This window comes from Lactuca virosa, chromosome 5 (genome assembly GCF_052849685.1).
Source record: "Lactuca virosa cultivar CGN04683 chromosome 5, Lactuca_virosa_CGN04683_v6, whole genome shotgun sequence".
In the NCBI taxonomy this organism is placed as follows: Eukaryota; Viridiplantae; Streptophyta; class Magnoliopsida; order Asterales; family Asteraceae; genus Lactuca; species Lactuca virosa.
In genome coordinates, this window is record NC_136430.1 from 342,887,099 (window position 1) to 342,959,187 (window position 72,089).

The 72,089-nt window shown below is 36.1% G+C and overlaps 2 protein-coding genes across 5 annotated transcripts; one reads left to right on the plus strand and one right to left on the minus strand.

Moving 5' to 3' along the window:
- Positions 1 to 36,486: 36,486 nt before the first annotated feature.
- Positions 36,487 to 37,067, minus strand: LOC145113334 (large ribosomal subunit protein bL12c-like). The gene has a single exon (XM_079049438.1). It carries the CDS (start codon positions 37,065 to 37,067, stop codon positions 36,495 to 36,497), a length of 573 nt encoding a protein of 190 aa, XP_078905564.1. The 3' UTR covers positions 36,487 to 36,494.
- A 1,011-nt stretch (positions 37,068 to 38,078) lies between these two features.
- On the plus strand, positions 38,079 to 40,952 carry SCL21 (SCARECROW-like 21). Of its 4 annotated transcripts, none has more exons than XM_079052325.1 (3): positions 38,079 to 38,432; positions 38,548 to 38,672; positions 39,344 to 40,952. In XM_079052325.1, the coding sequence occupies exon 3, from the start codon at positions 39,424 to 39,426 to the stop codon at positions 40,834 to 40,836; it is 1,413 nt and encodes a 470-aa protein (XP_078908451.1). In that variant the 5' UTR covers positions 38,079 to 38,432; positions 38,548 to 38,672; positions 39,344 to 39,423; the 3' UTR covers positions 40,837 to 40,952. The 4 variants fall into 4 exon arrangements, with proteins under 4 accessions (XP_078908451.1, XP_078908452.1, XP_078908450.1 ...); XM_079052326.1 differs by having other exon boundaries at positions 38,591 to 38,672; XM_079052324.1 differs by lacking the exon at positions 38,548 to 38,672 and having other exon boundaries at positions 38,080 to 38,432.
- Positions 40,953 to 72,089: the final 31,137 nt, after the last annotated feature.

Sequence of the window (72,089 nt, forward strand, 5' to 3'; positions counted from 1 at the left end):
GGTAGAAGTTCTTCCTCGGATAATATTAGAGAGAATTGGAAAGGAATCCTATAAGGAGTGCTTAGGAAGTTTAATATATGCTTGATAGGAATATATTTGTAAGATAAGGAATTCGTAGAGACGCAAGATCCGAGTGAAGTCTAGGAAATATCCGAGCTCCGTTTTCGACGTTTTTTATATCCACGCATAGCTATCGATGAGTACTACAAATTTCATTTAGACTCTGTCTGCTTATTCTCACTTTATTTTAAAATTTATATTTTTACAGGCTTAAACTATTAAAGTCTGTATAACACCAAACCTCCTGAGTTTGATGGTGTTAGGGATCTAATTGTTTCCATGAGATGGACCTCGGACGTAAAAGGATGCTTTTACAATTGTGTTTGTCCGGAAAATCTGAAGTTTAGATGCGCGCTAAATCTTCTACATATAGGAGCAAAAGATTGGTGGAACTTTGTCACCAAGAACTAGTCACCTGCCGAAAAGAGTGTGGTGACTTGGGAACTGTGACAACCGTCAAATTTCGGTCAAGTCAAAGTCAAACAAAGTCAACAAGTCAAACCGGTCAACTCCAATAACCCTTGTATGTTAGGGTTTACGTTATGTAATCACTGTACAATTCGCTATTTTAATGAGAAAACATCATTTCGAAAATTCATGTGTTTGATTTTCCTTAGCCTTAACAGTGCTAAACAACGAACCAAAGCGATAAAACACTATTGCACAATCATCGGGATTGTGTAGGACACTAAATCATGGCTTAACGGGGTTTACAGACCTTGAGTTTCAAAGCCAAACACTCAAAAAGGTCTCAAAAGAACTCTCTCTCAATCTCTTTCACTCAATCTCTCTCTATTAGAAATCTCTCCCAAATCTCTCTCAAAAGTTCCTTTAACTTTTTGTAATCATTCGGGTCATCACGACCCTTAACCGGGTCAAAAACCACTTGAAACGGGGTAAAAACGGGTAAAATAGCCTTAAGGACCCAAAACCGAAGCTTCAGGACCGAAGCCTCGCATCCGAAGTGCTCAGGACCGAAGCCTCGGACTGAAATGCTCAGGACCGAAGCCTCGGACCGAAGCCTCAGGACCGAAGCCTCAGGTCCGAAGCCTCAGGTCCGAACCTCGGCCCAAGACCGAGCAACTTCGCAGATTCAGCTTTTTTTCCCGGTTTTCGACTACGACTTCGTTTTAACTCCGTTTTTCATTATTTTAACGTGGGATTTTCACTCAAAACTTTATTTTATAAACTAAGGCCCCAAAATATATAAATCTCCGGGGTTTTTATAAAAATATATTAAAAGAATTAGTGGTTGAACTAATTATTGAGGGAATATTTGCTTTTCCTTAATTTATGGCAAAAGCAAACCACCACCACCTCACTCTATGATTAGCCACTCTTTCCCACTACCCCTTGTCTCCTTAGTGGACCTTTACACCCAATCTCCAGCTCTTCCCACGTTCTAAGAGCTGGAGGATTGATCCTCTCTCCTCATTCTCCATAAAGTTCTTTCATTCTACACTTAGCAACCAAAGGACACTCTCCAAAATTCTCTCATCTTTTCTCTCAACTTCAAGAACTTCAAGGCTTTCTTCAGGGATTTCTTTCTTCAATTAGTAAGTATCTTCATCATTCATATAATTATTACACTCCATTCTACTCAATTCATTGATATCTTACACAAATTCCATCTTATTCGGTGTTAGATTCTCGAATCATCAAGACATCTTCTTAGTGTTCTTGGGTTGAATACTTCCTCTCTCTCACTTTCATCTACTGAAACCACATAAGGTGAGTTCATACCCCTACATTTACATGTTTTTCTTAAGTTTTAAGGGGGGAATACAAGTAAAATCATCAAGAACACAATTAAACTTTTTCTAACAGATTACATCAGAAAAGATGGACTTTAATCACGGACTGTTTTGGTCAACTTAAATATTTTATTTTTCAAAACTGTTCCAGGTGCAAGTAGTTCAAACGCTTAGCTTTAAAATGGCTACTTGCACATCTCCATATGATTTTTCTCCAATTTATGGTGATTTTTACAAAACTGCCTGTCATTTCAGAGGCAAACCCGGACCAGTCTGTGATTATGAACATTTTCACCTCTGTTAGAGATCACTAAAAATCATGATAAAATTTACGAACAAACTAGACTCATATTCCAAACTCTCAAATTTGCGGATTTGGATTTAGAGCTTTGATGATTTTTCTATAAATTTTCTAAGAACAGTAACAGAAACTGTATTCAACGAAAAGTTGCTGTTAATTTCATTTCACCTTGTAACATGTTGAGCAAGGTGTATATCTTTATGTGATTATATGTTATTGCAATATATGACATTTTATCTTAATATTTAGACACACATCAGTTTACAAATGGATTTGGACATATAAAATATAAAGAATAACAAGTGATTATAATCAAAGTACAACCGATACATTCAAACATTTAATAAACTATTTTGAATATAGTTTGCATACATTACTACGTACTACCCTTGGTTGATAAACTATAATAGGTATAGTTTATGATACATTACATAACACATACATTTAAAAAGGGTACATTTATACAAAGGATATTTTCATTAAGCAAGGTACGGCCATACGGTACCAAGTTTTCATAACACGTAATTCCGTTAATGACTTTGTGAGACATTTACTTCAAATTACCATTAAGTCCTGTATTGTAACCAGAGTCTCCTTGAGGGAGAGCGTGATACTTGTGTATAGATCTATATTGGGTTTGACAAACCCACACCTAAACTGCATGCAACAGTTAGACCGATAGGTCTGGGGTGACAAATGTCATAACATTTTCCGACGCCTGAAGAACGTCGTTTTAGGCAACCTTGGTCATAGTATGGTTATAATAAACTCACATAAAGTATTAATAAACATTGGAATTTACGGGAACTTCATTAAAATTTAACGAGTTTATGTCGATTTAAACTTGCATTGTTTTACTATGAATATGACAAATTACTTGTACATTTCGGTCTTTGGGTTTTAAGACTACATTTACACATTAAGGAAAATATTTGATTTTCTAACACAAATACTACTTTTACAAACGAAAGGCTTTTAATAATACCAAACAAAAGCTTATGAACTCACCAACCTTTGTGTTGACATTTTTTTTAAACAACTTGTATTCTCAGGAAATCATTAAACAGGTAATCAAGTGCTTTTGAGGATGGGACGCTAAGGCGTCTACTATTTCATATTTTGTCAACATATTGTAATTGATTCGTAAACATGTAATTCATACAATGATGTAACTTTTTCAATTATATATATGTTGGTTGTGTTTGCTTGAATTACTATTACAATTGTTGTTATGATACTATACATGAAGTCCTCCACCCCCGGACGTTTCCGCCATCCTTGGTTTGGGGGTGTGACAGGAACAGTTTTTTGAGAAGTTCAAGGCAGAGTATGCTCCAACAATAGAGAGAGAGAAAGAGAGTGAGAGACTCGCTCAAGAATATTTTTCACTCAAACAGACCACCGAATCGAAGATAGAGATCACCAAGATGTTCACCGATAGGGCCCTATTTTTCACAAAATATGCCTCATCGGAGCAAGTACAAATGTCTTGATACTTGAGTATGCTCAAGACTAATATCAGGGAGTTCGTATTGAACAATAAATACAAGACCTTAGCATATATGTAAGAGCATGCCATGAGAAGGTAAATTGATTTGGAAACTCAACGAAAGGAAAAGAGGCAGACTCCAGTTCCATCTCAGCCGACAGCCAAGAGATTCAATCACGACGATTCAAATTCTAGAGGATAGAGAGGACCTCGGTGTAAAAAAGTGTGGGAAATTGCACGAGGAAGATTTTCATGTTGTGATATGCTACAAATGCGGAAAAGATGTATATTTCAGCTGAGACTATAACCAGGAAGCACAAGGAGTGTGTATTTGTTTCCACAGTAATCAGATGGGTCACATCAGGGCCAACTGTCCTCTCATGAATCCAACATGTGCAATACAAGCTCCATCACCTACAACTTTAAGTATAACTGATTAACAACATGGAATAGTTGAAGCGCCAAGGGCCAAAGGGCGAGTCTTTCAACTCATGGCGGGGGAAGCAAGGGAAGCACCAGAGGTCATGGCTGGTTGTTCTTATAATCGATGAATGGTGTAGGGACGCCAACTCACACAACACCAGGCCGGCCAACAAACCCGACTTGCCAGCATAAGACACAAGTACATAGATAATACCGAGCACTAGAACAAGAATCACCCTATCACCGTATACATCCTATGAAGCATCTCCAGGATACACAAAAAAAAGCAAGACTATTTTAATAAAAATAAGGTTCGCCACCGTAACCTAAGGGTTAACATAAAACCGAAAAGAAGAAGCTAGGAACCAGTTTAAGCTCCAGCTATAAAAACATGTCTTCCCCCAACTCGAGAGTTAAAACCTAAGCAGTCATTATCAATTCGTACACATTAAATACTCCACATATGACTCCTAATTTAGTCATCGGAGAGCAATATTGGGGGTCCACCCTCGGTATGGATTTTGAGGATGGGACGCTAAGGCGTCTACTATTTCATATTTTGTCAACATATTGTAATTGATTCGTAAACATGTAATTCATACAATGATGTAACTTTTTCAATTATATATATGTTGGTTGTGTTTGCTTGAATTACTATTACGATTGTTGTTATGATACTATACATGAAGTCCTCCACCCCCGGACGTTTCCGCCATCCTTGGTTTGGGGGTGTGACAGATTGGTATCAGAGCACAGTTTATAGTGAATTAAGTATATCAAACCACATAAGATATACAAACTATAAACACAATTGTGACTAATAGTCTCTGATTTGTGCATTTTTCAAATAAATATACTCTTAGAAAATAAATGATTTTCTTGATTAAAGTATACATACATACATTACATGCTCGCATGGTATCATAACTAGCGAAAACATAAAGCAAAAGAAGAAGAGTTGAACATTTTGAGTATGCCTTAGTATATGTGGATTAAATCTGGGAAGGATATAGCCTGATCAACTATATCTGTCCGGGAATTGACTTGCATATATCGGGGGATGGTCAGGATGGACAACAAATCTAACAAACCTAATAACAGACTACAAAGGATACTTTAAGAACTCAAAACTAAACATTTACAAATACTATAGGAGTATTTTGTGTTACTATAATAAATTATCTGAGAATTAAATAGGTCTTTATTTATAGATAAATAGCTGCTAAGTGGATGCGCTAAGGTCATATGTAACTAAGATGCTATAGACTTAGAATTTATGTATCTTTGTTTCACTTCCTGTCCTTGTTTGGTTGTGGTCTTGGAGTTAGGGTCATCTATTCGAAGGACTATTATATCTTAATCACATATGACTGGTATGCACCTTGCAACTAATTAAGTAACCGATAAAGATCATTTTAAAATATAATATATTAATTATGTCCCGACTAAATTAGTATATGTGAAACTTTTACAAACAGTCATATACTTGGAAACAAGGAAACTCAAATAAAATATTTTATACTTTCATTTTACCTCATAACCCAATGTATTGGGTCAATTAAAAGTATAAAATCGTATGTATCGTAAACATACCGGAAAACAACGTAATAATATACTTTATGTATAAAAGATTTCTCTTCCTATAAATATACTTTTACTAAAAGTACATTGGTTTACGACTTATGACAGAACCATGCCGCCAAGGAGAAGACCAAGACCTTCCGGCAACACAGCAACACCTCCTCCGCCGCTGCCTCCACAGTTTGATCCGGCGATGTTCCAGGCTGCAGTAACAGCAGCCGTAGCGGCCGCAATATCGCAGATAGGGACAAACGGAGCTGGTGGTTCTGGATCGGGTGCTACAAACTCTAACCACGGAGACAGTACGTGGCGTGCAAGAGAGTGTTCCTACAAAGACTTCACCAATGGCAAACCCGACAACTTCAATGGGAGCGGGGGAGTCATCACTTTAATGCAATGGTTTGAAAAGACCGAAGTAGTCTTTCAGGTGTGCTCTTGCCCCGAAGCGAGCAAAGTTAAGTTCGCAGCCTTCACTTTCACCGGCCGGGCCCTTACTTGGTGGAACTGCCGGATTAATTCACTTACTCTCGAAGTGGCTAGCTCCATAACCTGGGCAGAACTAAAAACGTTGATGATGAAGGAGTACTGCCCGAGAGGTGAAATTCAAAAGCTGGAACAAGAACTTTGGAACCTCAGGATGACGGGCTCTGACCTTGAAACCTACACCACCCGATTCAATGAATTGGCTCTCCTCTGCCCACCAATGGTTACTCCGGAGGAGAAAAAGGTGGAGCGATACCTTTGGGGACTGTCTCTCCAAGTGCAAAGTAGTGTCCTGGCTTCAAGGCCAACTACTTTTGACAGTGCTAGGGAGCTGCCACAACAACTTGTTGACCACCGAGCCGGTCATAATACTACAACCACCACCACTGATCAATCAAAAGGGGGAAACAACAAAAGGAAGTTCTGGAACGAAAAGAAGAGCCAACCAGCACAGGACCCCGCTAAGAAGCAACAAACTTTTGCTGTCCATGCTGCCACTAATGCTGCCACTACTGCTACCACTCCAGCACCACCGAAGCCATATGCTGGAACCATACCTAAGTGCAACAAGTGCAACTTTCACCACAATGGTGCTTGTAGGGAGATGCACTGTAACAACTGCGACAGGAAGGGGCACACTGCTCGTTTCTGTAAAGCACCGGCTCGACCAATCAACCAAGTCGCCAGTACGGGGGCAACCCGAACCAGCTACAACTGTGGAGACGCAGGTCACTTCAAAAGAAACTGCCCCAAAGCACAAGCCCCTAATGCTGGTGGAGTAGGAAGAGTCCTGGCAATAGGACATGGGGAAGCAGTCGAGGATCCCACGGTGGTTACCGGTACGTTTCTCCTCAATAACTCTTATGCATGCGTACTATTCGATAGTGGAGCGGAGAGGAGTTTCGTGAGCCACCAATATAAACAATTACTTGAACAAAATCCCCAATCACTAAAGGATACTTATGTAGTAGAAATGGCAAATGGGAAAGTAGAACGCACTAGCGATATATACTCAGAGTGTACTCTCACTCTAGACAACCATACATTTAAAATTGACCTGATGCCGGTCACCATAAAAAGCTTCGACGTAATCATCGGGATGGATTGGTTAGTTCCTCACCGTGCCGACATTCTATGTTACGAAAGGGCCGTTCGCCTCAATCTACCAAATGACGAAACCCTTCTCATCTATGGTGACAAACCTAGTGCGAATTTACAAATCATCTCATGCATCAAAGCCCAAAAGTATCTCCGGAAGGAGTACCACGCCTTCTTGGCCCACGTAGTAGACAAGAAACAAGACGTGAAAGACATCAAAGACATCCCCGAAGTGTGTAACTTCCCGGATGTGTTCCTAGAAGATCTTCCTGGTGTACCACTCGCACGACAAGTCGATTTCAGAATTGACTTAATACCCGGAGCTACCCCCGTAGCCAGAGCTCCATACCGCCTCGCACCAACAGAAATGCAAGAGTTGTCCAGTCAGTTGAACGAGCTTTTGAGCAAAGGGTTCATCAGACCAAGCTTCTCACCTTGGGGAGCACCAGTCCTTTTTGTAAAGAAGAAGGACGGATCCTTTCGCATGTGCATCGACTATCGGGAACTAAACAAACTCACCATCAAGAACCGATATCCTCTACCCCGAATCGACGACCTTTTCGACCAACTCCAAGGAGAAAATTTCTTCTCAAAGATCGACCTAAGGTCAGGTTACCATCAGCTACGAGTTCAAGAAGAAGATATTCCCAAAACTGCATTCAGAACTCGCTATGGGCACTACGAGTTTGTGATGATGTCCTTCGGTTTAACAAACGCACCTGCGGTATTCATGGACCTAATGAATAGAGTGTGTCGACCCTACCTAGACAAGTTTGTAATCGTATTCATCGACGATATCTTGATCTACTCGCGAAGCGAAGAAGAGCATCGCCTACATCTACGCCAAGTGCTAGAGACACTAAGAGCGGAGAAGCTTTATGCTAAGTTCTCTAAGTGTGAATTCTGGATTAGAGAAGTGGATTTCCTTGGCCATGTGGTAAGTGAGAAAGGCATACATGTGGATCCCTCCAAGATCAAGGCAATCGAGAATTGGTCAGCACCCAAGACGCCAACCGAAATTCGACAATTCCTTGGGCTTGCTGGCTACTACCGAAGATTTATACAAAACTTCTCCAAGATTGCGAAACCACTCACCACCTTGACGCAGAAAGGTGTGATATTCAAGTGGGAAAATAAACAAGAAACTGCTTTCCAAACGTTAAAACAAGCCCTATGCAGCGCACCGATCTTGTCTCTCCCAGAGGGAACCGAAGACTTCGTAGTGTACTGTGATGCTTCGAATCAAGGCCTCGGATGTGTGCTCATGCAGAGAGGGAAGGTTATTGCGTATGCATCAAGACAGCTTAAGACGCACGAGGTTAATTATACTACCCACGACCTGGAATTAGGAGCAGTAGTATTCGCTTTGAAGATCTGGAGACACTACCTCTACGGCACGAAATGCACTATCTTCACTGATCACAAAAGTCTTCAGCATATCCTCAATCAGAAAGAGCTCAACATGCGACAGAGGAGATGGGTAGAGTTGCTGAATGACTACGAGTGCGAAATTCGTTATCATCCGGGCAAGGCCAATGTAGTGGCCGATGCTCTAAGCAGGAAGGAGTACTCGGGCCGCCGAGTAAAATCCTTAACAATGACAATCCATTCCCACCTGACCATACAAATCAAGGAAGCTCAACTGGAAGCTTTGAAACCAGAAAAGGTGGCAGGAGAGACATTAAGGGGAATGGATAAACACTTAGAAGTCAAGGATGATGGAGCACGTTATATCATGAACCGGATTTGGACACCGAAGTTCGGTGGACTCCGAGATGTCGTCATGAATGAAGCACACAAGACTCGATACTCCATCCATCCCGGGTCGGATAAGATGTATCTGGACCTCAAGAAATTATACTGGTGGCCGAACATGAAAGCTGAGATTGCTACCTATGTGAGCAAGTGCCTGACTTGCGCCAAGGTCAAAATCGAATACCAGAAACCATTCGGGCTATTACAACAGCCGGATATACCTGAGTGGAAGTGGGAACGAATAACCATGGACTTCATAACCAAGCTGCCTAAGACATCGGGCGGGCTTGACACCATATGGGTAATCGTAGACAGATTGACCAAATCAGCACACTTCCTACCGATAAAAGAAACCGACAAGATGGAGAAGCTGACTAGAACGTACATCAGAGAGATTGTACGACTCCATGGTGTGCCGATATCCATTATCTCCGATAGAGATAGTAGATTTACCTCACGGTTTTGGCAGTCTCTATAAAAATCATTGGGAACTACGCTTGACATGAGTACGGCCTACCACCCACAAACCGACGGACAGAGCGAACGAACCATTCAAACGTTGGAAGACATGTTAAGAGCTTGTGTGATAGACTTCGGTAAAGCATGGGATACCCATCTACCGCTTATCGAATTCTCCTACAATAACAGCTATCATACTAGCATCAAAGTCGCTCCATTCGAAGCTCTTTACGGTCGCAAATGCAGATCACCCCTGTGTTGGGCTGAGGTGGGGGATACACAGCTAGCTAGAGGGCAAGTCTCTAATAGCACCCTCACTGGCCCTGAAATCATAAGGGAAACCACAGAAAAGATCGTTCAAATTCGAGAAAGACTGAAAGCGTCTCGCGATCGGCAAAAGAGTTACGCAGACAAACGACGCAAACCCTTGGAATTCCAGGTGGGTGATCGAGTACTACTAAAAGTTTCCCCTTGGAAAGGAATGATACGATTCGGCAAACGCGGGAAACTAAATCCAAGGTACATCGGGCCATTCGAAATCCTTCCTAGGATTGGGCCAGTAGCATACAAACTTCGATTACCTCAGGAACTCGACAAAGTACATCCCACATTTCACGTGTCGAACCTAAAGAAGTGTTTGTCTGATGAGACACTCGTAATACCACTCGACGAAATCGAAGTTAACGAAAATCTCCACTTCGTGGAGGAACCAGTCGAAATCATGGATCGGGAAATCAAACGAACGAAACAAAGTCATATTCCCATCGTGAAGGTCCGTTGGAACGCTAAACGAGGACCCGAATTCACCTGGGAACGCGAGGATCAGATGAAACAAAAGTATCCACATCTCTTCCCAAACTCTTGAAATCCCAGTCAAAATGAAAATTTCGGGACGAAATTCCTTCTAACGGGGGGATGATGTGACAACCGTCAAATTTCGGTCAAGTCAAAGTCAACCAAAGTCAACAAGTCAAACCGGTCAACTCCAATAACCCTTGTATGTTAGGGTTTACGTTATGTAATCACTGTACAATTCGCTATTTTAATGAGAAAACATCATTTCGAAAATTCATGTGTTTGATTTTCCTTAGCCTTAACAGTGCTAAACAACGAACCAAAGCGATAAAACACTATTGCACAATCATCGGGATTGTGTAGGACACTAAATCATGGCTTAACGGGGTTTACAGACCTTGCGTTTCAAAGCCAAACACTCAAAAAGGTCTCAAAAGAACTCTCTCTCAATCTCTTTCACTCAATCTCTCTCTATTAGAAATCTCTCCCAAATCTCTCTCAAAAGTTCCTTTAACTTTTTGTAATCATTCGGGTCATCACGACCCTTAACCGGGTCAAAAACCACTTGAAACGGGGTAAAAACGGGTAAAATAGCCTTAAGGACCCAAAACCGAAGCTTCAGGACCGAAGCCTCGCATCCGAAGTGCTCAGGACCGAAGCCTCGGACTGAAATGCTCAGGACCGAAGCCTCGGACCGAAGCCTAAGGACCGAAGCCTCAGGTCCGAAGCCTCAGGTTCGAACCTCGGCCCAAGACCGAGCAACTTCGCAGATTCAGCTTTTTTTCCCGGTTTTCGACTACGACTTCGTTTTAACTCCGTTTTTCATTATTTTAACATGGGATTTTCACCCAAAACTTTATTTTATAAACTAAGGCCCCAAAATATATAAATCTCCAGGGTTTTTATAAAAATATATTAAAAGAATTAGTGGTTGAACTAATTATTGAGGGAATATTTGCTTTTCCTTAATTTATGGCAAAAGCAAACCACCACCACCTCACTCTATGATTAGCCACTCTTTCCCACTACCCCTTGTCTCCTTAGTGGACCTTTACACCCAATCTCCAGCTCTTCCCACGTTCTAAGAGCTGGAGGATTGATCCTCTCTCCTCATTCTCCATAAAGTTCTTTCATTCTACACTTAGCAACCAAAGGACACTCTCCAAAATTCTCTCATCTTTTCTCTCAACTTCAAGAACTTCAAGGCTTTCTTCAGGGATTTCTTTCTTCAATTAGTAAGTATCTTCATCATTCATATAATTATTACACTCCATTCTACTCAATTCATTGATATCTTACACAAATTCCATCTTATTCGGTGTTAGATTCTCGAATCATCAAGACATCTTCTTAGTGTTCTTGGGTTGAATACTTCCTCTCTCTCACTTTCATCTACTGAAACCACATAAGGTGAGTTCATACCCCTACATTTACATGTTTTTCTTAAGTTTTAAGGGGGGAATACAAGTAAAATCATCAAGAACACAATTAAACTTTTTCTAACAGATTACATCAGAAAAGATGGACTTTAATCACGGACTGTTTTGGTCAACTTAAATATTTTATTTTTCAAAACTGTTCCAGGTGCAAGTAGTTCAAACGCTTAGCTTTAAAATGGCTACTTGCACATCTCCATATGATTTTTCTCCAATTTATGGTGATTTTTACAAAACTGCCTGTCATTTCAGAGGCAAACCCGGACCAGTCTGTGATTATGAACATTTTCACCTCTGTTAGAGATCACTAAAAATCATGATAAAATTTACGAACAAACTAGACTCATATTCCAAACTCTCAAATTTGCGGATTTGGATTTAGAGCTTTGATGATTTTTCTATAAATTTTCTAAGAACAGTAACAGAAACTGTATTCAACGAAAAGTTGCTGTTAATTTCATTTCACCTTGTAACATGTTGAGCAAGGTGTATATCTTTATGTGATTATATGTTATTGCAATATATGACATTTTATCTTAATATTTAGACACACATCAGTTTACAAATGGATTTGGACATATAAAATATAAAGAATAACAAGTGATTATAATCAAAGTACAACCGATACATTCAAACATTTAATAAACTATTTTGAATATAGTTTGCATACATTACTACGTACTACCCTTGGTTGATAAACTATAATAGGTATAGTTTATGATACATTACATAACACATACATTTAAAAAGGGTACATTTATACAAAGGATATTTTCATTAAGCAAGGTACGGCCATACGGTACCAAGTTTTCATAACACGTAATTCCGTTAATGACTTTGTGAGACATTTACTTCAAATTACCATTAAGTCCTGTATTGTAACCAGAGTCTCCTTGAGGGAGAGCGTGATACTTGTGTATAGATCTATATTGGGTTTGACAAACCCACACCTAAACTGCATGCAACAGTTAGACCGATAGGTCTGGGGTGACAAATGTCATAACATTTTCCGACGCCTGAAGAACGTCGTTTTAGGCAACCTTGGTCATAGTATGGTTATAATAAACTCACATAAAGTATTAATAAACATTGGAATTTACGGGAACTTCATTAAAATTTAACGAGTTTATGTCGATTTAAACTTGCATTGTTTTACTATGAATATGACAAATTACTTGTACATTTCGGTCTTTGGGTTTTAAGACTACATTTACACATTAAGGAAAATATTTGATTTTCTAACACAAATACTACTTTTACAAACGAAAGGCTTTTAATAATACCAAACAAAAGCTTATGAACTCACCAACCTTTGTGTTGACATTTTTTTTAAACAACTTGTATTCTCAGGAAATCATTAAACAGGTAATCAAGTGCTTTTGAGGATGGGACGCTAAGGCGTCTACTATTTCATATTTTGTCAACATATTGTAATTGATTCGTAAACATGTAATTCATACAATGATGTAACTTTTTCAATTATATATATGTTGGTTGTGTTTGCTTGAATTACTATTACAATTGTTGTTATGATACTATACATGAAGTCCTCCACCCCCGGACGTTTCCGCCATCCTTGGTTTGGGGGTGTGACAGGAACAGTTTTTTGAGAAGTTCAAGGCAGAGTATGCTCCAACAATAGAGAGAGAGAAAGAGAGTGAGAGACTCGCTCAAGAATATTTTTCACTCAAACAGACCACCGAATCGAAGATAGAGATCACCAAGATGTTCACCGATAGGGCCCTATTTTTCACAAAATATGCCTCATCGGAGCAAGTACAAATGTCTTGATACTTGAGTATGCTCAAGACTAATATCAGGGAGTTCGTATTGAACAATAAATACAAGACCTTAGCATATATGTAAGAGCATGCCATGAGAAGGTAAATTGATTTGGAAACTCAACGAAAGGAAAAGAGGCAGACTCCAGTTCCATCTCAGCCGACAGCCAAGAGATTCAATCACGACGATTCAAATTCTAGAGGATAGAGAGGACCTCGGTGTAAAAAAGTGTGGGAAATTGCACGAGGAAGATTTTCATGTTGTGATATGCTACAAATGCGGAAAAGATGTATATTTCAGCTGAGACTATAACCAGGAAGCACAAGGAGTGTGTATTTGTTTCCACAGTAATCAGATGGGTCACATCAGGGCCAACTGTCCTCTCATGAATCCAACATGTGCAATACAAGCTCCATCACCTACAACTTTAAGTATAACTGATTAACAACATGGAATAGTTGAAGCGCCAAGGGCCAAAGGGCGAGTCTTTCAACTCATGGCGGGGGAAGCAAGGGAAGCACCAGAGGTCATGGCTGGTTGTTCTTATAATCGATGAATGGTGTAGGGACGCCAACTCACACAACACCAGGCCGGCCAACAAACCCGACTTGCCAGCATAAGACACAAGTACATAGATAATACCGAGCACTAGAACAAGAATCACCCTATCACCGTATACATCCTATGAAGCATCTCCAGGATACACAAAAAAAAGCAAGACTATTTTAATAAAAATAAGGTTCGCCACCGTAACCTAAGGGTTAACATAAAACCGAAAAGAAGAAGCTAGGAACCAGTTTAAGCTCCAGCTATAAAAACATGTCTTCCCCCAACTCGAGAGTTAAAACCTAAGCAGTCATTATCAATTCGTACACATTAAATACTCCACATATGACTCCTAATTTAGTCATCGGAGAGCAATATTGGGGGTCCACCCTCGGTATGGATTTCTAACCTATATTTTTCACATATCATGCAACGTGTTACCTGGACTGCTCGTTGGAGAGGCTCTAATAGAGACGACCACAAGCATCTAAGTTGCCACGTAGAAACACCTATGTAATAAACATATTACGATGATGTTATAATAACGATGGAATGTTAACTTTATGTTGTTGCTAGTATTAAGTTAGTACATTTCAAGAAAACATTATGCTTGTCACGACCTTATCTTGTTTTGGTCAAGCTATGTGAAAATCACTTGCATCGAGCACAAGTAAGTAGTAGTACGATAGGAATATCGAAGGTCATTGGATATGACAAACACGAGTTTCTTCAAATTCAAAATAAAATACAGACTTCATAAGCAAAGCCATCTTGGGCTTTGATCAATGACAAGTAGCAACGAATAATGGGTTGAACCCAAGTGGGGGAGAACCAACCCATAATACGAAATTACGAAGAGAAGTTCGACTTTTGGTCTCTAGGTTGAGGAACATGAGGATGCAATACAAGTAGATAGAATTGTTCGTTTAGGTTTACTTGTTCATGGTAAAAGAAGAAGGAAGTCTTCTACTAAGATTACCCATAAGTTATGAAATTATTGCTTCTCAAGGAAAGGTGCAGCTCAGATAGCCAAGAGAAACTGATAGGTTCGTACCCTCAAGGATATAGGATTTTTCTTGGCAGCATAGGATCTAATAAACAAGGAATCCAATAAGTTACGTAATTCGCCAATAGAAAGCATCAAAGATTCGGTTTTGGAGATACCTTGTCGATGTTATAGCCTTAAAAGTTTAAGTAGTAGAGATTTTTTGTGATCAAGGATGGATGATGACAGGAGCGATCAAGCTTCAGAACTCCAATAGTTGGCTAGTATTACGACGTGTCATGAGTAGGTATAGAAATAAATTACTCGAGCAATAGTCATACCTTGATACAGGTAAAGTAGTTAAAGCCCTGGAAGAATGATATTGGTGGCCTAGTGTTTATTATAATCTAGTAAGCTGAAAAAGGAGCAGACCTTATAATGAGTCTGTCACTAATATTATAGTAGTCTTGGTTAAGTTTTAGGATGATGGAACACCTGAACTAGGTAGAGAAACCACTCACAATCCAGGTTAGTGTGTGTTTTAATGATATAACATAAGCCATGTAGAGGCATGTTCTGGAAAGTGGATTCTATTAGGATGTCGTAGATAAATTTTCGTAGTTAATCACTTCATAACAATTCGATTGTGTCAACATTCTACGTCTAAAAGCGATTTTCCATTGTAGAACATAAGCTTCTGAAAGTGAATACCAACGAGTTCCCGGTTTTGGAAGACTTCGCGAGGAGTTCGAGAGTACATTTAAAGTAGAAAATGAAGTTCTACAAGAAATATTGATGCGGAAATGTCGGCTAGATCAAAAGTTGATCTTGATATCTCCAATAAAGATGACGTCTAGCTGCTCTAGGAGCGGGATTTCGGGGACAAAATCTTTGTAAGTGGGGGAGAGTTGTAGCACCCTCTTTTCACATTCCAAATGAATTCGATATAAACCGTTGTTTATAAAATTCAAAATAGAAACATATTACTTTTTAGCCAAAGTAATCATTATAAACACGTAGAAAATGTCAATATGATTTCTGTAGATATATAGAAAGCTTGAATATGACTTTGTATGAAGAAGTTATGATTCTTTAAAGTTTTTGCGTTCAGTCCTATACGGCAAAGCGCGTCATAAAATACGAATCAGATATAGATTTCTTATTAGCCTAAGTAATCTAAATGGAAGTCGGAGTAATCGTCAAAGCGATCTCGTGCATACAGAGAACGTCCGAATCTGACTTCCTATGAGGAAGTTATGATTTTTTGAAGTTTCAGTGTAGTTGTTTTAACACAGAAATCGAAATTCAAATCGGTTGATTGTTAGCTGAAAAAATCTAAACGTGAGTTGAAGATCTCGTGACTAGGAGTCGGTCGATATAAAGACAGTCGAGAACGGAGTCTGTATGAAGAAGTTATGAATTTTACATGGTCCTTTGTAGTGTAATCATCGTAGACTATTAAATTCAAAATGGAGCAAAAGTTAGATGAGGGGATCAAAATAAAAGTTGAAGTACTCGGAAATACCTACACGTGGATATAGTAAACATAAAAAATGGAGCTCGTATGAGCAATATATGAGTTTTTAAAGATTAAACATGTACTTACCCCCTTCCACCACGTAGCCCCACTAAAATGTCGCCATGCGTCATGTTCTGGGTGGAGGAACACCCAACTACCCAAGGCGCGGCGCGCCTCCTCTGAATTTTTCCTATAAATACCGAATTCAAGCCTCGTTTCTCCAAACACACAATTACAGAACCTTTCCTCTAAAATATTCAACCTTTGGTCTGATCCTTCTTTATATTCTAGGGTATTTTAGCTATCTGGAGTCTCTAAAATCGTGGCAAATAGAAGCTCTCGGGTCGGAGTTCTGCTAGAGCAAATCCCAGTTTTTGCTAGAAACTCTTTGTAAGTTAGGTGTAACATCCAGATCTTGAGGTACTTGTTATTTAAAATTATGTTTTGGGGTGCCTCAACGTGGTGGAGGCACCACCACGACGTGGCGATGTTTAATGAATCGCGGATTTGTTTTGGTCCCCACTGTGTGGCAGTAGGATGGCCACAACGTAGAAAACATCGGAAGATTAAACCCCTATGTTCTGGGTTTTATAGCCCATATAAAGGAAAGTATGGGCTAGGGTTTACTCATCCTCAGTCTCTATCATCCTCTAACCTCATAAACCTTAACCATAGCCTCTCTTGGTGATTCTTGGTCCTTTTGGTAAGTTTGGTAGCTTAGAGAAGAAGAAGAAGAATAAGAAGAAGGAGGTGCTTTAGAGTGTGGATTCATCAAGCAAGCCTCATCATCTTTCCCTTGTGCATTCTATGGACCTTTGTAAGGGTCCAAGATCCAATCTTTTGTTACTTGCTTATAGATCTATGCCTTTTGTCCCTTAATCTTCATGGGTTGGAAGTTTGGAAGGTTGGATTCCATAAAGTTGGCAACTTTATGGATCCTTGTGTTCATCTTAGTGGTATATGTTCCATATCTGAGGATCCTTGGCGTTTTAGTCCCATGCACAAGCTTGGAGTGTATATTTACCATGTTTTTGACCTAAAATAGAAGGGACATGCATTGGACATGGATGTCCATAAAGCTACGATTTTTATGGTCCATTGGGTGTAGGAAACCATTCTGGAAACTTTGGAGGAGTAACTCTAATGGTTAATTGCTTAATGGGTGTTAGCATGGCTTAAGTTACCTTTAAGGACTCAGGGTTTGAGATCTTGAATTTTGGAGATGTCTTAATGGATAAAGTTGGAAACTTTATCCATCAAGACCGTGCAAAGGACCAGATATGAGCTTGGGAGCTCTTGGAATTATTGGAAAATAGCTTAATATGTTAAGTTGTTCAGACCAGTCCCCACGACATAGCCTTAGGCTCCCACGGTGTGGCGACTGGGTAAGGACCTAACTGTCTTGTCTCTATGCTGCAACGATGTGGCCGATGAATGGCCACAATGTGGCGACCCACTGATTCGGGTTTTTGGGTTGTTGACTTGACAGTTGACCATGGGGTTGACTTGTTGACTTTCTGACTTCGTTGACTTTTTAGTCAACTTGTGAGTTTCGACTTTAGGCTGAGGTTGAGTTCATACTGTCTTATAGGTGACTCGTGGTGTCACTTGTGATCCCAGGAGGGAGCTATTGTATTATCAGCTTGATTTCAAGGTGAGTTTTCCTTATTGTACTCGTGAGTCGAAAGCAACAATTCTGGCCCACTAGATTGTGTTATGCATCCTTGTGTATAGGATTTTGCTATGTTGTAGTGATCTGTTAGATTGGTAGATCTATATGATTATTTGTTCTAGTTGGTTATTTGTTTATGTGCATATGTCGACATATTGTGGTTGGGTTGAGGTGATCCTGCTTTGTGCTGAAGGCCAAGATACCCTGGAGGTCCAGTTGAAAAAATAGACCTAGGGGACGGTCTAGTTTATGTTGTAGGCTCGGGAGAGGTCCAACTTATAGCTGAAGGCTTAGGTGGCAATCTAGCCTTATGTTGTAGGCCTTGTGTGCATGCATTGTATGTGATTTGTTGTGAGGGATATTTTGGGGGAACTCACTAAGCTTTGGCATATAATTGTTAGTTTCCATGTTTCGGGTACATCAGATGATAGGGGCAAAGCGAAGGCGTGATCGTACACATCCTCCTGCTGATATATGTTTTGAGAGATTTTGATACTCTGCTTTTATGGATTTTACTTAAAACAATGTTTTATAACTTATGGTTTTTTGGGAATGTTTTATATAAATGAAAAAAATGTGTTATGGTTTTTGGGATGTTACATTAGGTTACACTTACTACGCTTTAAGTGTAAATTATGTTTATATTTATAGTCGTTATTATAAATGTGTAAATAAGATTTATCAGTAATTCTAGGTATAATACTGATTGATCTACTTACTTGGGAGGTGTCTAGAATGGTCACGTTGGCTTGGTTGTTGTACTTCAGAAAAGCTATATGCCGAAATGATCTTGCCTTCCAATTGTCCTTCCTGGATGATCCTAATTTGATAGAACTCTCATTATTTATTGGGATAAATGAAATATTTAGCTTTCATTACCATATTATTATAAGGATTAATAAGTTAAAGTATTATAGGTTAATACTTGTCCGACGCGTTACCCATTATTTGAATTGCCAATAGGATTACCCATATAGTTGTCAATCATTTGAGTACTTGTCCAGGTGAGTTATCTCACTATACCATGTAGTATAATATATATTTATGTATGATAGGATAGAGAGCTAGTAGAGTAGAGTTGGTAGTATAATCTCTATTTTCTTAAGTGAAAATGTGTTTGTATTAGTAAAGTCTAAAGTGCAGTCTGTGTGTAATTTTTGTAATATTAGATTTAGTTAGGGGATGATGGTGAAACGACAAATAGGTCGGGAGCCTATAACCCTGCATGTTAAGGAAATGACGTGTAGGCCGTAAGTACATATAGAACTATGTTAACGGAATGGTGTGTAGGCCGTAAGTACACATAGAACCGTGTTGACAAAATGGCATGTAGGCCATAAGTACACATAGATCCGTGTTAAGTAAATGGCGTGTAGGTCGTAAGTACACATATTATTGGCAGATCGTGAGTCATTGGTTGTATGCATGTATATGTATTGTAGTATATGGTATTTTGGGGAGCTTGTTAAGCTTCATGCTTACCCAGTTGATTATAAATGTTTTTCAGGTGCTTCACTGATTCGTGTGAAGGGTAAGGTTCGACTGTACACAGACACATTCACAACATGTTTCCGCATAATGTAATTATACTCTGATATATTTTAATAAATAAAAATGAAAAATTTGGGTTGAAAATTGGGACGTTACAAGTTGGAACCAGACCCCTGGTTTGAGATAATTGGATAAACATTCGTGTTATTTCAATCTCAAAACCGAGGATCTAAATATCTTCACAAATCTATTAAAGAAAAAGAACTTTATTCAAAAGAAAAGAATGTGATACGTACAGTCAATCAAATCTCATAAAGGAAAGTGATTCCCAAAATATCTATATTGTTATGATTGATGATATATGAAATGTTAGAAATGCATGCTACTATATAGGCTAGGGATCTTTTCAGGAATTGCAAGATAGAATTGCCTGATACTTAAGATGCCTTATAGCTTAGGTATTTTCTTGTTATTTCTTGATTAGAACCTATATTAAATATTAATTAGTTATTCGACAAATACATTAGGTTGCATGCTCCCAAAATTAGATAGTTTTTGATTTTCTGATTTGGCGCTACTATGCAGCTCTCGTTTTAATTTAACAGTCGTAGTGTCGGATCTTTCAGTCGACAAACCATTTGATTTTAGAGGCATGTAATTGTATCCGTCCGATAATTAATTAATGTTGGTAGAAGTTCTTCCTCGGCTAATAGTAGAGAGATGTGGAAAGGAATCCTAGAAAGAGAGCTTAGTTAGTTTAATATATGCTTGATATTTCATATATTCGAAAGATAGAGCGTCGGTAGCGACGCAAAATCCGAGTAAAGTCCACGAAAGATCTGAGTTCCATTTTTGACGTTCTTTATATCCACGCATAGCTATCGACGAGTACTACAACTTTCATTTACACTCCGTCGACTTATTCTCACTTTATTTTTAAATGTATATTTTTATAGGCTTAGATTCTTAACGTTTGTATAAAAATGATAACTCTTTCATACGAATTCTATTATCGATTGTCTTTATATTGTGTTGGACATTAGCGCTACCGGTTGATCTAAAACCAATTGGTGTTAGAAAGGGTGTGTAACGCCCGCAGATTCAGGCTTGTCAATTTAGAGACAATGAGCGTTCAAAAATGAGTTTTTAATGGAAGATTATTTAGAAGGATTAATCTTAACCAAGTTGTAGTATATGTTACAAGGGTTCCGTACATATAAAGAACGCCGAAATCCGAGTTATAACGAAGAAGTTATGGCCCGTCGAAGTTTTACGGCAAAACCGGCACGACACCGGGAGACGTAAATAGTGAATTTACGGTAGAAGACTTTTTAGCCTTAGTGATCTAAAAAAAATTTGTAGTATACATTAAACCGAGAACATACAAAAAAAAAAAGAACGCCCAAATCTGACTTCGTATGAGGAAGTTATGCATTTTCTAAGATTAGGCATAGCAGTGCACGACCCGAAACTCGAATTTTAGTTCGAGCGGTTTTTGGCCTACACGGCCTAAATGAGAGTTTAATATCTCATTAATAGGAACTCAACGGTAAAAAGACAGACGAAAACGGAGTCCGTATGTAGATGTTATGAATTTTACGCGGACATTTAACAGTATAATCTCCTCCTACTGTTAAATTTAAGAGCGGTCGAGAATTAGCCGACGGAGTCTAAATGAAAGTTTTAGATCTTGTTTTTACCTACGCGTGGATATAAAGAATGTCGAGAGTAGAGCTCGTATGTTAAAGATATGGACGAAGCTTGGTCCTTACTCTTTGAGTGCGATAAATTCGATACAGTTTTGTAAATCTGAGATAGAATGAGAATTAGTTGACGGCGTCTAAATGAAAGTTGTAGTACTCGTAAATACCATCGCGTGGATATAAAGAACGTCAAAAATGGAGTTCGTATGAACGAGTTACAAATTACAATAGCATATTTACGTATTAAAATAAAGTATAAATCATATATACGTACACATATATATACAAATGTATATATCATTAGAAATGTATCGACGATGCGGTTATTATAAGACTAGTGTTGAGTACTTTCGACATTAGTTTAGTACAAATATCGTTAAATCTATTTAAAATAGTATTATGAAGGGGTGTTTAGTCGTTTATATAACTATAAGGTCATTAAGTAATTATGGAGGGTAGTTTTTGTAAATTCAATTACTATAAATAAGAGGCTTGGGCTCTCATATTTCTTGCACCATTCTCTTGATTCAAGAGTCTTTCTCTTCTTATCCCCCAAGCATTTCGGTGCCTCGTGATACGACTTCTCTTTCTGTAGTTTTAGTATAGTAATGTGAGCGCTGAAGCGCTGCACGAATCTTTCTTAGAAAGATTCAGCGACGAAGTTCTGCCCCTGCAGAGCCCGACTCCTAGCTAAAACCCCCTTGTAAGTAAGTTATGCTTACCTATTTTAATATAGCTTATATTTAAAATTAGTATTGTTATTATGAACTTATAATAAATATTTGAGCTATTATTATGACTTATATAAGTTTCGTTATAGTATCTTTTTAACTACTCGCGGTATGGGGAATCTGGTTTAAAGGGCCGCATAGGGTTGTTGGATTTCAGAAGTGCTATATGCCAAAATGGTCCTGCCCTCCGGTGTTTTATGTCTGGCACCTATCTGTACATAGTGGTTGGAAAGTATTGTTTAAATGCTTATATAATAATAATAATAATAAGACTAATAGTTAGTCACATCAAATATTAGACTAAACTCTAGTGGTAATAATATTAGGTTTCGTCGAAGGAAATTATTTTAAAGTAAACGAAGCGTTGTCCGAGTACCGAGTCACCACCTTATCAAGTGAGTGCATAGTTACTTTCATCTTACACTTAGATATGAAGTATTTTATATAAACTACGTGCTATGTGTGCATATTATATGTATACTTGCTATCTATGCTGGATGAACGATTTTATACAAGTTTTATATAATTTAAACTGTATATGTATTTATATCTACATAATATGTTGGGTAAAATATAGGTAGATAAAATATGAGTTGGATGATGAGTTGAGAGGTGATATAGACCATGAGGTAAGGGTGAGAGGTGGACGATGTGAGAAGCCTTGTTCCCAAATGTTGGCCCCGTCATCTAGCAGAGTATGGATGACAACCACAGACTATTCTAGACAGTCCAGTGGAACACTAGCTGGCTCGCAACCTGTAGGTGTTGTGAACGATGTGTTCACCCGGTGTACTCTAAACACTGGCGATCATGCAGACTTGGTGCCTAAACCTTGGCGATCATGCAGACTTGGTGCCAAAACCCTGGCGACTATGTGGACTTAGTGCCTGTTGTATAAACCCTGGCGACTATGCAGACTTAGTGCCTAAAACCCTGGCGACTATGCGGACTTAGTGTCTGTTGTATAAATCCTGGCGACTATGCAGACTTAGTGCCTAAACCCCGGTGATGATAGACTTCGTGCCGATTCCTTAGGATGATCCTTAGGAATGAATGAACGAGAAATAGCTGATTCTTAGGGTAGATCCTTAAGAATAAATAAGATAATGGGGATGGGTAATTAGGTTGATTGTTTGATGTTTGAACATAATAATTATATTATTGTGGGTTGAAAACCCTATGTACTCACCAGGTTTCCCAACCTAACCCACTCCAGCTTATTTCTATCACAGGTGTCGATATGAAGCTACTTTACACTGAGAGATTTAAAAGAGATGTAGATCACTAGTGTAAATGAATGTAAGTTCTGTTTATGCGTATGTTTCTGTATTGACGATGACATCCCAAATGTTTTGAAAATGAATAAAAATACATTTCTTCGGAAATGCTTTGATAACGTATTTATCATGTTTTTCTGGGAACAAATTCTGCAACATTTTTTATTAAAAGAGGTACTCTGATTTTTATAAAGCATAAACAAAATCGGTCTTTTATGGCCGTGAAAATGGGGATGTCACAGGGTGCAACCTAACCCATATAGCCCATTCAGCCCACCAGGACCAGGCATTCGATTGCGGCACATCGGCCATCGTGCGAGGACTTGGTCGATGCCATTTCTGACCCCCAACAATCCCCCCATCAGAAATTGCTCCCTGAGAGAATCGAACCCTCGCCACTGGCTCTGATACCAATTGTACGAAATCATATTTAAGATATCCTCAACTCTCGTTTATTGTGTTTTGGTTAACAATCAACCGTTTTTAATTTCGATTTCTGTGTCGCATAGAGATGGGCACAAAAACCGGATTGGGCTCTAGGATCCGATCCGATCCGAAAACCGGATTTGGTCAAAACCGGTTTTGACCGAACCGGATCGGATTAAACCGGCCACCGGATCGAAACCGGATTGAGTATTCAGACAGCATTTCGGATTGACCCTCGGATTGAGAACCGGATTCGGTTCAAACCGGATCCGATCCGGTTTTTTTTTTTATCGTTGAAATTTCGGAAATTTGATTTTTTTTTTTTTTTTTTATAGCCGTTGGAAAGGGGAAAAAACGGCTAGTTTGACTTTTCTTGACTTTTTTGCCCTTCCAAACACATATAAATACAACCTATTTGCTCCATTTACATTTTACACACATTTCTACTACTTTCTACTTCTACTTTATACTTTTATTTTCATAATCTTCCAAGAAATGAGCTCCCGAAATTCTACCGCGGCTCAAGAGTCGGATGCAACGGTGGTTAAAATCTTACCAACCACTCGGAGTAAAGATGTTTGGGAACATTACGATTTGTGTTTGTTGTCGAACGGGAAAGAAAAAGCAAGGTGCAAGCAATGCGGGATGTTTTTGGGAAAAGATGGCAATAGTACGTTGAGGAGTCATACAACAAAAACGTGTCCGGTTGTAAAAGGTCAAGGCGATCCGGATCAACCAAATATTACTCCCGACGGTTCGATCTTTATTTACAACAATGATGACATTCGTGAAAGCTTTTGCAAGTTCGTCATTCAAGAGGGCTTGCCTTTCAGCCACTTCGACAACCCACGATTAACAAGGATTTTGCGGGAAAAAATGCAACCACAATACCGGCAAGTAAGTCGCACTTCTCTTAGACGTGATGCTTTAAAGTATTGGGATATAGCCAAAAAAGATATGCAATTGGGATTTTTAAATATAAAAACCGGTGTTTCTTTAACGTGTGATGTTTGGTCCTCCACCGGTACTTGTCCCAAAAGCTATCTTGCCGTCACGGCACATTGGATAGATCCCACTACTTGGGTAATGAACAAACGAGTTATTGCTTTTGAACTTTTTGCGCATCCTCACACGGGGGCACGATTATTTGCAATTTTAGTAAGCGTTATAGAGACTTATAATTTACGCGACAAAATCTTCTCTATTTCGTTTGACAATGCAAGTAATAATACCGTCGCGGCAAAAAGATTAATTGCAAAATATAAACCTATTTTGGATGGCTCGTTTTTTCATACTAGATGTGTTTGTCACATTATTAATCTTGCTGTACAAGATGGTTTAAAAATGATAGATTCGACGATTGAAAAATTCAAAACTGTGTTAACTAGAGTTTTTGTAAAATATAAAGCTACAATGGAAAAATATCGAAAGTTTGCCATTTCCATAAACGTAACTCCATATAGTCCTCATTGGGATGTTGACACTAGATGGAGTTCAACATGTATGATGTTTGAAAGTTTGACACGTCAAAGAATCGCTTTACAATTATTTTACGACACAATTTCAAAAGGAAAAAATCCGGTTTCGGATTATGATTGGGATTTGATGGAAGAGTTTGTGGAAATGTTAAAAGTTTTTAAACAATCAACCACTTTTTTATCGGGCGTGTATTACCCTACAAGTCCGTTGTTACTAAATGAATTATGGTTGATGTCTGCACAATTGGAGCGTTTTGAACAAAGAAGTGAAATATTTGTTTTGGTTACGAGACCAATGAGACAAAAACTAGTCAAATATTTCAAAGAAATGCCACCACTTTTTACTTGTGCCGCGGCATTAAACCCATGTATCAATGTTACGGGTGTAGAGGCTTTGATTACCAAAATTTCTATGTCTTTAAATTTGCACAAAGATGACTCAAACTACATCCGTAACCAAATACACACTTTTAATAATACTTTTACTAATTTGTTTGACATTTACGCTACAAAGTATGGCGATATGTCAAACACTTTTGCAAGTGTAACCGACTCTACTAGTGGTGCATCGGGTAGTGGTGGGGGTCGAACGGATTTTCATATCGACCTCTATAACTACCTTTTGGAGGAACAAAACAAAAGAGCACGCACATTAACCCCTAGTAGCGAACTTGGAATTTATATGGGGTCAAATTTTTTAAAATTCATGAGTGCACCACAATTTAAAATTTTGGATCTTTTGGCTTGGTGGAGAGAAAAGGAAGCACAATTTCCTATTCTCTCCGTCATGGCCCGCGATTTACTAACCGTCCAAGCTTCCACGGTAGCTTCGGAATCCGCTTTTTCTTTTAGTGGTAGAGTTTTATCAAAGTTGAGGACGAATCTTACCCCGGTTGTGGTAGAGGTTTGCGTTTGCTTGAAGGATTACTTGGATTCGGTGGAACGTATACAACACTTGGCATCACTAGAAGGCCCACTACCACAAAATGTTGAACCGGAGATCATGGATGAAGAATATGCACAAGGCTTATCAACACCTCCGGAAGACGAAGACGATGACGATGAAGACGAAGACGAAGATGAAGAATATGGTATTGATGACACCCCTACTTATTTGCGTGGCGGTTAAAGAATATTTTAGTGAAGGCGACACGAAGTGGAAGACCACAAAAACTATTTCTATTTGGCTAAACGTTATAACGCCACTTTATTATTATTATTATTAGTTAACTAGTTTAAAAACTCTTTCTAATTCGACGTTTGATGTATGTTTTAACTATTTTAATGAACCTATGTTGCATTTTGTGTTATATATGAGGTCCAAAAAATGTTTTTTTTTTAAAAAAAAAAAAAAACCAAATTCGGATCGGATTTCGGATCGGATTGTAACCGGATCGGATTAAACCGATTCGGATTGGGGCCTCGGAAAACCGTCCGGTTCGGATTATTGGCTTATTCGGATCGGCTATGACCTCGGAAAACCGGATCGGATCGGATCAGATCGGGTCTTTGTGCATCTCTAGTGTCGCATACTGTTGTACTGAAACTTTGAAAATTCATAACTTTGTCATATGAAGTCAAATTTGGACGTTCTCTACATGTACGCTCTCGCTTTTACGATTACTGCAATTTTTTTTAGATTAATTAGTCTTATGAGCAACCTATCTCCGATTCATGTTTTATGACGCACTTTTGCCGTCTATGGTTGGACGCAAAAACTTTGAACAATCATAACTTCTTCATACGAACTCAGATCCGAGCGTTCTATATACCCACAGAATCGTCATCACGACTACTACAACTCTCATTAAGATTATTTATCCAAAATAATACTCTATTAAAAAAATCAATTTATCGCTCGTAAAGTGTACAACGAATAATTATTACTTACTATATCTTAAATGTCTAACCCGAATTTGCGTCCGTTACACATGAAAAAATAAAGCTTTGCTTCCTCGAGGCACAGACTAGCGTGAAAAGCACCTTCCATTTCGGCAATCCATCTCGCGCTAAACAATTGATTCCTATTCTCACCAACTGCATAAATTTGACCTATCTTTGACCCAATGCCAGCGACGTCCCTAGATCTGGGATGCCCAGATCCTTTAGCTCCCTGTGCGAATGAACATTTTTGGATTGGTAGCACTGTCAATTCTTCCTTAATCATTTCCATAATACTCAACATCACATCGTGTATGTCCTGTGAGACCCTAGAAATAACCGCATTACATAATCCCAAAGCATGCAGACCCTTTCTAGGGTCGCTTCCTCCTGGTCCCACAGCCACCTTGCTGAAGATATAATTCAAACATATCAATACCATGGTTGCAGAAATCGGGATTAATCGGCGATTAATCGTGGATTAATCGTTTGCCGTTCTCCAACCGTCGAGGATTAGGGCATTAATCGGAAATTTAGGATTAATCGGGTTTGGCAGGATTAATCGGCCTTGGCAGGATTAATCAGTCAACAAAAGTCAACAAAAGTCAAAAAAGTCGAAAAAAGTCAAAAAATGTCAAACAATGTCAAAAAAAAATTTTAAAAAAATTCAAAAAACAAACTTTTTTTTTTACTCCAAAATTTTCAAATTTTCAAAATTTCGAATATTATACCAAAATGTTGAGATTTTCGTATTTCCAAATTTCCAAATTACAATTTTTCTTATTTTCTGATTTTGAAGTACTTGTTTTTCCTAAGATATATTAATATTTAATTAATTTTAATATTTTATTAATAATCTATGGTCCCCGATTAATCTCCGCCAAGACCGATTAATCCCTTAACACCAGTCGACCGTCGAGCTACCATCGAGCGATTTTTACAACCTTAATCAATACCAACATAAAGATATCTTACATCACCCACACACTACACTACGAATTCTTGGTATCTTCGTGGTAATCCCTGATCCAAATACGCATCATGTGCTTCCACTAGTACGGGCCCAATACTACCTTCCATACCTATCGGTATTTGTCCCAAGAATTGCCCCAAAGTTCCCAAGTCATTGAACACAACTAGCACCATGCGCCCAAACCAAATCGTAAACTATCATGTACCGATAGCCTTACTAGATCCTATCTGAGATCCTACTCGAGTACATGCCCTAACTAGCATATTCAAATGCAATTCCCAGGTCACTAGGAATTCCACCCTTAACTTTCTATCCCGCTGGAAAGAAACTCCTATCAATATCAACCAATTATCATATGAATACTAACCACATGCAACTAGAATTAGGTAGTCCTTCGACTAAGAGATCCAACACTACACCGGTTGGACTCACACAAGAGTTGCACAATAGACCTGACCAAGCAACTTAGGACTATCTAACCCTATGGGCATGTAATCCAAAAGTACTCGCATAATAGTTAACTATTATCAACATAGGCTTCAAATCATACAACACAATCAATAGTCGACAATCAATCTAACAAGCAATACCTAGGCTACATGGCATCTAAAATATCAGGCAATTCTAACATGCAATTCTTGAAAGATCCATAGCGTATGAACTAACATGCAGTTCTAACACTTAACATATCAACAATATATATATATATATATATATATATATATATATATATATATATATATATATATATGGGGATAGGGAATATACATTACAGCCCCACCTAAGCTTAGGTACTAAACTTCTAAAATATGTCGTTTTAACATGCTAAATATACCCGGTTTGGTTTCACTTGGTAAATATATCATCCTCCACAACATTTCTTTCTTTCATTATCATTTTACCATCTCTGTTTTCTTTCCTCAATTATCGTTTATTACTTCACCCAAGTGAACATTACTAAACCTTAAACCTAAACCCTAAACCCTAAACCCTAAATCTAAACCCTAAACCCTAAACCCTAAACCTAAACACTAAACCCTAAATCTAAACCCTAAAACCTAAACCTAAACCTAAACCCTAAACCCTAAATCTAAACCCTAAACCCTAAACCCTAAACCCTATTGTGTCGATCGAATTTACATCTTGAAGTATTAATCGTGAATCCATTAACCGTAATCTTTATATAGTAAAACAATGTATTTTCAAGAGGTTTAGTACCTAAGCTTAGGTGGGGCTGTAATGTATATTCCCTTTTCCCTATATATATATATATATATATATATATATATATATATATATATATATATATATATATATATATATATATATATATGGGTATCTTGGGTAATAACTTTCTTTTGAGCTCTAGCTGAGTGTACACATCGATCCTTCCTTTTAAATTTTTTTTATTTTTAGAAAATGTTGTGAAAATCTATTGCAGATCCATGGTTTGAGTCTGATATCTCACGAATATTCATCCAGATCCCTCAAACCAGGGCTCTAATACCAACTTGTAACGTTTCAAAAACCATAGTAAAAAAATTTCATTTTCAAAATACATTTCAATAAAAATCAGAAGGTATTCAATTCATTGTTTTAAAACATAGCCATACAATCATAGTATCGATAACATCTCTCAAACATAAATCGCTAGGATGATGTGTACAATCATGCCTTCGCCTTCCCCCGATACTCAAAAGTATATGAAACATTTAAATCTACAACCGTAAGCCAAATCTTATTGACTTCCCCCAAAATACCCCACACAATAATACACATAAAATGCATGCACATATGAGCCTACAATCTAATTAGACCACCTCGCAAGGCCTACAGTACACCTGGACCGCTCTCCGTGGGCCTACAGTCTGACTGGACCGCCTTGCAAGGCCTATAGTACATCTGGATCGCCCGAGTATCTTGACCTACATCACAAAGTATGACCGCCTCAAGCTAACCATAATATGTCGACATATGCAAACAATAAACAATAACCATCAAACACAAGTAATGATAACAGATCTACCAATCTAACAGATCACTACTACATAACAACATCCTACACACAAGGATACATACTGCAGTACAAAGTATATTGAGAAAACTCACCTCACATTCTAGCAGGTAAACATTACAGCTCACACGAATCCAAGAACTAGTACTACGAGTCACCTATACAAAAAACAAGGGACAATCCTCAATCTATAGCCCAAAAACCCTTAAGTTGGCCAAAATTCAAAGGTCAACGGTCAAAAATCTATCACCCGGCCACCACATCATGGCCAAGCATTTTCCACGTCGTCGTGACCTCAAGAAAAAATAGCTGTGAAGACTGCCTATCGCCACGTCGTGGTGGCCAGCCCACAACGTTGTGGAACCTGTTCTGTTCAGCTTAATGCATTAAGCTCTTAATCCTTCAAGCTACTCATTAATACTTTCCAGAAGACTTTCTTACACCCAAAGCATCATAAAAATGTTTGCTTTATATACATGCATGTTCAGTGCATGTATTGAGCTCGAGTTAGGTCAAAATTGTGAAAATAAGGCCACAACCTCAATCAAGGAATCAAAACTCTATCAAACTTCAGATCTAGAACATATAACCACAAAGGGACCTCAAGGATCCATACAGTTGCCAACTTTATGGAATCCATCAACTCAAACTCTCCCAAACATGGAGAAAAGTGCATATAAGCCTAGATCTAGAAGCATAGCAGAAAAAGATCAGATCTTGAGGACTTACAAGAGTCCAAAATGTGTGCAATGAGATGATGAGGCGATTTTCTTTTTGGTTCTATGCACCAAGGACACCTTCTGCTTCAATACACCAAAAGCTCACAAATGTCAACAATGGAGGCTAGGGTTGCTCTCAGTTAAAAAGGAAGTGATGGAGGCTGAGGGTGTGCAAACTGTAGCCATCATCCCTTAAATAAGGCCCAAAACCCGTAAAATTAGGGTTTTGCACCCTGACGGCCACCATGTCGTGGCCAGACTCTTGCCACATCATGGTGCACATAAAAAATGCACATTTCCTCTGGCTATGACCACGTCGTGGTGCATCCTCAACATGTCGTTGTCTCCACAAAATCCACAATTTATGCCTTTTATTGTCATAAAGTCAAGGGAATTATTTACCTGGAACTTGTGTTACAATAAACATAAAACACTTATTCTCGGTTCCACATATAGTTCCAATAATAGCTTTGGGTGTCACAGACAATTATGGATGGGGATTTATTATTTGTTATAGGTATGCTACATTGCTACGTGCTCTACAATCCTGTTTTGGATTTAGGGTCGTATGGAACTACACCTACATTTAATTGAAATATTAATTAGTAATATTACGAGGTTGTGATATATATGAAAACAGTTAGTATGAGTACCCAAACGTACCCCGTGAAAAGACTGTCGCGGGCCTCTGTTATACCAGGAAATCTAAAAAAAATTATTCTCAATTTGGTACATCCATTGCTACAAACCCTTCACAACATCAGAGCCTATAGGCGGGTGCGGTGGTCATCCTAATACATTACCACCTATCGTTGTATGTCCTTGTATACTTAAGGATGAGGGTCCAGAAGATGATTCGTCCTTGTCTTGGGTCTTAAACTTCTTCCGGTGTGATAGGGAATGCACAGAACAACGAACATAGGAATCGACACCAGCTAGAAAACGCATAAGATAAATATAATATGGTGAAGCAAGCTTTGACTCAACCGGTCTCAATTTTAATTTTGATGTATGCTTGTCCTGAAATATTGTTATAGTCAGATACTTCACTTATAATATGTATTGCATATATAAAAAAATAACATGGTTACCAAATATACCTACTTGTAGTCTAGTACTTCACGTACTTCTCTCCACTTCATCTACTTAATCGCCTTCCAACCTTGGATATATGATATCAATCTAACTGGAAGATGGGTAATAACTCCTTGCCAACAGCCAGTGAAAATTTCCGAAATCCATATCTAAACATAATAATAAAGAAATTAGTTTGGAATGAAAAAGCTAAAAACTAGTTGTCAGTATATAAATCATACCTTGAATGGGAAATGAAAACCAGAGACAATATACGTAGATGTTGTTGAGGGTTCTCTAAACACAAGACAGTTTCTGTAAAAATATTAAAACATTTGTGCATCTTACCATAAGTGTTCGACCACAAAAAACTCATGGATTCATATATGCCATACATATAATTTAAGTAGAATTTATAAATAACAAATTCGTTAAACACATAAATTGTAATTTTTATACCTATTCTATTTGGGTGCTACTATACACAACACACCTCTTTACTCACATAAATTGTCAAATCAGGGGGGGTACACAAACACTATTCTACTCACAAAGGGGGTATATTAAGCACTTAAGGGGGGGGGGTACGTATAGAATTTATGTTCTATTTCTCTAAATCCTTATTAATGTATGACATGCCATTGTAACTTTGTATTTCTTCTCCTTTCTTAAAACCCTTCACATGAAATGTGAAATAAACATGCTTTCACATCATCTCTATCTGATATGTGGAAATAATTCTCATTATGCATAAATCAATCCAAATCATCAACTGTCAACGAGCTATATATTTGCTATTGGAAACAACATCGCCAAACATTGAATCAATGCGTTATAGTTCCTTATTAACATCTGAATGAAAACGGTCACGTCTGAATTTGGTTAGTAAACAAAATTCTTTCCCTTCTGAACATCACCAATCGATCACCAAATAAAAATCGTATATGCTCCTATGTAATTAAATCAATGTCAAGTCCATTGATACATTTCATAGATGAGGGATATGATATAACCTCCTATGTGTCAAAAGATAATATTTTCATAGACAAAGTATTTTTTTGTGGTTACACCTATGTGAAAATTGAGGACATTCTAGTACAATAGCTAACTTTTATTAAATCTTGAAAAATAGTTAATGCAATTGGACTTTTTTCTATTTCTTATTTTATCTAACCTATTTAGACTTAATCTATTTTCTACGGTTTTATATAAATATTTTTGACAAATCTACTAATTTAAAGGGAAATTGACTTATCATAGTAATTATCTTTTCGTTTTGTTCACATTTAGGTAATTTTTTTTGTACATATCTAGGTAACAAACTTTTTGGAAGTGTTCACATATAACCATTATGACCGGCTGTAGCAAATTACAACCGGTCATAATGGTTATATATGAACGCTTCGAACAAGTTCATTACCTAGATGTGTACAAAAAAAACAAAGTTACCCAGATTTGAACAAAACGAAAAAGTAATTACCCTGATAAGTCAATTTCTCTTTTTATTAAGGCGGTCGATCATAATGTTTATAATATTGATATATTCAGTTCAAGTTCCTTAAAATAATATTTATGACCATTTATGAGCATTTAAATTGGCCATGACCAGGTTGGAGCTGTTTTTGGTAGCATAATTATATATATATATATATATATATATATATATATATATATATATATATATATATATATATATATATATATATATATATATATATATATATATATAGAGTCAAGATCAAATAAGAAGAAAATTTTTGGTAGGAAGGTAAGAAGTTTTTTTTCTACATATTTTTTTCGCGAACAAACAAAATGAATCATTGGATGATTCATTTGTAAGATGATTCACAAGAAAAAATTCTCAAAAAAACATCTCGATGATTCATTTATACAATGATTTTGTTGTTATTCACTAAAATTGTCATAAAAGTGAATTTTTTCTTAATTTACTTAAAAATGAATCATAAAGATGTTTTTTTGGGAATTTTTTCTTGTGAATCATCTTACAAATGAATCATCTAGTGATTCATTTATTTTGTTCGTCAAAAAAATATATAGAAAAAAAACTTCTTACCTTCCTACCAAAAATTTCCTTCTTACCGGATCTATATATATATATATATATATATATATATATATATATATATATATATATATATATATGAGACAAGAACAATGCTATCGATATAGCTAAAAGTTACGTCTATTTTTTGTATTTTAAATTTATGTAATACATTGATCAAACTTCATTGAAAATGGTGTTCTATTTCATGTTATTGGTCTCCATCTCTGGTACTTCTAGTCTGTAATAAATTTTATTTTTTATATTTAATATCTTAAACAATAAATTCTATTTAAAATGACGATACGTTTTTTCCCTGTCAAATTTGAATGTTTTTTTTTAATACCAAAGTAGTGTAATTTAAAAAGATATTGACCTAAATAACGTTGTTTTAAAAATATTTATTATTTATGTTAAATTAGAAGATTAAAATAAAAAATAAGACAAATTGAATTATCAGGGTAATTACCTTTTCGTTTTCTTTACATCTGGGTAACTTCGTTTTTTAATACACATTTAGGTAACAAACTTGTTGGAAGTGTTTACATATGACAATTATGACCGGTTGTGACTTCTTACAGCTGGTCATAATGATTATATGTATGGATTTTTCTTTGGACACACCAATCTAATTCACACCTAATGCACACTAGTCTATTATATCTATTTAATCAACATATTTATTATCTAATTATTATCATTAATAATTTTTTTGGTTACATTGTTTTCCGAATAAATAAATTTTCTTTTCTCTTTATATATATATATATATATATATATATATATATATATATATATATATATATATATATATAAATTTTCTTTTCCGAATAAATAGATTTTTTAATTTGAAATAGTTTGGGTTTAATAGAGACTGTAGTGGTCTAATTGCTAAATTTGTTTGGAGATTTGAAGAGTTCTATTTAAAAAGTCGAACAAATATTATATTCCGTTTATTTACAATCGTATAAATCGTTCATTTACTGTATGTAAATAGTTACATGTAAGCCAAAGTAGTTGTTAATACATTTCAAAGAACTAATCTGCTACTCATAATATATATATATATATATATATATATATATATATATATATATATATATATATATATATATATATATATATATATATATATATATATATATTCTTAGGTTATTCTATTTAAACTAATTATTGTGTTATTGTATGTATAAATGTGGACCAATTATTTTACTTAATTTAAGAAAGTGATTAATATATATTATTAAATTAAAGATAATTGAAAAATACCATTTAATATCATTCTAAGGGTATTTTAGACAATTGAGATAAATTTAAAAAAGGAAAATTCCATATTTTTTGGGATAATTAATTCTCTTGATTTTAAAATTCTAATTTTTTTAATTACTTTAATTTTAATTATAACGTAATTTTTATAATTAAACCCGATTTTATTCTGTTAAAATCATATTTTCTACGAATTTCAGGATACATATTCTATTAGAATGATATTCTATGAGAATGCGAACACCGACTAATAACACATTTTTGGATACAACTTCAAATATTTCATTACATTCTTAAAAAAGTAAAAACTTTATATAATATTCTATGACAATGAAATACTCACTAATAACAAATAAAAATATGTATATTATTCGACCTGAATATTCTAGCAGAATATATTATTACATATACTCCTATCATTCTATTGTAGATTATTCTATCAGAAGAATAGCTCTTTCCTTGATCATCCATGAAATTAGACATTTAACGAAAATAACCGCCATGAATCAAATCATGTAAGAATAATATTCTCTGAGAATGCTTAGAATCACTTTGAAATTTGCGGTCCGTTTTTCAAGCATCAATTTCTATCAAAACAAAACCAAATTGTAGTTTAGATTCCAACAGAATTGGAATTCATGATTCCATTCCACTAGAATTGGAATTCATGATTCGTTTTATCTTCTTCATGTCAAACTCAAGAATTGTACCACATGTTTATGTTTTCTTTCCCTTAGATCACAATGTACTCCATATCTATCAAAATTCACAACCATACAATAAGATCATCCAAATAATTGATTTTTTTTATCTATTTAACTTGTAAAACTCAATCAAAAGAAACATACCCAATCAATGAAGAGATCATCACCATTGTTCTTCCTACTCTTTTCTGTCAAATGAAGCAACCACAGCTTCGGAGATATATATATATATATATATATATATATATATATATATATATATATATATATATATATATATATATATATATATATATATATTTGCTATCTCGTAATGTTCATCATAATAGATACTTTGGAGAATCGTAAGAACATATAGCAAAAGCTTCAGATAAATCAGTTACAGGAGGTATTAATATTTAACATCATCGGATTTAACAGAGAAAATGAAGATAGTATCGAGAGTAAATTAAGGCATGAAATCGCAATATGATAAATTTCAACTACAAAACTGAAGAACTAATAACACATTGCATTAGGAAAACATGAAAAAGAAAAAGTTACCACAAATTCGTGATCTAAACAATCGAAATTTTTGCGCCAGCTCCTTCAAGTTGTTTCTTAGCCTCTTCTGCTTCATCTCTCGATATTCCTTCCTTGAATTTCTTCGGAAGTCCTTTAATAAGCTCTTTGGCCTCCTTAAGCGCCATACTCGTCAAAGCTCTAACGGCTTTAATCATCGCAATCCTCGCGTTACTAGGAACCTCATCAATCACAACATCGAACTCCGTCTTCTCCTCCACGACAGCAGGTGCTTCAGCTCCAGCGCCAGGTGCAGCAACAACCGCAGCAGGAGCAAAGGAGGCGGCGATGACTCCAAGCTTGTCTTGGAGGTACTCAACTAGCTTTTGTGCATCTGCAAGGGTTAGGTTTGAAATTTCATCGCCTAGCTCTACAACCTTCCCCTCGGCGACGGTGGCAACGGGGCGGAGAAATGTCGATCGGTGGAAGAGTTTGGGGGTTCGGAGGGGGAATTCTAGGGTTTGTTTGGGGGAAAAGACTGTGGGAGATGCAGCTTGAGTGGTGGCGGCGTAAAGAGAGGGGAGAGGCGAGTATGTTTCATTGATCGACGAAGATTGAGCCACTACCATTGATTTTCATCAGAAACTGTAAATGGTATTAGGCGGAAGAAGCAGTGGCGAGGAGAACGATTAATCGGTGATAGAGACAATGAGGAAAGTGACCTACGACGCAGAGAGGAAGAAAGAGGCGGATTTAGGATTTAGTTCACCGGTGTGATCCTATTACGGTGTAGGTGGATTTTAATAGGGTTAATAATAAACGGATCCCTAAAATAAAGGGACTATTTATAGAATTCATTTATCAAATTAATAAATAACCCTCATTGATTTATTTAATTATTTATTTTTATTTTAAATTTTGATTGACTCATATTTATGCGTACAATAACACAATAGATACATTAAACACCTGAACCTATCTCTCCCTCTATATATATATATATATATATATATATATATATATATATATATATATATATATATATATATATATATATATATATATATATATATATAATTAATTCATGACGTCCTTAGGTTTTAGAGAAAAAAATCAAAACAGCCATAAACTCTTTTATTTTGAAAACCTTTACATATAACAATCTTTTTTGTTCGGAATATATTTTTCTATAATATTATTTATATTATTATGTAACCAAAGAAAATACTATTGTTATTGTTTTATTTGTCTTATTTTATAAACAAATAACTTATAAAGTTAGTAATAATATAATAATAAAATAACTAATTTATAGTGAACTAATATTAAAAAAGGTAAAAATGATTAGGCAATAATAACCTAAAAGATAAACTTGATGTATGAGGATGGTATATGTTGGTTTGTCTATAACAGGACTCTTATGTATAAATACTTAACAAGTTTGTTACACAAAAATTACTTTTAAGATAAAAAGGACGCATGTGATTGTAGATTACAGGGATCAGTTTTGAAATTACAAAGACGAAAATTGTATGCCCTTCTAAAATTTAATCGAAAATCTTTCTAGATTATGATGTATTTACTTTATTATAATTGAATAACACGTAGCAAACTCGACTGTATAATTAACACCACATGTCTCATTGTCTCTCCTTCCCCTAGCCCGGTAGCCCCTAGGTGACCTGCATCTCCTCCTTCCCTCTTTAGGCTCTATTAACTTTCTATTCCCATTTCAGTTGCGTTTTCACTGTGGCATTCAAAACCCAAGTTGTACTCCTACATATGCCTATCACCAAATAACTCTTCTCATTCGTCCACTTCTTTTCTATAAAATCTTTGTTCATTATTCAGAATCTCCACAATCAGCTTGCTCCTCTTTTTCTTCAAGAACTTCCCCTTCATGCTTTACTTGACTGGACTGATAAGTTTTTCGATTTTAGTACTTTCCTGCAGAAACTTCAGCTCCAGAATTCATTTTAATGGTGTCTTCAGAGGTGGGTCTCTCTCTCTCTCTCTCTCTCTCTGTGGGTGTGTGACTGTGTGTTTTTGTGCATGTCTTTTACCTGGGAGAAAAGATGGATGATCAATGTTTTTTTTGCTTGTATATAGAAATTTGTTGCACTTGAATAAGAGTTAGGGTTTTATTGGTTAGGGAGGTTATGACAGAGCAAAGATGGATGATGATGATGGTGATGGTGAGGGCTTCATACCCAATCCAAATTGGGGGAAATTTAGTAAGGAGGATCGAGTCATTGAGTTTAGATGGATTCTTGTTAAAAAGGCATAACTTTCTTGAATTACTGTCGATTTACCTGCAGTTTAAGGGCATCTTCATCCATTTTGTTGAATTTGTGGCTGTGATGGAGTAAAAATTGTATGATAATGGTGAACCTTTTTAAAAGCCAAATCGAATTTGGATTTCTCAGTGAAGATTGAAAATTTGGGATGGGTTCTTGTTTAAGGACATAAATTTCTTGCAAGTTACTCCATTTTCGTAAAACTTAATGGAACCTTATACCATTTTGATGAACCCAGAAGTAAAAATGTCTGAAAATGATTAATAGTTTTAAATCCGATTCGATTTGGGGTGATCTCCACAAAAAGATTAAAAATTTGAGATGGGTCCTTTTCAAAACCTCAATTATTTGCAATTTAATGGAATTTTCTGCAATAAATTAATGAATCTTAAGCTATTTAGAATTCAGTGCAGATTTATGCTTATGAATTTAATTCACTTTTCTTTTTAACTTCTATAAAGACTTTACAAATTATAGTTGCCTTTTTAGCGAATTTTTTTTTCCATGTAATCAATGGAGAACATAGACCGAATTCACCCCAATTTTCCAATTTCTTGACCATGACTTTCAAATCGTTTTCTTCATATGAAGCTTCTTCTTTTGTGCAGATCGTTGAAGTTGAAACTGTCTGCAATTGAGAGTTGTACCCTGTTCTTCTACACAATCACCCCAAAACAAAAGATCAACCATGTCGAACACCTGGTATTACCCATCAATGCAAGAATACGATGTTTATAAACCCCAATTTCAGACTTTAGATAACATCAACCATGGAAGAAGCAATCTGTTCATCAAACCCGACCCATATTCCACCCTGGAATCCTCCTCCACAGATAACAGTTGTACCACCATGTACAACTCCTTTTCTCCGGTGACTGAAGACCTGGTCAACTTTAAGCATAAATTGAAGCAATTGGAGACTGTGATGTTTTCAGATCTGTATGAAGATTTGGTTGGAAATGGTGGAATCGAGCTTCAAGACATGGAAATCTGGAAAGAAATGGTGGAGGGTGTTCCAAAACGTGATCTGAAACAGGTTCTAATTGCGTGTGCAGATGCAATTTCAAACAACGATTTCTCAACTGCCGGAATTTTAATATCGGAGCTCCGGGAGATGGTGTCAGTCGCCGGAGAACCAATCCAACGCCTCGGAGCTTACATGCTAGAAGGCCTCGTGGCTCGCCTCTCAGCTCAAAAAACTTCATTATGCAATAGTGGGACCCACAACCTTTTATCATACACAAACATGTTACATGAAATCTGCCCATATTTCAAATTTGGTTACATGTCAGCAAATGGTGCGATTGCCGAGGCAATGAAGAACGAAAAGAAGGTCCACATTGTTGACTTTCAGATCGGTCAAGGAAGTCAATGGGTCCCGCTAATTCAAGCGTTTGCTGCCCGCCGAGGCGGGCCGCCCCGGATCCGTATAACCGCCTTCACCGACTCCATGTCGGTAAACGTCGGTCAACGACTGTGTAAGCTCGCGAGATCTTTCAATGTCCCATTCGAGTTCAATTCCATTTCCGTTTCCGTTTCCGAAGCCGGAGTTGACCAATTCCGACTCCGGCCCGGGGAGGCTTTGGCGGTTAACTTCGCGTTTGTGTTACATCACATGGCGGATGAAAGTGTGAGCACCGAAAATCACCGGGATCGGATTTTACGGGTGGTGAAGAGTTTGAAACCGAAAGTTGTAACCCTAGTTGAGCAGGAATCGAACACGAACACTTCCCCGTTTTACCCTCGGTTTCTTGAGGCTCTTGATTACTATAACGCGATGTTTGAATCGATGGATGAGAGTCTTCCAAGAGGGCATAAGGAGAGGATAAATGTGGAACAATATTGTTTAGCAAAAGATGTGGTGAATATAATTGCATGTGAGGGGAATGAGAGGGTGGAAAGGCATGAGCTACTTGGGAAATGGAAGTTGAGATTTAGGATGGCCGGGTTTAACCCGTACCCGTTGAGTTCTTTGGTTAATGGAACAATTAAGACGTTGTTAAAGAAGTATAGTGAGAGGTATAGGCTTGAAGAAAGGGATGGCGCTTTGTATCTTGGGTGGATGGATAGAGATTTGGTTGCTTCTTGCGCTTGGAAATGAACAAGATTTGTCTAATTGTAACCATCTTTCTATAAATAGAAGTGAACATTTCTTTATCCACATTTGAATTTTGATCTACCTAAATCTAAAAATAGGGTTGAAATCTTTGCCTTTCATTTGCAGTTTTGATCTTATGCTCGTAGAAAACTTAAATATTGTAGATGATTTGATCTTATGCTCGTAGAAAACTTAAATATTGTAGATGAGTTTTTTGTTTTGTAGTCTCAAGAAGCTAAAGCTAAGATAATGAATGTTTTGAGAGATTGATTTTGTCATGTGTCTTATTTTCTTTCATTTTGATATTTGTCATTTTCTAGATTTTTTGAATTATTTAATATCCACTTGTCATTTTTATATTTTTTCTTTTTTATTCAAATTCTACCTATTAAATACCATCTCATATTAATTAGTTTTATTAATAGATTAATTAATGCACATAATAACTTTCTATTTGTGAATTCCTCTTTCAATTAATATATTAATTAATGTATATATGTATATTAATGTAGATATTACATTCCATTTGTAAATTGATAGTAATAAATTTTATTAGTATAGATTAATTAAGACCAAATTAAATGAATGGTCATGTAGTTTACCAAAGATTATAAACTCAGTAGTTACTTATTTTTTTATGAACTTGGTCCTTATGGTTACCAAAACTTATGTGAATGGTCTTTTTTTGCTCACACGGTTACTTTTTGTCTTTCTAATAAACTCGTGTAATACACGAGTCTCACACCTAGTTTGGATATATACGAGGATTTGAGAATTGGTATATGGTGCCTAAAATTGCCACCCTGATGTCAACATGTAAAACTTTGAATATTCTGTGGTTGGTTAAGAACATCCATAACAATAACCTTTTTAGTTAACTTTTTTCCTGATATTTCAACATCCATCAACCTAAATAGTTTTAAAAAATTCTATGAAAGTGAATGAGTTTTATCAATTTATTTATAAAAACCCATCAATTATAATTTATATCATATTTTTTAACGCTAGTTAGTGGTTAGAAGTTAGTATTACAAAATTAGTAAAAATTCTTTTTTTTAACGGCTAGTTAGTGATTAGATGTTAATATCACAGAATTAGTAAAATTCGCTAAGGCCCGGATGACAAACCGGGACCTCCAATTTAAGAAGCAAAACCTCTACCAAGTGGACTAGTCTCATATCGACATTTTATTGTTTTTTTTATGAACTTTTATTGATAATTTTTTTTGAACGACATATGCATTAAATTAGCAAGATGTTAGAGAGAAAGAATACAAATTTTACACATTACATGCTACAAACAAAAAAAAGGAGAAATACACCAATCCAACCAAGAAGCAAAATTAAAAGAACGATGCTTAATCCAATTAAACGATATTAACTAAATATCATTCGTCGCTTTAAAAGAAGAGCATCTCTTTCTATTGAACACTAAAACATTACGAGTTTTCCAAATGATCCACGAACAGAGTTGCCATCGACGATTTTGTCCACCGTCAAAATTCTCAATGAACGAACAGAAAAAATACCTTATGCATCAGCATTCCACAGCCAAGAATCTGAAGCATTAGAAAGCTTGATGTTAGCCACAACCCCGACTAAATCATTTGAATAAAAATCCAATTATATTACTTTAAAGAATTTTTAGAATAAATCAAAATTTTGGTATTTTTGTATAGGTAATGTCTACATTGGTCCCAAGAAAATACTTTTACAATATTTGTTCTTATTTTGGAGTTTACTAATGATTTTGATCCTTGTGTCGTCTAGTTTTACAATCTGACTATTAGATTTTTGTAAATAGCAATTTTGTCCTTTTGATGAAAACTGGGAAAAAAACAAAAATGTAACAAGGTAAACAAAATTTGCAATTTTCTATTTTTTATTAAACGTTACAAGGCTCTTGTATGGTCTCCACCGTGGTTTGCCAGGTTGGACCAAGGGAACACCGCACCCACCCTACGGTTTCCCTTGCGGTTTGGCCGCATGCTCTCTCTCTCTCTCTCTCTCTCTCTCTCTCTCTCTCCACCACACCCACCACATGGTTTGACTCAATAGCGAGTCTAGAACGTAAAATAACATAGTTCACAATTTAAGCTAAACCAATTATTAAATGAAATAAATTAAAAAATATTAGTTGCGGGTTTGAATCGGATCGAATTGTATAAGTTAAAAAAGATTTAAGGTTCTTACAATTGTACCCGACTACGTCTTATAACTTAATATATTTTCATAATTGTATGATTACTAATATTTTCTAAAATATTTTTCAATATATGATACCAAACTATCACTTAAAAATTGATCACTAATTTTGCTTATAATCTACTGTCGTAATAACGCTTAAAACATTTTTACAATTGCACGTCGCAATGGGTCGTCAATTGTGGTGTGGCGCACAAGATAGTGAACAACGATTGTGATTTGTAAAGCGGTAATTGAGGCTTGAAAGAAACGATGTTTGTGACCGAATACTAATTCATGATTATTATTTATTTTTTCATTTTGTTTTTAATTTAACTTGTATTCACCTATTCATATTAGAGTATACCTTATTTTGAGCTTTTAAAATATAAAATATGGGTTGCATAGTTTGTTTTACTGAATTATTTGGATACTTCATTACAAATGTTTACAAATGTTTAAGGTAAGTCACAAATTTAATTCTATATATTTTCTTATGAAAAGGAAGAGGTGGGCAGACACACCTAGGTTGGGAAAATGACTTATCAAGGTAATTAACTTTTTGGTATGTTCACATCTGGGTAACTATCTTTTTATTGTACACATCTAGGTAACAAACTTGTTGGAAGTGTTCACATATGACCATTATGACCTGCTGTAGCAGGTTACATCCTAGATGTGAACACCTTCAACAAGTTCGTTACCTAGATGTGTACAAAAAAAGTCGTTACCCAAATATGAACAAAACGAAAAGTAAGAGTAAATTACACGAATGGTCCCTATCTTATCTAAAAAGACTATTGTGCCCTTATTAATTTATTTTTTAATTAGTTTTCTTATTTATGTATTTATTTTTTATATATTTAAAAAAAATTAATAGATCCCACATATATATATATCTCCTCGGATGATCCCTACTGTTTATTTTTTAATTAATTTATTTTTTTTAACTCAGATGATCCCTACTGTTCATTTTTGTTATGATCTTGGTATTTGTCTTACCTAAAAAGACTATTGTGCCCTTATTAATTAATTTTCTTATTTATGTATTTATTCTTTATATATTTAAAAAATTAATAGACCCTACACATCTCTCATCCTCCTCAACTTCTATTTATTTTCCATCTTTAGTGATATCGACATCTTCACCATCCCTTCTTTTTTCGGTCCTTCAACTCCGTCGAATTAACACCACAACCGAGTGAACCCACTAAAGATGAAGAGACAGTGAGGTATGGTGTTGGTTCGCTAGAGTTGAAGGACCAAAAAATGAAGCATGGTGAAGACGTCGATGTCACTAAAGATGGAAAAGAAATAGAAGTTGAGGAGGATGAGAGATAGGATGGTGACCGGTGAGACCCAAATTAAATTTCTCAAATGTGGTTTCAGGTTTACGGTGAGGAGATACAGATATGTGAGGTCTATTAATTTTTTTAAATATATAAAAATAAATACATAAATAAGAAAATTAATTAAAAAATAAATTAATAAGGGCACAATAGTCTTTTTAGGTAAGACAAGGACCAAACGCGCAACAAAAATAAACAATAGGGACCATCCGAGTTAAAAAAATAAGTTAGGGACCAAAAACACAAATTCCCCAAACCACAGGGACCATTCGTGTAATTTACTTTTACTTTTCGTTTTGTTCTTATTTGGGTAACTATTTTTTTTGTACACATCTAGGTAGCGAACTTGTTTAAAGTGTTCACATCTAAGATGTAACCTGCTACAGCAAGTCATAATGGTCATATGTGAACACTTTCAACAAGTTTGTTACCTAGATGTATACAAAAAAATAATAATTACCCAGATGTGAACATACTGAAAAATTAATTACCTTGATAAGTCGTTTTCTCAACCTAGGTGGGTCTGCCCACCTAGATTATATATAGACTCGCCAATGGATTTACAACACCCAAACCACACCTAAATCCTATGTTATATACACCCGAACCACACTTAAATCCTATGTATAGTGTCTTTGTCAAGGTAAAACAGTGACATCATTTCCTCGGGCTTAACATTTCGTATGTGTAATATGTGTAGAGCTTTATATTTATAATATTTTAGTGTATATTATACGATGCTTATTATATTGCAAATTGCATTATAATAAACGAAAATAAGTATTAGTCGTACATGCATTTAGTTTCCATTAACAATATAAATTAATTATATCAGTTTTATCTAACGATGAGGATGTACTTCTAGAAACATAAATACTTTATATGTTTACAACGAAGTGTGCGCTTTAAATAATGTTTGCGACATAGAGTTGTTTTAATGGCTCACGTAATTCTTTAAGATACATCAACTCTCAACTCTTGACGAATGCATGACTTGAGGACTGTTTTTTATTATTTAAGTTGTCATTTTTCCAGGGATATATGGCTTAAATGGTCTGGCATATCCTTTCCAGGGATATATGGCTTAAAACTTGGCCTTATATACTCTGTTATGTTATCTAAAAGCGCGAAATACTTTAATTTTTAAAAAGTTAAGGAGTCCCCATTTGAAGACAACGGATGAGATCCAACCTTTTTCTTTCAAATGGTTCAAGCATCGTGCAAATCTTAGTCTATTAAATTGAAATGTTTGGTGTTGCTATCCTATCGTTGCTTGTAATTGTACTTTGTAATTTCATCTAGCACCTTATTAGTTTCTTATAATAATATTCACCGTTGTAAAAGAAAAAGTATTGTATGTATGAAGTCATGTATGGATAAATGATACATGTTTTTAGTAAGTATTTAATTAAAATATATTGTTTTCCTTTTGAAGTATATAAACAGTTCGGATAAAAACAAATGATCGTTTTAACCATTCCAATTTCAACACATTTAATACACTCTAGTTTATGTAACTAAACTTAAAGGGATCAAACATAATAGCCTATATTGTATAAAACATTTTGAGATAAAATAAAAATCAAAGATAACAATAAATGTTAGTGATTTTGTATCACTAATACTATTTAAGTGTAATGAGATTAATTTGTTGATCAATGTTACCTTGATAAATATCAAATAAATTATGGTGGTGCAGAGTCCACATCTGTTTAAGTTGGTCTTGGTTAAAGCCCTTGAACTGACGGGGGTCTGATGGCAGCGCCCCTGGGAGCGGGGTCCAAGGGGCGACAGCCCCTGGCGGGGTCCAAAGGGCAGAGCCCATGACTGGGGTCGAGCTGAAATCTGTATTTTATGTTATATTGCTTTATTAAAAATGCATCAGAAATCCGTATTTTAGAAAATTAACCCTTTGTGATCCAAGTTCTACACCCGTTTTTAAGTTAGTTTGTGACAGTTTATATGACAGTTTTTGGACAGGAACTTACATTCTTGTAACTATCATATGACAGTTTTAAGGCATGAAGTTATGTTCCTGTTATATGATCACTTTCGAAATCAGTTTGGTACACACTTCAATAATATCTTTTGCATTCTCTCTTCTAGAACAGTGAGTTTTATCCGATTAGATATTTTCGAGTGTACCCTCAAAACGCTTTAATCTGAAAGTGTTTCATAACTCTCATTGATCCAAACATTCTATTACCCTGATTTTCTAACAATAAACAGTTATATTTGATGAAAATGTGAGAAAAAATTACATATCTTTTGAAATCAGCCACTAACTTGGAAGTAGATGTAGGAGACATTTAAATATGATAAGTTTAAGACTAAAATGCAGTCTTGGTCCCTCCGGTTTACCAGTTATAACATGTTTGGTCCTACTATTGGAAAAGTAACACCACTGGTCCTTATGGAAGGCTTCGATAACACCGACTATCCTCCCCTCTAATAGCCCTAACAGAAGGACTATTAAATATTTTAAAAATATGAAACTGCCCTTCTATAACTGCCTCTAAACACCTCCTTAAATTGCCCTTTTCATTAATACACGCATAAGCTCCTACTTCCTTTTTCTTCTTTCAACCCATACTCGAGCTCGGTTTGGAAACCCTTGGTCTTTGGAGGTACCTACTAATTAATCGTTCTTCGTCGTTCAACGATCCTGATCAGAGGTAAGATTTTTCTCCCACTGTTTCAATTTTATTAATTTCATACATCTTAATGTTCTTGCCATAAATTTCAGTTTCTGGATTTGAAATTGCCACTTATTTGTTAAATTTTGCCGATTCAAATTTGTCTTGTACTTCCATTTTGGTTTGTGTATGATCCTATCAATATTTTTCCCATAAATATAACCACTTCTCTACAAATCCATGAGGAATCCCCATTATACAACCAATATAAGATAATCATATTGAAATAATTGATGAAAGATAACCTAATTTCATATCCCACCTTGCCCCATTTTGACATGATGCTACTAAATGGCTCGTAGCTAGAAACATATTTTCCTGTCTATTTGGAAATTTCTTAGGAACAACTAACATGGTATATGATTCATTTCTTTTACTAGATCTTCAATGAATTAAATCAAATTATCAAACCAGAATTTAGGATATGGGTTTGTGGACTTTTTTAGAAGGTTGTCTGCCAATTTCCAATGCACTCGCAATATTAAATGAAGATCACTTTCTTACACCAAGAGGTTAGAGCTTCCATGAGTACTCAGGGTTAAAAGGAATTCAATCAAAGAACAAACCATTGATCTTATTTATGCAACTCAGTATTTAAGAGTTCTTCTTATGACCCTCAAACCCCTTTGCATTGTTTTTAAATTGTTTCTGGTTAATTATGCTATATACACTTTTCCTTTAATGTGTCTTTTTTTCTTTATATACTAAAACAATCAAGTCTTAAACGTGGAATTTTTATGTTAACATGAGTATGTTGTTTCTTTTGCATCTTTACTTTGTAGTTTTGGTCAATGTTTCTTAAAAGCTAATGTAACGTCCCTAATTCTCACAGTAAAATTTTCAATTTTTAAAATAAGATAAAAAGCCATTTTCATAAAAACCATCCATAAAACCATTGTGTCAAAACATAAACCCAAAAATCAGAGTATCATAAAAATGCAGAATCTCAAACATAAAAGTTGTTGATGAATGTGTATAGTCATGCATTGATGCCTTCACCTTCCCACAATCCTCAGAAGTACCTGAAACATTTAATTCACAACTGTAAGCCAAAGTTGTAATTATCAAAAAATAAATACCTTGTTAGCGAGGAATCATATCCAAAATGAAAACATATTAATAATAAAATAATGAAGGTAAGTTGTAGATCTTCTCGATATAATCGCGTGAATATAAAGATTGTCAAAATCAGAGTCCGTATGAGAAAGTTATGGCCATTCGAAAAGTACGTTGTTATTCGAGAAAATGTCAGAAAATTAGAAAAGCATGGGGCACCTTTTAAAAGGCACAGTGTTCCCATGCTGAATCACAAAAAATATGTGTCAATCTTAGAATAAACATGGCAATCGACGAGACATGTGGCAGCACAAGATATACCACCTGGCATTGCACGTGGCCGCCCTGTAATAGACACGGTGTGTCCACCGACAATCCAGGCCTATAAATAGATGTCTTCTATCATTTTCTATACGTGTTTCTGATGAAATCTCTAAGCGGTTACATGGCAACGTGAAGTTTAAGGAAGCATGTACTAACGCAAATATATAGGAATCAATATCAACATAAGGTATAATTGTTGTTTCGTTATTTAGTTATTCGATTCGTTATTTACGATATTGTAATCATAGAACGAGGGTCAGAACCCGATCCGGACTGCAGGGTTATAATATGGTGCTATTATAAACCTAATGACACGATGAGATTACTAATCTGGTTGACGAGAATTATAAACCTTGAATTACGAGTTCACCTGTCGTGAGTAATTGAACTAATAGTTTATGAGGTTAATCCATTTAGTAGTTGTACGACGAGACTCTATGAGTCGGGTAACAAATGATTACCTAATTCAGTTATAGTGAAATAAATGCATATCTTAGTAAGGTCTTACAAGTTCTAAGTAAATTATTATATTATTTGAATAGGTTAATATGAATGGTAGGATGGAGAGCGGCGTCAGGAGTGAGGTCGAGCTAGCAGTTAGTCTTCACTTACTACCCAGGTGAGAACATGTGGATTGTCGGTACATAGCACCTATAAAATAAAATACTTTATGATGTGTTTTATGTGAACAAGCAAGTCTTATAAAACAATATTTTGAGTATGAACCGAGGAGTTCCCTTTAATTTACATACGTTTTAAAAAGGGAACATCTATAGTCGAAATAATAGCATGCCAAGTGCTTAACAATTTAGAATATAATTGTTCAAAAAAGAATGGCATCGCTAGTTATTGTTTTATTGAGTTATGGATAATTGAATTGGGTTTTGACATTGATTACTCATGACGATTTTTCATATTTGAGTCATTGAAATATTTGATTTGGAAATTGTTTTGATCACCCATGAAGAATGGGATTATTTAATTGGATTTGGTTGCTTCTGATGAGCTTTATTATGTTGAAATGAATGTATTCATAGTTTTGCGTTATAGATGCAAACACGATTGAAAAGTACTACTAGGAATATATATCCCTTCACGAAGGGGTACTGCTGGGTGGCCATCGAGGTATACATAAGTATTGGATCCCTATATGTTGCGGATGTGATGGGTTCCCTCCTAGGCTTGTTTGGTCCAGTCAAGAATTGTGAGGTTACCAGGGATCTACGGATTGATCGGTTCACTCATGGAATCGGGAGACCAACGATTCCTCGTTTTTGTGTGTAAGGAACCGTACGATTTCGTTTCTTGTTTTGGGAATAATGTCATGTAAGCAGATTCCTACGAGTTTGATCCTTGAGGGTTCTGATCGACTTTCTTGAGTTTTATTGATAATTTGTTTTGTTTTGGAATTTGCTTTGGATAAGAATTTTATTGGATTCAAACAAAGTTTATAAACATGATGAATTATGAATAGAGTAAAAAATCCATGTACTTCAGAGTCTTCGGACATACGTAGTTTTTGCTATGAACCTTAGGTATGGAAGAGGGAGTCTGTGAACAGTGAAGATGACCGAAGGAATAGATAAAGTTGTATAATCCATTTCTCTTTTACTATAGTTAGTGAAATTGTCTTTTAACACCGAAAGTTGTAAAACTTTGATGATTATTTGAATATTTGATACAAGCATATTTTATTAATATAAAATGATGTTTAAAAGTCATGGTGTTACGAAGCTTAGCGAGTTTCCTAAAATACCATACAAAACACAATACATGCAAGCATATAACATTGGCCTTCAGCCTAAGGTTGGTCTGCAAAATCCAACATAAAGTTGGTCCGTCCCGAGTATCTTAACCTTCAGCACAAAGCTAGACCGTCCTCAACTCGGCACAATATATGTCGACATATATAATATAATAGACAAATAAACAACAACCCAGCAACACAAGTTATTGTCTAAACTAGTCTACCTGTATAACAACTCTCTACAAGATAACGTCATCCTAACTTATAAGGATACATACAGTTGATGGATTTTGAGCACTACATCAATTTATAGTGTACATGCAAACCCTAAAGCTTTTGGATCTAGTTTGTCTAATGAACATGCAATAACCATCCAAAGCTTATAAACCCTAGATCTAGCATACATATTTCGAAATTATCATATAAGATCAGATCTATATGATTACCTTTACAAGAATGGGTTGAATCTTCTTGTCTTGGAGCTTAGAGTCACAAATGTCACTCCTCTAATGGCTTACAAACACCACAAGCAAGAGAATGACTTATGAGAGGGAGGAGGAGCACCAAAAATTACTAAGATCCCTTAGGGATTACTTCCACATGTTTTTGGGGCCTTAGGGGTTCCTTATATAGTGAGGCTATTAGGGTTTTGAACTAGAAAACCCTAATCTGACTGCTTAGGCCATAAGCAGCCCATGGACTCCTTCCTTAGAGGCCTTGGACGAATTCTAATGGGTTTCCCCATAGATTTCGTCCAATCCAACTTCTATGGAGTCCATTAGCCCAATATTAAACTATCGCACAATTGACAGTTCTAGTCCCCTTTATTTAATTAATGTCTTTTTTAGCCACAATATTAATTCTTGACTAATATTAATTAAACAATATGATTTCTCCTTTAATATATTATTCATATAATATATTAATAAATCATAATAACCTCTCTCTCTCCATAAATCATCCTATCAAGTTGCTTTGGTGAAGGCAACCCAAAAGGACCATGCACAACCGGGTCAAGTACATACCAAATATAGTTACGGGCTTAGATACTAATCAAACAGTCTCCCACTTGGATAAGTCTAGTAACTATAGTGCAAGTACAATCCGATTAGCAATCGTAGCTCTTAAAGACGCTGTCGAACTCTGATCTTATCAGCAACTTGTCCTTTAGATAAGGGATCATATATTCCTTCATTCTTGATATCGTATGAACTGAGACATGGATTTTAATCATACTCTCTGTTCATGTGTTGTTTTCCGATTTCCGATTTATGACGACTAACAAAAGACTACAATTGAACACATCAACTCAGTCCCGGCTTGGCCAAGCGCTTAGGGTGTCATCACAAAATCATCGAGGGGCCCACAGATATCGCTTTTATCCCACTTTGGGTAAAAGGAACGGATAAACTTCGACTCAATGCTCGCTTGTACCTACTCATCAAATCACACACAACAATATGTTTTATAACACCAAGTTACTGGTGCGTTTACATATTATCAATGTGCAACCGACTTGTAAATTACAACTCACACGTCTCGGTTTCAAGAATATAAAATATTATCGTCTCACCAATCACTCGTGATAAAATCCATGAAGCGATCCAAGTGAGCGTGGGTTTAATCCAATACTCTAATCTTATAGGAGCACTCATGAACCCTGCAGCAAACTTTTGCTATATCTAAAACACTTTAAACAATCTACAGTCAGATTCATGACAGTCTTCTTTCATACCTACTTCCAAAGTATGAGCGACTGTGGAGGGTTTGAATAATCTTATTATTCGGGAAGTCAAAACATGCAAAGTGAAACACAAGAATAATACTAATACTATATGGCCTCAAACCTTTGAGAATAAATAAAACACTTTTATTTAATCACCATATTGATTACTCATTATTTGTTGTTTCGGGTAATCAACTTATTACTTGAATTATAACAGCAGTTACCCTATGCACCAAGCATGCACACTCTGTTTACCTGTGGTCCATATTTTGTGAAATATATCAATTGAAAACATTTCCAATGATTCTTATTTCACAATCCCTAATCCTTATCGTTAGTGTAAGAATACCTGATTCTTGCCACTGCTAGAATATGTTAGATTCTAACATTTTATGCAACGATCCTTTCGTAATGCCACAGCACAAAGTCACCAAGACTTGGGCAATGGAATTACAAAGTGCTCTATTATGAAGTCTCACATTCAAAGTACATTCCTTTGAACATCCTTCTTGCATAAAAGTTTCTAATCTAGACATAGATTCTTAACGTCCAACTCCCAATATGGAAACATTTCCGTATTTTCCATATGACAAATCATTCTAAATAGAGTCTTATCTATTCATAATAACGTCAATATGTTCCATTCAATACTTTACTTCCAACTGCGTACAAACGACCAATCCTTAGCGAACCTCAGATTGTCCTTGCCAGTTGTTTAATCAATTTAGTCAAATTCGGTTCTGATCCTTTTCCCTCTTAATGCCTTAAGCATTTGGAAAATTAGAACGGTCGGATATTATAGTTTATGCAAACGATCCTATACTCAAAGCGTATGGGACGCGATTCATAATGTATTACATAAAGACATGATACTTTACCAGTCTCCTGCTATAATCTTTCTATTTTCCGTATTCTCATAACTTTTTATTATGAAGAGGGATGCCGTAATCATAATCAAATTTTTGAGAACGCAATTATCCTATTCATATATAGAATTTCCTTATGTTGAACCTATTTCAACATAACATTCATATATATTTGACTAAATTTGACTAAAATTTCTCGATCCAAGCTTTTAGATTTTGAAACGAAGTATAATATTCTCTCCCTTAATTATAGTAAAACAACTTTTCAACCCCTGCAACTTTGCAAAGTGAAACTTTTGTTTTCTATAATTAATATTGCTACATTGCAATACTTGACATAATGATCATCCTCCCACTAACATAATGATTATATACAGCATAACACTTATGCTCCCACTAGCTTTGACTTGTATTCAGAAATCTGCTAAACTTCTAGAATACAATACTTATTGATTTCCAAAGATCATATTTCTAAAACGATACACTTCGACAATCTTTTATCTAAGCTTCTAGAAAACAACTCATACACCTTTCCTTAGATAGCTCACATGTGTGTTTAAAAAATTCTAGAACTTATAGCAATAAGTCTCGAATGTTCAAACTAATTGCCAAATCTCATAATTCGAACTGTGAAGAGGGATGTCGTAGTCATAATCGAATTTTGAGAATGCAATTTACATAATCGCTATCTCATTAAAATCTTCCTAGTGAAAGCATTTCCTCACAATCATTTTCATGAAGGAGAGAAACCTTATGACACTTAGATTTTATGGTGTATGTGTTCCTATCCATATGATTTTGTCATAACCATAATCATAAGATAATGTTTGTGACAAATCCAAACTCTTATGGACAGAACTTTTTCATTCTTTATTTCTTGCCATCAAGGGTCCTACCATTGCTTCCAAGTCTTCGAGCAGCACACCCCTACCTATCAATGTACTTTCCATTGATCAGGATGCCTTGCCTCTATGCAATCAATTGATCACTCATAGAACTCATATGCATATTTGACTTAAACTGGAATGGCACAGAAAGAAAAATTGTGTCAACACGATAGGTTACAAACCTCAAGTCGTGTGCTAGTGTTTAACAATAGGTTTACCCTTGATTAGTTCTTGAAACTTTTCAAGATCATTTAGACTCCCACTGACCTCTTGACATATAAGATTCTCTTGTCAAGAAACATTTCTTGACAAAACAAATATTCAAGAGTTCTTGTAGGTCCTTATCAAGGCAAATACTACACACAATTGGTCTTAGTTGGTCTTTGTCTTATTCAAGACATCACAACTTACCAATTTCAAATGTGCAAGAGCAAGAAAACATTTTCCTACTTCACATTTGATGAGTGTGTTAAAATTTCTTAATATGATGGCACTCAAATCACAATTTTGGAGTACGATTCTAAGACTTGATTTTGGAACGAAGTGTGATTCACCTATTGATTTAACCATTTCAACAATTTCTGATTCCTCTTCTTAGCCATACTAGTGTACTAAGGTGTCCTTAGAGGATCAATTTTGATACGGTTTCAAATCACTAAGTTAATCATAAAATAGATACTTAAGTACTCTCCCATCTTTTCAGATTGAAGAAACTTCTATCTTTCTGCCTAATTGATTCTTCTTATTCGTTCTGTTATTCATTGAAACTTTTCAATAATTCAGAATTATACTTAATCTTGTAAGCATAACCATATTTACTAGAATTTTAGCAAATCATGACGAATATTTTATCGTTCTTTGTGGCAGACTTGACCAGTGCACAACATTGTGTACCAGATCTCCTAGTCCTTCACTTGACTCACATACTTATGTGAACAAGGAATTAGTCTCAATTTCCCAAATATGAAGGTTCTCATTCATCACACAATACCAGTTGCATGATTCCAATTTTCTTGCCAATTGAAACTTGGGCGATGAGAATCATTCCTTATTTGGTAAATTCCTGACATTACCACAAATAACATAACTAAGAATCAAATACATTCACAATATTGCTAACAATAGAGACATTCAAGCACCAATTTTCATAAAATCCATCGCAAGGAAACATAAATAAGACAAAATCAAAATTTATTTTATTGAGGAAAAATCTTGTCCTTACAATGCGATTACAAATGAAAACTATGTAAATATTATTTAGCAATCTATCTTAACTCTAAAGTAGTAGCTAAAAATCTGATATTTGAATCATGCGATCGAAATCCATTTCTTCATCACCAGATTCAGCTCACTTCTTTCTTTAAGCTTCCTTTCTTTTCTTCGATCCTACAAAACACCAAATGTAATCTTATCACATCATGTATTAGGAATCTAAAAAATGAACTTAATAGAGTCAGATAGTGGATTTTACCTTAAATAGAGTCATACATCTTGACTCTCCCATCTCTTAGATCTCTCAGGTAGTCAGGGCAGCTTCGCAACCAATGCCCCTTCTCTTGGCAGTAGAAACACACAGATTCTTTGGGAATGACACAAGGGACTATCTCAAACTTAGCTTTTCTCTTGCGTAGAGAAAACTTTTATGGACTTCCATTGTTGCCATTGTACATAGAAGGTTGGGACATTGATTTTCCAGACAAATTTGCTTGACCAGTGCGCCAAATCATCGCTGATTCAGCAGCAATAAGCAAATAAGTCAAATCAATGAGGGTCACGTCTCGTTCCATCATATAGTACTCTCTAATGAACTCACTATATGATTCGGGAACTGACTGAAGAACCAAGTCAACAGCCATCTTAATAGAGACATCGACACCCAACATTCCCAATTTATCAATATGCAACTTCATGTCCAAGACATGAGCACATATAGACTTTCCATCTTTGTGTCTTTTTGCCAATAGGGCTTGAGTGACCTTGAACTTTTCAAGTCTTCGAACACGTGGGTCAGTGAGAATTATTGGAGGAGGTGGAGGAAGTGAAGCATGATTTCCATTTCCACAATCCAATCATGGAACATCATCTTCATGTTGAAAACTTTTTCCGTTGGATTCAGGAAGACCATAGTTGTCAGACCTTGACATCTACAAAACGGGAGAAATTTAAGTTAGTTGATTGAGTCCTTAATAAAACACCCAAATGATATATTAAGGCCAGGACCCAACACAATATTCTAAAACTTGGAAGAGGGATGTCGTAATCCAAATTGCTGAACATTTGAAGGTAGGTAAATGACGATTTACCAATTTCCACCATGAAAAACGAAAATTGAAGGTTTAAGTTTTAAATGAATTGAAACTCCTAGATCCTTTGAGATTCATTAAACTTTTCAATGGCATTTTTAATCTCGATTATGCCCTTCATTTGTGACTGGGATGCCGATGATCACAAATAAGGTGTAAATAACCATGCAAATGTACGTGGTGCCCTCAATGTTACAGTCACCTAATTGACGTGCCGGTTAACCACACACGCTCCATCGATCTGTGACAAACATCGAGTCACCCTTTGCCACCAATGCCAATCCCAACTTAGTGTGCCGGTTAACCACACACACTCCACTAATTGTCTCGGTAAGGGTACAAAGTGTAATTCCATGGAATTGCATCAAATTCACTTTTTCCTAAAGTAACTAAGATTTGGGAATTTATAAAAGCGTTTAGTTACTTCATATTTCATTATACTTATAATGGAAGGTTGTGTCTTATCCTACCCGTTCGGCTAATGACCCTCCACTAGTCAAGAGTGCGGTGGGTCAATGGCGGTCATTTTACAGGTCGCTTCCTTAAACACCCCTTATAGACCAGCTTCGTGAATGAGGTCTACTAACGGTAAGACTGAGTCTTTACTCATACATATATAATATTAGACTTTTAATTTCATATATAGTATAAGGGTGTATTTTACACTTTTAAAATACTAGGTGGTCTAATTTAATAAATTATACCTTTAATTTAATTAAATATAAACCATATCATTATGGATTTATTAACTTTTTTTTAATTATACATTTAATTAATTTAATAAAACTATAAGGGTGTAATTTGAACTTTTCAAAAACTAGGGTTTTAGAATTTAATATTTCAAAATTAAACTTTTAATCAAAATTTTAAATTCCAAAACTTGAGGGCAAGTTTTGAACTTTTCAAAAACATTAGGGTTTAGAATTTAAATATTTCGAAATTAAACTTTTTAATAAAAAAAATTTAATTCCAAAACTTGAGGGCAAGTTTTGAAACTTTTCAAAACATTATCAAGAACATTCTAGATCAAAGTACAAATAATAACAATTAAACAGTTAATTGGTGATTATCTAAATTTGACCTAATTTAATTTCTTACAAAATTATTCAAAACAAAATTACAAATAATTAATATTTATCTTATAAAACAAGTAATTATCTTAATTTTGACAATTATCTTCTATTTTGGTAAGGATAATCACCAAATATTGATAAAATTCGGATTTTATCAATGAAAAACATTTTTGGTAATTATCCCACAGCAAAATAGGTCAAAATCCCGCAAAATCAGCCATCTGCGACTCTGACTCGTCGAGTCAGCATTGGACTCGTCGAGTTCAGAGTGAACTCGACGAGTTCAGTCATGGACTCGGCGAGTTCCGTCATGGACTCGGCGAGTTCAGCCCCCAGAAAGCAGAATTTTGTGATTTTAAGCTTGAATGATTATGAAATACATCAAATACATTATACAAACAGCCTAGGCTCTGATACCACTGATGGATTTTGAGCACTACATCAATCCTATGGTGTACATGCAAACCCTAAAGCTTTTGGATCTAGTTTGTCTAATGAACATGCAATAACCATCCAAAGCCTATAAACCCTAGATCTAGCATACATATTTCGAAATTATCATATAAGATCAGATCTAGATGATTACCTTTACAAGAATGGCTTGAATCTTCTTGTCTTGGAGCTTAGAGTCACAAATGTCACTCCTCTAATGGCTTACAAACACCACAAGCAAGAGAATGACTTATGAGAGGGAGGAGGAGCACCAAAAACGACTAAGATCCCTTAGGGATTACTTCCACACGTTTATGGGGCCTTAGGGGTTCCTTATATAGTGAGGCTATTAGGGTTTTGAACTAGGAAACCCTAATCTGACTGCTTAGGCCCTAAGCAGCCCATGGACTCCCTCCTTAGAGGCCTTGGATGAATTCTAATGGGTTTCCCCATAGATTTCTTCCAATCCAACTTCTATGGAGTCCACTAGCCCAATATTCAACTATCGTACAATTGACAGTTCTAGTCCCTTTTATTTAATTAATGACTTTTAGCCACAAAATTAATTCTTGTTAATTCCTGACTAATATTAATTAAACAATATGATTTATCCTTTAATATATTATTCATATAATATATTAATAAATCATAATAACCTCTCTCTCTCTCCATAAATCATCCTATCAAGTTGCTTTGGTGAAGGCAACCCAAAAGGACCATGCACAACGAGGTCAAGTACATACCAAATATAGTTACGGGCTTAGACACTAATCCAATAACAATAGTGTAAACTATAGTGAGAAAACTCACCTTGCAGATAGACCAGATAACCAACACTACACGTGAATAGTAACAGACCGGTCTCACACACCACCTAGACATTAACTCAAAGGTCAACCTCAGCTATGACCTAAAACCCTAAAGTTTGACCCTAGGTCAAACTTAGTCAAAAGTCAAAAGGTCAACGAGCACGCCACTCTTTCTTTTGGGCGCCCTACGCTCACAAAAGAACAAAGCAGTCGAGATCTTACGCTCAAACAAGCATGTTCCAGAAAACCCTAAAAATGTGCCACACCATGGAAAAGTGCACCACGTCCAAGCCTTTTTCACAAAGTGAAAAGGCTTAAACCATTCAGTCTAAACCCCAAACTTCCAGATCCAATCCTTAACAATGTATTAATGAATAAAGTTTCCAACTTTACTCATTAAGTCATTCCAATGAAGCAAGATCTAAATTTTAGTAGTCTAAATGACCTAAATATCCCACATAGCTTACATGGCTTAAAGGACATGCAAAAAACACCAACTTTCCAAGTCCAAGAGGTCCATAAGACCATTCTAAGTGCTCAAAAGGAGTTGGAGTCATTACAACTCCAAGCACACCACCAAAAAGGACCAAAAGTTCAATAAGCAAGATCTAACAAACTAGAAGGAAAGTGGTGGTTGTCGAGGCCAAAAATAAATACCCCAAATATTACACACTAAAATAGTTCATAGTTGTAAAGGGATCGAATCCACGAATATTGGCTCAATTTGTAACTCAATGTACATCTCTTTGTAAAATACTTATAAATGACAATAAAAGTAAAATGGGGGTTTTAGTCTTTTGAAAATTTTTAAAGAAAACAAGAGTTAAACAAAGATTAAAAGGACACAATCAAACAAAAGTAAGAATTTGATGTAAAATCAATGAGAGAAAGTGTTGGATTAGTTGTCTAAGACAATAACTGAATTAGTATAATCTTGAATTATTAGCAAAGTCCTTTTGGGTTGCCTCAAACCTAGTAATAGACTGGAATGTTATTTGGAGAGAGTGACTGATTTATTAATTTAGTATATGATTAATAAATTAATTAGAAATCAAAATAAATAGTTAGTAATATATTATGAGAATAGTATATTAATTAGAAATAGTATTATTTAATTAAGAATTAATTGGAATTAATTTTGGAATTAATTGGAATAATTAAAAGTGGAAGGACTAAAGGTGACAATGTTCAAAAATTTAACATTGATCAATTCTAGAACCTATCATAGGAGGGGGGAAAATTCTAAATGGTTAAGGGATTTTTTTTCTTGGGCATTAAGAAAGCCTTTGAATCCTTAGGGAGCAAGAAAAAGGGATAAGGTTTATCCAATGAAATTGTCTTATACATAGCATCCCTAGTCACCCATATAAACCCTCATAAGGGTTATGATTTTCGGCCATCCCTTCTATAAGAGTTAGAACCAAAAATCTCATTCCTTCTCCTCTCTTCTCTTTAGCCTCCAATTTGTTAGGGTTTGGGAGTGAGCCATTAGAGGCACGAGACTTCTAGTGCTTTTTTTCTGTAGACCAACAAAGGAAGGATTACTAGTTTAGTTGCAATAATAAACTAAGGTATGTGTTTTCTAATAACCCTTTAGTAATTTTGAAAATAACAATGTACTTTTGGGGTTCTTGATATTCAATAGTTGTTTGCAAATCATAGTGAAAACATAGATCCTTTAGGGTGCATGTGAACTTAAGGTTTATGTTTTTCCGCCAAAAATAAGATTTTTGTTACATCCATAACCCAACACTGGTATCAGAGCCATTATTCTTATTGATCTTGCACAAAGTTGAATATATCAAAATTAGGGTTTATAGAAACTAAACCCTAACGAGGCAATTTTTGAAAACCCTTAGGGTTCTTGAAACCCTAGCCTCCACCTTAGTATTTTCGAAATTTGCAAGGGTTTTAGAAACCCCAACCCCTTTGCCTTATTTTTGAAAATTGAGGAACTCTTTTGGGGTTTACCTTGTTTCCTTATTTATTATTTTAAAAGCCTTAAAATTTGAACAATTAAAACATGAGAAACCCTAGCCTATTTTCGAAAACTAGAAGGCTTAGGATAAGGATTAAAATGAATTATTTTATTAATTGTTTAATTGTAAATATTTATTTGATCCATATTGATTTAATTAAATTAATTAATTGTTTAATTAAAAGATAAAGATTAAATAAAAATTGGTTTATTTTTAAATTAAATTAATTTTATATTAATTTCAAAAATTTAAACTTAAACCTAGTATTTTAGAAAAGTTTTAAAATACACCTTATACTATATATAATTAAAAAATTAATATAGTATATGTATAAGACAAGTCAGTCAAATCGCTAGTACGCCTCATTCACGAAGCCATGATGTAAGGGAAGTTCAAGGAAGCGGTCTATAAAATGATCGATATTGGGTATCCACTCTTACCCACCGTTTTCTTGTATGGTAGAGGGTCGTTAGCCGAATGAATTTGATAGGACATAATCTTATTAATAAATAATAAGTATAATTCTATAAACTTACTAAACTTTTTTATAAAATTTCACTCTTAGTTACTTTAGGAAAAATGTGAAAAGTATGCTAATCCATAAAATTTCACATTATACTTTATATGTAGTTAGTGGAACTATTAGAAAGCATTGTGTCCCGGGCAAAAGCGTCAATTTGTTAACACGTTGTCGCGCGCGTATTAAGCAAATAAATTTATCATTGCTTGATGCACTAAAAATATAGCACAGGGAAGCAGGGTCGAATCCTCATGGACACAGCCTAATGGTCAATGCCTTTTTGCATCAGGCACAATCTAGTAAAAATAGAAACATAACAAGGGGGATTTTAAATTTAACTAAAAACTAAAATTGCAGTGATATTAAATTAAATGAAAATCAATATTAAAAACGATTTCAGTTCTGCTGCAACTTTCCTAATAATGCAACTATTCAAGATCTGATTATTTGAGATGTATTCTATCTAAGTTGGTACTGAGAAAAACTAACAAGCTCTAGTATAATCTTTTTTATCTAAACTAGTTAATCAAAACAAGCTCTTCAATTAACCCTAACTTTTTACTGTTCAATTAAACAAGCTCTTAATTAAATCAGAAAAATTGCATTAAGTTCTTTGTAAAATTCCCAACAATGCCCAATACTTCTCACAAGCTCGGAAGCGTAAAGGTATGATTTTTACAGTTTATATCAGAGTTAAATCCCAACACGTAACCAATCTGATACTTGTTACTTTTACTAGTTGACAAGAACAATTACGGATTCTATTAACTGATTAACTGGAATGCTAAAACCCTAGCTAGGTGATCAGACTAACAAGAATTTAAAACCAAACATTCATTAAGCTCAAAACTGAAAAATCTAGATAGAAACACAAAACGAAAATCAGATATGAAAACCAATCACATGAGAAGTACTAGTCTATGCAGATGTGAAAACTAAAGTTTAGCCAGACATGGCCAAAAACAAAATCAAACTAGATAAAGGAAACATTTATTGATCAATCTTCTAAACTAAATTTGTGAGATGATTCGTAGCCTTCAGATCTCCAAAAGTAACTGAAAGATATCAGAAATCGCCTTCAGAAGTGGTTTTCTTCGTTTGGAATTGTCCCACCCTTATAACTGATTTTGAGGGTTGTATTTATACTCAAGTTGGAAGCTTCCGGAACAAGAAACGGATAACATGCGATCGCATGTATTGAATCTGCGATCGCAGGTTTTCAAGATAACGCGTCACGGACCTTTTTAATGAAGTAGGATGCTTTTCTGGGATTTTTTTGGCAAAGTTTAGATATTGAGGGAATTTACGATTGCATGTTTATACGTTGGGATTGCATGTTTTGAGTTTTCACTTCCAGATGAATTTTTGGCACTAAAAAATCTCGAAGACAAGTTGCAAGCAAACTTGCGATCGCATAAAGGCTCCATGAAATCGCATGGACAAGATTTTCGATCGCATGTTTTGCCTAAGACGTCCGAAATTTCGTCTACTGAGAGAGGGTCAAAGCATCTTCCAAGCATTCATCAACATACTTCATAAGTTCCAAGCTGTCAGGCACATCCTTTAGCTTCAGATTGTAGAATCTATCTTCGTGTGATCAATTTGATCGAATGTTTCTTGACCAAAACATCTTCCAAGCATTCATCAACATACTTCATAAGTTCCAAGCTCCATTTTAAGTTCCAAACGCACATCCAACTACTCCCAAAGCACTGCTTCACTCAAACTATCTGAAATTGATATAAAACATGAGCAGTACGTGAATTCTAACGAATGACATGAGCTGAACATTATTTACATAAATGAAATGCAAATGTACAAAATATGATGCTAAATGATAATGAAAACTACCCTAAAAGATGCATAAAATGGCATCTAACACATGCTGACCTAGTTGTACACCCAGCGTATGGAGTGGTACGCTCAGCGTACGCGCTGAGGGTTGACTTTTGCTGACTTTAACCATTGGTCAAGTTTTAGGGCTTTTGGACCATGGGAAGGGCAAAATGGTCCTTTTTTCCCTTAGAAGGTTTAGTTGAGGGATTTGGACTCGTGAGTGAGTTTTAAACCTTAATTATTAATTAGGGTTAATTATTTTGTTCACTAGTCAGAGTCTAGATCCGGAAGTTCGAGTGTTAGGGTTTTTGTCATCAGTATCAGGTGAGTCTCCTCACTTATTCTTACATGTATGGTAGGATAGTTGTATTATTATGACCAGTTGGGTCTAGCTGTTATGTTATGGTATGGTATGGTAATTATATGTGACTGAGGCTGCTAATAGCCAACCAGGGTTGCTGATAACCTACCGAGTAGGGATGAAAGTGGGTCCAAACCCGGACCAGATGGACCCGGACCCAAAAACCTGGAACCGGTTAACGGGATTTTGTAAAACCGGAAACCGGACCAATATATAGGAACCGGTTCCGGTTCGGTTCCGGGTATGGTTCCAGGTAAAGTGGGTCTAGAACCGAAAAACCCGGAAACATCAAAGTGGGTATGTTGGAACCGGATAAAGTGGGTTTAGAACCAGAAAACCAGGAAAAACCATAATTTTTTGGTAATTACTTACTACTTAGTGGGTTGAACTTTGAAAATTTTCATATTGATATCCCAACTTTGGGGGACTATAACTCATAGAATATGAAACCAAAATTAACAAAATTATAGTCTAAAATCATGTACAAACTCTAAAATACACTCTGGAAAAAACCTCCTGTCAATTCGACTTTAAACGAATGAGATATGCATGTGTTAACATTTTCACATAATACACAGTACACAAAAACAAATAGCTGAAAAGTTGAAAATTTTCAGTTTTGATATCCCGACTTTGCAGGACTGTAAATCATTGAATGTTAAACCAAAAATGACAAAATTATAGTCTAAACTAATGTACAAACTATAAACTACAAGTTGGAAAAAACCACATGTCAGTCTGACTTTAAAAGAATTAGATATGCATGTTTTAAAACTTTCACCGAATACAAAAAAACTGAAAAACTAAAAATTTCCAGCTTTGATATCTCGACTTTTGGGGACTATAAGTCAATGAATATAAAACTAAAGATAGCAAATTTATAGTCTAAAATCATGTACAAACTCTAAACTACATGTTGGAAAAAAAACCACATGTCAATCGGAGTTGAAACGAATGAGATATACATCTTTTAAACGTTTCACAAAAACCGGTTCCGGTCCTAAAAGTGGTTCCGGTTCCAAACACCGGTTTCGGTTTTCAGACCCGGTTTACCCGGACCCGATGGACCCAAACCCGGATTACCCGGAACCCGGATAAAGCCATTTTTTAAACCCGGAACCGGAAACGGTTCTATATATTCCGGTTCTAATGGTTCCGGTTCCGATCCGATTCCGGTTCCGGTCCGGTTTTCCGGTTCTAAATCTCATCCCTACCATCGAGCGTGTTGTTAGCTCACTGGGACTGCTGATAGCCCTAGGGTTGCGGATAACCCATAACTGTTTATTAAATGAACACCCTGTTTATTAAATGTGAAGTAGGGTTGCTGATAGCCCTAGGGTTGCTGATAGCCCTAGGGTTGTGTTATATGTTGTAACACCCTGTTTATTAAATGAATAAATAGATAAAGTTGATAAATGGATAATAGCCCTAAATGTGAAGTAGTGCAGCAAGAAGTTAGAAGTTGGGGGTTAGAAGTGTGAGTTTCAGATTAGTTTTGTAAGTATTTAAGAAGGCAGGGACTAAATGGTAATTTATGGGACTTAATTTGAAGAGATTTTGGGAGCTAGGAGCTGAATGGTAATATATGGACTTCTTTTGAAAATAAATTGTAAGGGAGGGGTTGTTTAGTAACTGTTGGATTGACTATGAAAAGAATTGTAAGATTAAAGGTGTAATAGGTAAATATAGGGGTTGTTTTGAAAAGGTTTTTATGGAAGAGGGGCTAGTTGTGTTATTATGGGAAAGAGCATTGGAGGCGTCGGGTATATATGCGTTACTTAACCCTAACCCTAACTGGTAGCACCATCCGCCACCCCCACCTTATCACCCCTCGTCCAGCCGCCGCCTCCGTGAGACTATCGTGAACCGCCGACGAGCCCCCCCCCTTGCGACTCCGATGACGGGTACCGAGGCTGCTGTTGCGTTATTCCTTCATCCGAGACATTCGTCGCTCTTCTGCTTCCAGTCGACGATGAAGGTGGGAGCCGTAGGTCGAGGAGAGCCGCTGAAGCTCTTGGTGCCGGCAAGAGCAAGCACCACCGGGAAGCGAAGTTTCGTGCGTACTGCTGTCGTACTCTCCTTCCTCTGCTCCGTTGTCTCGCGTCGTCACCGTCCCAAGTGGCGGACCATTTTATTCCGGCTAAGCGTGTGCCACCGAGAGGAGTGGCTGTGTGATGTATGCTTCGTGTGTGTAGCGGCTGCAAACTCTCTCTCTTATCCATGATTTCTGGAACTCACCGTCTCCGATCGCTACCAACTGCCGTCGTTGGCTTCCGCCTTCCCGTCGCCACCAGCCACCGTGGAAGGTGACTGTGTGCGTGTGCTGCTATGAGTTTAGGTGTGTGATGGCGTATTGTGTTTTAGTGTGTGTTGTATGTAGTTTTGTTTAGCCGAAAATCCGGGAATATCCACCGCCACCACCGTGAGGTGGTGGCTGCCGCCAAGCGCCACCGCCGGCCACCATGGTGTGGCTGTGTGTGTGCGTGTTAGTTAGTGTGTTTGTGTTTATGTTTGGATTAAACATTGTAATTGTAATTAGCTTTGGTTAATAATAAAAATAATGATAACCATCACCGTAAGGTGGTGGCCGCCGCCGCGAGCCGCCATTGACCACCACTACCCGAGGTGGTAGTGGGTGGTGCCCCACAAGCAAAACCCTAATGGACCTAGCCAAAACCCTAATGGGCTTAAAGATTAGTTTTGGGCCTATTGGGCCATGTTTGAGTGGAAAACCCTAATTGTGAGTAATTGGGCCTTAGACTTATTGGACCCACTTTTGGGCTATTGAGATTGGATTGTGTATTAAGCCCAATTTCTCCATATCACTTATCTAGTAGAGTAAAGGACTTAATGGATTAAGTCCTTAATGGGTTAAGTAAGAAACACTTAACCCTAGTTATCATTTTATGTGAAACCCTAATTTCACTTGGGCCTTAAGTTGTGCCTTTCTATTGGGTTTTGGTAATTGGGCCAATAATGGGCCATCCAAAAATGATTATACGGACTAGAATATTTAGATGGGCTTTGGGGTAAGGCCCTTATGAGGGTTTGGGCCCAATTTAGAAAATTGGGCCATAGTTGGGCTTTGATCCCGAGTTGACTTTGGGCCTATGGATTGGGCTTTGGGCTTGGGTAATCCAAGATAGGGATAATGTAGTAATTATCCAAAGTATGTATTTATAGTTATGTAGTGGAACCCAATTATTAATTGGGTGTTATTTTGATGTTGACAGATTCGGGAATCTGTCATCCAGCAGCTAGAGTTTTGTCAGCAGGGCTTCAGCAGTGTGAGGTGAGTTTCCTTTCCAGTAGGAACGGGTCTGCGGCCAGAATGCCGACCCGTTTAGTTAGCAGTAGTTCTAGACTTCAGTCTGATGCAGTAGTTCAGTGTGCTCGATGTATGTGTGATTCAAGTATGTCTTTGTGTTATGTGTTCCGGACTTCGGTCCGATGCAGTATACAGTATATGTGTTTATGCTAGTAGTTATGATTATGCTATGCTATGTTCAGTCAATTTCCAGACTTCGGTCCGATGCAGAGGGCAAGGCCCTGGTTAGTTCCGGACTTCGGTCCGATACAGTTTCCGGACTTCGGTCTGATGCAGAGGGCAAGGCCCTGGTTAGTTCCGGACTTCGGTCCAATGCAGTTTCCGGACTTCGGTCCTTAGTTCCGGACTTCGGTCTGATGCAGTTTCCGGAATTTGGTCCGATGAAGAGGGCAAGGCCCTGGTTAGTTCTGGACTTCGGTCCGATGCAGTTTCCGGACCTCGGTCCGATGCAGTGGGCAAGGCCCAGTATGTGCTTTATATGTTATTGTATGGTATGTGGTAGTTTGGGGGAGCTCACTAAGCTTCGTGCTTACAGTTTTCAGTTTTGGTTTCAGGTACTCGGTTTTCAAAAGAGGAGCTCGGGAAGATTGCAGTGCACACACCATTTGTTCAGCCTGGGATGTTTATACTTTGATATATTTGACAGTTGTTATGATATTTTGAGATACATTGTTTATGATTCTTATATGACGTTTGATGAATATGGTTTTATTACTGATTTAAAACGAAATTTTCAGACTGTGTTTTTGGGATGTTACAAGTTGGTATCAGAGCCTTGGTTTGAGGGATTCGGGCACACTTTCGGGTGTGTCTGAACTCAAACTAAGGAAGTGTTATAAAGTTTTAAAGAGAAAAACCATGGTTACAAAAGAATTTTGAGAAAAGAAAACAATTTTAGAAAAAGTATAAAGAAAAGAGTTTTAGAAAAAGCGAAAAGAATTTTGAAAAGAGAAAAGGGTGTGGTGCATGCAATCAGCCGAGCTCTTGTAAGTACTCCCAAATTACCCATACAAGTTTATGTTATGTTTATCAGGTTATGAGAATTGCATGCTAGTTTAGGACTAAGGATCTAGGAAGGATGCCTTATGTGCCTATTATATGTGTATCAGCTTTATGAGAATTGCATGCTAGTTTAGGACTAAGGATATAGGAAGGATGCCTTATGTGCCTGTTATATGTGTACCAGCTTATTGAGAGATGCATGCTAGTACAGATTAGTCAGTATGATAGCCAGAGTAGTAGATGCTTGATTATATGTACTCAATGCCCGAATGTTGCTTGCTTTGTGATTTTAGGAGTTCTAGTTGTCTTTCACTAACTAGTAAACGAATATGTTAAGTTACAAATTGTGAGGACTAAATAATTTCAGAAGGTTAGGTCTAGCTCTATTTCGCAGCTCTTGTTTGAGTCCAACCGTTGTAGGGTAGGATCTCTCATTCAAAGAATTATCTAGTCTGAGTGATATGTAATGGTATTTGCGAGCTAATTAGGGGAAGAAAGCAGTGACTTCTTACGCAGCTGATGGCAGAGAGTGGGTTGGTGATTACCCTAGGGCAAGCCTAGGATGAGATTAGCAAGAGATCAGCAGTAGTAGTAGAAGGGACTTGGTGGAGTCGGGGCAGTACTTGAGGAAAGTACAGATAGATGTGGAAGGTAGTATGAGTCCGTACTACTGAAAGCAGAGGATCCGTACTCGAATCAAGGAAGGCTGAGATAAGACCAGGGAACTTGTAGTGTATGAGATCCCTCGAGTTTGGATGAGTATTGTGATGTTAGTGATGGTATGTTGCCGAGTATAGTGATACTACGTGGTAGACCAGATGGTAGTTCTGGTGTCGACGAGGGATCAGGCGCAGACTCTGGAGCTGGGCAGATTGATGATCAGATGAGGGAGTTCATTCCATCTGAGAATTACGTGCAGTATCATTGACCAGACTCCTGTGATCCTCAGTGCGATCAAGGAGGGCATTATAGAGATTTGTGATGAGAGGCCGAGTGTATTCTGCACTGAGATAGTAGTCATGATAGAGACCCGTACGTTGATGTTTCGGTAATTCAGAGTTTGTGAGGCTTCAGATTGTCATGGGGGTTAGGAACCCCATTGTTAGTAGTAGATGGTTGGCAGATGTCACCAACACTTTTCGAACCAGACGTTGTCTTGAAAGGAGACAATATCTGACTTACTTCCTGTCTCCTGAGGGATAGAGCACGAGATTGATAGGAAGAGGTTGGTAGTGAGTTGAGTGATGATGTGGTTGATGATATGTCATGGGATGACTTCCAGACCAGATTCTGGGCAGAGTGTGCCCAGTCGATTGAGGTGCAACAGTTGGCGCAAGAGTTGTTAGTGTTGGATTAGATGTCTAAGCCCATAACTATTATTGGTATGTACTTGACCCGAGAGTAGCATGGTCCATTTGGGTTGCATATCATCAGGACAATTTGTTAGGATGGACTTTTGAGAGAAGGTTATTTATAGTTTATTAATATATTATAAGTTATAATATATTAATATGAAATCATATTTTTTAATTAGTATCGATCAAGAATTAATTTGGAATTAATTTAGTGATCAAAAGAGACTAATTAAATCTATGGGGACTAATTATGATAATTAGTTATATTTATATGTGTTGGGCTTATGATCCATGTTGGACCAAGTTTATGTATGGATACATAAATAGTTGGGCCACATGAACCATGGATCATAAAACCGATGGGTATGGATTATGGGTTATACCCATGACCCTTGGAATCCTACATATAAATAGGTTACTCCATAGCCAAAATCACCACTTCTTTTCTTAGAGAAATATGGAGGTGTTTTGGTGCATGGAATTCTCTCTCAAGAGCCACCTTTGTCCTAGGTGTGTTGTGATTCCATTTGAGGCAATTCATACTATTGGTGCTAAGCTCTTAAGGCCAAATACATCAAGACTTCAAGCCACATAAAAGGTATGTTTCCCTAACTAGTATATTATATGGTTTATGTCAAATGCATGCTAGTTATAGGTTTAATGCCTTGGAAACCATTTGCATGTATAATAGAGAAAACATAGATCCAAGGTATTTAGGGTTGTATGTGCACCATAGGATGTTGTAGTATACTAAAACCCAACAGTGGTATCAGAGCCATGGGTTGTTTTCTATTATATTTGATGCAAATGTATTATTTTTTTTCAATTTGAAGGAAAAAAAAGAAAAAAAAACATGAAGTTTGTCAAATTTTATGATAATTACTTGATTTTATGAAAAACTAATTATTTATAAAATTTGAGTCACTTTACTACAAGAGTTGAATTAGGTCAATTTATTAAAAGATAGAATGATATGATTATTTTATTTGTTTTAAAAGTTTGATCTAAATGGTTTTAAGGAGTTACAAATTTTGTCATAAAATTTTGGAACTCAAAAGTTTTTTTTAAAGTTATGATCTTAAGAGTTTTGAAACTTCCATAAGTTATGGATGTGGAATGTCTCATTTATTAACTCTTTAGGTTATGAATTCCAAGAGTCTTCAAAGGATAATTGTCAAAGTTTCAAGATTTGTATTAGTTTATATGATTATCTAATTTCTTGAAAATTGTTGATGTGAATTATCTTTACTTATGAGTTTAATCTAGATCATAGAAAAATTATTTTATTATTGTGTTAATTGGAATATTTGATCTTAATGGTTTTTATGAACTCCATAACTTGTCCTCAAGTTATGGAAAGTGAAGAGTTTTTCTTTTTAAAGTGTCATTAAGTCTCATAGGTTATGAAAATAGAAGAGTCACTATTTTTAATGTCATCATTAAATGATTTAATGTCTTCCATGACTTGTCCTCAAGTTATGGAACTTGAATTTTTTTTTTTTCATTAAACCTTAATTAAACTCATAAGTTATGAAAAATCCAAGAGTTTTGAAAGGTTTCAAAACTTGTCCTCAAGTTTTGAAATTTGTAAAGTTACCCCCCATGTATACTTTAATTCCAAACTAGACCTTAGAATTTTAAAAGTTTAAAATTCAACCCTTATACTATTATTATAATTTTAATTATATAGATATGTATAAAATAAAGTCGTCTTACCATTAGTAGGCCTAATTCACGAAGTCGGTCTATAAGGGGGTATAAGGTTACTGCCTATAAAATGGCAGTTTAATGGGTGTCCACTCTCACTCACCGCTTCCTTGACTGGTGGAGGGTCGTTAGCCGAACAGGTAGGACAAGAACCATAATTCTCCCTTCATTATAAGTATAATGATAAATACTAAGTAACTAAACACTTATAAATTCCCAATCTTAATTACTTAGGAAAATGTGAATAAGGTGCTAATCCATGAAATTACACTTTGCACTTTGTTTAAACCGTTAGTGGAGCGTGTGTGGTTAACCGGCACACTAACTTGGATTTAACAAAGTAGGCAAAGGGTAACTTAATATTTATCATGGTATCGGTGGAGCTCGTGTGGTTAACCGGCACATCGATTGAGGGGTAAATATTAAGGGTACCAAGTATATTTGCATGGTTACTTCACACCTTGTTTTGTGATCCTCGGCATCCCAGTCACAAAACCTGAAGGGCACACTCGAGATTGAAACATGCCATTGAAAACTTCAATGAATCTCAAAAGATCTAGGAGTTTCAAATCCAATTAAAAACCTAATTAAATTATTTCGTTTTTCATGGTGGAAATTGGTAAATCGTCATTTACCTACCTTCAACTATTTTATAACTCGGATTACGGCATCCCTCTTCCAGTTATAAATAGGTTGTTGGATCCTAGCCTTAATATTTCATATTGGGTGTTATATTAAGGACTTTAAATCAACTATCTTGAATATCTCCCAAAAGATGTCTGGTTTAGACATCTATGATCTTCCCAAATCTCTTGAAACAAGCTTTCCTAAATGAAGATGATGTCCCATGGAAATCATACTTCCTCCACCTCCTACAATTATTCTCCCTAATGGCAAGCAAGGTCTATGTGTGATCACATCTTAGAGATGAAGTCACATATTGACAAGCCGGGAGAGTTGGGTGTCAAAGTCTTGAGAAACTTGGATGTTCAATCACTTTCTAAGTCACATAGTGAGTTCCTTTGGGACTGCTATGAAACAGACTATGACATGAACCTTAATGATCATATCTATTTGCTTGGTGCTGCTGAATCAGCAATGATTTAGAACGATAGTAAAGCAAATTTGATTAGAAGATCAACTTCCCAAAAACTTTATGGACAGTGACAATGGTGACACTGGAAATCCAGAAAAAGCATTCTCTTCCCAATGGAAAGGGATTGGCCATAGTCAACCCGGTTGACCAAATGGTAAAGAGAAAGGCTAAGTCTGAGATAGTCTCATTACCAAAGGGTCCATATGTTTATTTTGCCAAAGGAAGGGGCGTTGATTGCAAAGCTGCCAAATTTACCTAAGGATGTTAAAGTCAATAAGTTTGACTCTACATCAGGTAGAGCCCATTATCTAACTCTGTTAAGTTCTATTCTGAGATCCTCATTACATGATGTGACTGGGTCACATGTTCATGTTTTAAGAATCAAAGAATAGAGAGAAATCTTAAAGGAAGTATATGTTGATTCTGATCGCGAAGGTGGATTTCGATCGCATCAGAATTTTGAGCAGTTGCTTAAGAAGTTATGATATATTGCTAAGGAGAAGATAACAACAATTTTCCATGTGGATTGTAAGGATAAGTTTTTCCGCAAAGTTTTAAAATAAAAGAAAATTGTTTAATTTTATTTATTTGAAGTATCCTTACAATGGCATTTGTGGAAAA

Excerpts from the sequence above, each read along its gene's own strand:
- LOC145113334 (XM_079049438.1), bottom strand. The coding sequence starts at position 37,067 with ATGGTAGTGGCTCAATCTTCGTCGATCAATGAAACATACTCGCCTCTC.
- SCL21 (XM_079052325.1), top strand. The coding sequence starts at position 39,424 with ATGTCGAACACCTGGTATTACCCATCAATGCAAGAATACGATGTTTAT.